The following is a 55,301-nucleotide window of genomic DNA, read 5'->3' on the forward strand; positions in this document are numbered from 1 at the left end:
CTTCCAGATCAGTTGGCAAAGCGCTGTGAGTATCGGGATCGGTATTGGCTTGAGTAGTTCGGCTGGTATGCAGTCGATGCCCGGGGCTTTCCTGCTTGGGAGTTCTTTCAGTGCCCAGGCTACCTCCTCCTTCAGAAATTTGGTTCTTGCTCGATCGAATCTTCCTGACTGGCTGATGGACTCGGTCCGTTTCCTGCATATAATTCCGCTGTGTACTCTTGCCACCTCCTCTTAATTTGGTCTTCATTCTGTAGTACCTTGCCATTCCGATCTTTGATGGTCGTTGCTTTTCGGGGTGCGAAAGTTGCCCGTGCCTGCTTCACATGGGCAAAAAGCTCACAGGTATGTCCTTGTTTGCTTGCAGCTTCCAGTTTTGCGCACCGTTCGTTCCAGTAACGCTCCTTATCCCTCCTTGCTTCTCTCTGAAATTCCGCATTTAGCAAACTGAATTCGAGCCTCTTGCCAGTGGCTTTGGCTGTTCGTCTTTTGTTGGCGATTTTGATCGTCGCATACGAGAGCCATTGTGGTCCTTTCACTGGCTTTTTGTGCGGGATCAGTTGTTCCGCTGTGTCCATTATGATCGATTTCATTTCTTCCCACAATTCATCCAGGGCTTTTTCAGTTGTGCTGAGTGCCTCAAATCTGTTGTGTACCTCAACCGCATATTTTGCTGGGATGTTGCAGGTGTCAAAACGTAGCTGTGCTGGTTGCCTTTTGATGCTGTTGAAGCGGAGTTTGACTTTCGCGACCAACAGCTGATGGTCGGATCCACAATCTGCACCGGGTAGCGTTTTGACTGCTTGCACTGAGCTCTTCCAGTGTTGTTGGCAGAGGAGGTAGTAGCAGCTACACGCCGGTCCCAAGCCCGGAAAAATGGGGAGGGGTGGGGAAAGCAATGGCAAACTACCCCACTATTTCTGCCGAAATACTTTATGGATCACAACAAAACGTCTTCAAACATGATGCTGGAAGGTGGGCCCCCTGGGCCGGAAGGCAACCAACAAGCGACCAGGGAAGGACAAGGACGAAGTTCGAATAGCTCAGGCAATTATGACGCGGACGGGACAAATCCACCAGGACACCGGTCGGCTGATGCAGACCCATGTGAAAGAACTCGTCTGCGTCTCACGAAGGTTCACAACATCGGAACTTGGAATGTCCGTGGCATGAATACGGGCAAATTGGACATCATAAAAACCGAAATGTAACGACTCAACATCGACATACTTGGTATCAGCGAGCTCCACTGGACAGGAAGCGGCTATTTCAACAGCGATGATTATACAGTATACTACTCCGGTAATGACAACATCAGACGCAATGGAGTAGCCATCATTGCAAACAAGAAAATTGCAAAGACCGTTCAATGTTTCAACGCTGTCAACGACAGAATCATGACCGCCCGCTTTCACGGGAAGCCTCGCTCGCTCACAATCCTGCAGGTCTACGCACCGACCACCGACGCGAAAGAAGAGGATATCGAAAAATTTTATTCGGATTTCCAACAAGCAATCGATCAAGTCCCGGCCAAAGACATCATCCTTATTGGCGGGGATTTCAATGCAAAAGTCAGCGCTGGAGGAGAACCACCAGTCGTAGGCAAATTCGGACTAGGTGAACGAAACGAGGCTGGCGACCGTTTGGTTCAGTGCTGCCAAGAAAATCGATTACTGATCGCAAACACGTGGTTTGAGCAGCCTAAACGCCACGCATACACGTGGATAGCACCGAATGGACAATATCGCAACCAGATATATATATATATAAAGTCTACACCCCCCTTGAACTTTTTTCACATTTTGTTGGGTCAGTGCCTCAGAGTTTCATGCATTTAAATAAGGATTTTTATCTACTTATCTACATACCATACTCCACACTGTTAAGGAGAAAAATGTTTTTATTGAGAAAAAAATTATATATTAAAAATACAAAACTGAAAGATCATATTTGGATAAGTCTCCACCCCCCTGAGTTAATACTTGGTGGAAGCACCTTTGGCAGCAATTAGAGCTGTGAGTTCATACTAGATAGACCTCTACCAACTTTGCACACCTAGATTTGACAATATTTGATCATTCTTCTTTACAAAACTGTTCAAGCTCTGTCAAGTTCCTTGGGGAGCGTTGATGGACAGCAATCTTCAAGTCATGCCACAAATTTTCAATTGGATTTAGGTCGGTCCTCTGACTGGGCCGCTCAAGGACATTTACCTTTTAGTCCTTATCCACTCCAGTGTAGCTTTGGTTGTGTGCTTTGGGTCGTTGTTATGCTGAAAGGTGAATTCCGTCCCAGTTTCAGCTTTCTTGCAGAGGGAAGCAGGTTTTCCTCAAGGGCTTCTCTGTACTTTGCTCCATTCATTTTCCCTTCTATCCTGACAAGTGCCCCAGTCCCTGCCAATGAGAAACATCCCCATAACATGATACTGCCACCACCATGCTTCACAGTAGGGATGGTGTTCTTTGGGTGATGCTCTGTGTTGGGTTTAGGCCAAACATAAAGCTTTGCTTTTAGGCCAAAATTTCCATTTTAGTTTCATCAGACTACAAAACTTTTTGCCACATGGCTAGAGAATCTCCTGAGTGTTTTTTTGCATCCTTCAAACAGGAATCAAGGTGGGCTTTCTTGAGTAATGGCTTCCTTTTTGCCACCCTACAATACAGGCCAGATTTGTGGATTGCTTGGGATATTGTTATCACATGCACACTTTGACCAGTCTTGGCCATAAAAGCCTGTAGCTCTTGCAAAGTTGCTATTGGCCTTTTGGTAGCCTCTCTGATCAGTCATCTCCTTGCTCGGTCATCCAGTTTGGAGGGATGGCCTGATCTAGGCAGGGTCTTGGTGGTGCCATACACCTTCCACTTCTTAATAATCATTTTGACCATGCTCCAAGAGATATTCAAGGCCTTTGATTTTTTTTATACCCATCCCCTGATCTGTGCCTTTCAAAAACTTTGTCCCGGAGTTCTTTTGAAAGCGCCTTGGTGCAATTGAAGGCAATTGGTTACACCTGAGTTAATTTAGGATTGCTATTACAAGGGGGTGGACACTTATCCAACCAAGATATTTCAGTTTTTATTTTTGATTAATTTTCTACAAATTTCTAGAATATTTTAAACACTTGGAAGTTGTGGGGTTGGATGTGTGTAGATAAATATATATATATATATATATATATATATATATCTATATATAGACATACACATACACATACAGTCGCCAATGCTTAGAATGGGCGCTTTTGTGTTAACGTGATTCACAGTAAGCGATGGACAGTATAAACTTACACAAAATAACATTCTAAATGTCCCCAAATCACCAGTACAGCAATCAAAACAAACAAGCGTGTATATGGTTGAAAATCTTTATTAAGACACTATATTGCACTTGTCAGTTGGGGATTGGTGTTCCACTGACTACAGAGGCGCGACATTACATACTAAAGGGAACATACTACTGTGTTCGGGTTTGGTCCGAAAGTAAAATAGGAGGAGTAACGGGTGGAAGGAGAGACTAGTTTGATGCAGCGGGATTTTTTAAAAAAACACTAACAATTCTTTTGTCTTTTTTTGTTCATGTATGGTTCGCCACGACGACAATTAAAGACAAGTTCTCAAGGTCTGTTTTGGATTTCACCCCTGCACTCCTTCCCTCACACCATTTTGTTTTCTTTTGTTATTTAATTATTTTGTTGTGTATAGATAATAAAAATAAATTATTTTATTTCTGTACACATAAATTACTGTCTGGACATTCCATTTAATACACTCTCGGCCTCACACACTAATAAAAAAGATGTAATAAAACCTATGAATTTAATAAAAAGTACAGTAACTTGTTGCATATCAGACTGCGATGGAACCATAATATGGGTGGATAACTAAAAAGGCGGATAATGAATCCTGTTTTAAATACCATTATATACAGCTGTAACAATTACTGTACTATATTATTTTTTTTTTGAGACTCAGTTTTATTAGGGAGCTCCCCTAAATCCACATACCCAAGCCCCTCCACCTTCCTCACTCATTGGTCCAACACTCCCTATTTCTGACTGTGAGTCAGACCTGCTCCCACCCTTTCAGTTACGCACTCACACACAGGCAGTCTTTCAGATCTAAGTCACACAAGCACCAAAACACACAGAGAACGCTAACAGGTCCATTCCCACATTGTCCCCAGCTTTTTGAAGCAACGTTGCATTGTTTGCTGACTGACAGAGTTCCATGCATGCTTTAACAAGCACACAGACTTGTAAGACTACAGTAAAGTGCTGCCTTTTGAATTGAAATCTATGTGAATGGCAAGGTAACTAGGTGGAAACAGCTAACAGGTGGATAAGTAAGGGCGATTACTACATATAAGCAGTACGGTTGTTATTTAAATCTATGTGAATGGCACATACTGTATATATATATTGCATATAATTTTGCACATATTCCATTGGTATGGTACATCCGCAGCAAAATTCTTGTTTACATAATGGAGAGTAAAATTGAAATAAATGCAATCCTTGAATTTCAGGGCATACCTGGACAGTACTACCATAATATAATTATTTCAAAAAAATATTTGTTTTCTATGTTCAGTATTTTACTGTAGCTGCCTTGATAAATCAGCACACTATATTATCCAGCACAGTTTTCTGGTCCCCTGTGATGCCAGATTTTACTGCACAATGTTGGGTGCGACAAATTCTGTAATAAGATTTATAAATGCCCCATTGTTGAGAAACTAAGATATTTTACACATTGTAGGCTTTGTATGAAAAATATTTCATACAAACATATTTAGCTGAGATATTAATTGTTTTAGTATTTAGTATTGGAACACTTCAACAGTAGGCTATATTTTCATCTTCAGATGGATTTTTTGAGTGAAGTGCAACAAAAAAAAAAAAATGTCATTAATTTCCTGATACTCTGTTTTCACAAAACTCAACAGAATGTGTTTTTTTCTTTTTTTTTACTTTCTTTGTTATTGTTTGTTTATTTGTTCCCCTAAAGGTATTCAATACCTAAGTCTGCAGTACAAACATGATTCAGCCTATCATATAATAGAATGTATTAAGAAAAGAAAATGAAAAAAAATTACAACTTGCACTATTATTACAATCATGAATCATATTTGCCCCCCCCCCTTGCACATTCTAAAAGGTACTAGAAATCTAGCCTGCCCATAACAAAAAGGGTTTATATACTTCTATATGCATCTAATATGCGTCTACATATGTAAATATCTGTTGTAAACATCTTCTATGTTCCTCACATGGGTAAAACAGCCCAGTTATATCATTATATTTCTCCTCCCCTTTGTGGCACCTTATATTTCAGGAATTAATTGATTTGATGCTGGGTAACAGAAACCGTGAACTGGAAACCATTTTTATAGCTTCTCAGAATACACAACCAGCTACTATTAGATTTAATCTACCTCCAGGCGAATCAATACATTTGTCTATTTGTCTCTCTTGATTCCATTATAAACTCTTCATCTGTCCTGAACTGTATTTAAACAATATACAAGGTCCTTATTCTTAACAAGTTACTTACTTCCACCAGCTGAGACGGATCCTATCTTACAGGGGATGCATGCTTTGCAGCATTTCAAATTGGTTTCTTTCCATTCATATCCAGGGTTGCATTTCTTACTGCAGTTAGCATCTGTTATCTATTTAAGAAATAAAAACATTAATATTAAAAATATTATATTTAAAGAAATTATAAGCACAATAGAAACTATGGTAACGTTTCATAAACTTAATTTATGGGGGAAATGGACATCAGCAATAGGCACTGACCACGGATGTCTCTACATTGTGCATTGAATAGTGGACAGTTGCTGAAGTATGACAGATGACAGCTCTCCCTAGTGCGTGACAGAGAAGGCAACCTCCAGTCAGATTACTGCTAAAAGTAACATGACCTGTGATTGTCAACAGGAAGAATGCATTGTGCAATAACAAAGCTTGTATTTGCAGGATCACATTTTTAACATTATTATTTAAGATTTAAACACTATAACTAAATACTTGGAATTTAGCTGCATGACACAACATAACACATTTTGAAAATAAAACATCCTTATTAACCAATATATTTTATCAGCTATGACTTGGAGACTAAATTGTCTTAAACTCAGTTCTGGCTTATTAAAAAAAATATGAATCATAAATAATAATAATAATAATAATAATAATAATAATAATAATAATAATAATAATAATAATAAAACTGAGTTGAAACCTAGCTGAAATTAAAATAGGTAACACATAAGAAAATGACATAAATGAGCTACCTTCATTTAATGTGACAATGGGAGTTGATGGCTCATAATGTATGGACAGGATACTTGCATTTTATGAGCAAGCATTCCTAAATTATGTGCCTTTCCCATTCAGTCATGCATGGCTAACGTTTGTTGAAAGCCTTGTAAAATCAAGCACGCTTCATTCCAATTTGCACATGTCTAATTCTTAGCCATGCCTAAAGATAAATGCCAGTAAACACACTTAATGAATATAGTTTTCTTAAGTTAAATATTGCTGAAATATTATCATATATAGAAATATAAAACAAGAGCAATATAAATGTGTTTTTATACTTGCAAATACATATTTTCTATATGCCCTGTGCATAGTTGTAAAGTGATGGTTGAGACCAAGCATGTCTTTCAACTAAGGCACACAAACAGTCAAAATCAAACATACACTATATACTTTGAAACAAACATGTCATAAAAAAATGTAAAGCATTACCAAGATGTTTTCAGATGTCCATGCCATTTTATTATATAGTATAATTTGTCCAGAAATGTGGTACTCTCCAATTGTAGTGAAGTTGACAGCACCATCTATCTGCCACCCTATTATATCATATCCCAGCTTGAAATCGCCATTTTCATCAAAACTGACTTCTGTATTATCTACTGAGAAGTTGACTTTTTTTAATTCCTTAAGTAGCTGTAACAATAAAACATACCACTGTTAACAATTCAAAATGTAAAACCTTAAGTCAAACCAAAACTGTAATTTAATATCATTAATGTTATTTAACTAACAAACATGTACTTTATTAGGTTGCACTAATATATCTTTTTGGTTTGTTTTTAGATACAATTTCAGTTTTTTGGTTGTTCCATTATTTATTTTTTTTGTTCTTTATTCGACTCTTTTTTTCATCAGCTCATTAAGCAAACATTTTGAAGTTAAATCATCCCATTCGCACTGGTCAATATTTACCCCCTACTCTCCTTGCAGGTCGTCTTCAACAATTTCAAATGGGCTGATTGCTATGTTTACTTTAAGTCCAGCTATATGAAAAGCTGTTTTATTTGCATGTAAAATAACACATCTCCTTAAATATCAGGTGAGTATGAAGGGAATTTAGAGAAGCTGTTTCTACATCTCTGTAAGACTTGTATGTACAGTTCCATAAAGCTTTAATTAAAAATCTGCCTGTTTTTACTGACAAACTTCACTCAAGGATCATTAAGTACATAAGACATGTAGGGTATGGTGGTGTGCGCACCTACAGTATTTGTTATATAAGCATTTCTATTTACATTTTAAATACGTAATGTAGGATGAAGGGGTCACTTGCTGGTGAATTCTGGGGTGTTAAATATCAACTGGGTTAGGTATCCATTTAACACATTGGTACACATATTTCTAATTTGAATAGTATTATTAACAAGAATAACAAAGGACTATTACTTACCTCCCACGAAGGAAAATTGAAATCTCTTTCACATTTTGTACTGTCACATATTAACAGTTTTCCCAAAGCTTGGGCTACTGCATTGACGGCTAAATACACACCAAAAAAAATATCTGTGTCAATCATTTGTATCAGAAAATTGTCATCTGTACATTCTGAAACATTCACAGTTTCGTTGTTGGTATTAGAAAGGGAGTTTTGGATATTAGGTTCAGGTTTTTTAGAACATGGTGGATAACAATCCTTATATTGGCGTAGAAAGCTGTTGTCAGGGGGGTCATTTGCAAATAAGTTGCGTATATAGTTTTTAAACCTTGGAACAGTTTTTCTTCTGTAAGTGAAGCCTATAATCTTTCCTACTGTCTCAATACCCTTTATCTGAGCAATTTTAGCTGAAGTGACCCAAGAATCACTTGCAATCCATGTCTTTGTTAAATTGTGTTTTATGGCTTCTTGAATTATTCCCTCTACATTTTCAGGCTTTGTGAAAAGCACAATGGCCTCAGCTGATGAATTCATTATGATTTCAACTATTTTCTTTTGGTGGTTAGAACTTTCATTACGGAACATGTATGCTGGAACTATATGCTTAAATGGAACACATAAGCCTAATTCCTGGGCATGATCAAGAAACCCTTCCACTCCATATTTTCCGTACTCATCATCGCTTCCAATTGCCCCGACACTGATCAAGTTCAAATGCAAAGCAAGCTTAGCTATGGCTTTAGACTGGTGAGTGTCACTGGGAACTGTACGTAGAAATGAAGGGAATCTCAACTTCTGGCTGAGAATTTCACTTGTTGATTCGTAACTAATCTGCAAAGTAAGGAATAAAAAAAATTAATATATTTAATGTTTTTATTATTGTTATAAAATCATTTGAAAGAGCCTGTTTTTATACTCTATTAAGATAATATGTGCTTAATTTGGAAACAGTATATTTATTGTTGTTATTTATATACATTATACAGAGTAATGTTGTGATGTTGTTATGATTAACAGATAAACCTGGGACCCTCATAAAACAAGGCATTGCAACTCATGAGGCTATCCTGGGGACAAAAAATGTAAATAAATGAATACAAATTGTTGAAAGCAGTCTAGAAAAACAGAGAAATCCCAGCAGTGATTCATTCTGTTCAGGTTTGATTGTGGTAATGCTGGTTCAAGATACTGAAATCTTTTTACTGAAAAATTGTAAAGGTGATTGTTCTAAACCATTTATGTATATACAGACCTGGTTGGTATCCAGTAAGATAATGTGTGTTCTAATTCCTAACCTGCAGATCACCACCTTGCCAGCAGCTGGATTTTTTGGAAGGAATCTATATGCAACATATAACATTACCTGTGGTATTAGAGGAATGCTTAGCAAACGGGCTATAACAACCGATATTTCGGAATGGCTCTCTCCTATTACTGCTTTTACAGTCGAGTTGTAATTTGTGTAACTGCATTTCAGTGGAATACAGCTCTCAGCAGAATCCGATTTATCATCCATTAGCCTCATCACTGTTTTGATTGCCATTGTAGAATCAGCACATGTATCATATATTTCATAACCCAGCGTAACATTCGGCAACAAAGGTGAGTTGTTTATCATTTCAATGGTGTGTATCATTACTTGTGATTGCAGAAACGCATATACATCAAATCTAGGAAAAGAAAAACATAATTTTGCGAATACATGATTAAAAAAAAAAGTTAAATCATAGATACAGGCACTTGAATTGCCATGACAATATCATATTAAGCAAAAAAAAAAGTGTGTGTGGGGGGGGGGGGGTTAAGAAAAGCAGAATATAGTAGTTATCATGTACTTCTAGAATCACTTACTTAGAGCACTTTAAATCTGGCATTGTGCTATTGGCTGTATTTTCCACCTGGGTATGGAGATGAAACAGTCCACCAATGATGATATCTCCTCCGGCACTGACACCATTCAAAGCGTCTGAAATGTTGCATACAGGTGAGAGAGTGGTGCTGTTGTGGTACAGCATGGGAAGAATCAGAAATCCCAGTAGAGCCTTCATCATAATGTCTTCAGTAACAATATCAAGAACAACAAATGTCTACAACTGTTGCTACTTGGAAAAGGAAGAACCTAAATATCTGTCCAATTATAGCAATAAAACAAACCTATTCAACCTTTATCTGCATTGATGGAGGAAGTAGCTTGTGCAGAACTGCAAGATCATTGAATGGCTATTACTGGATTTAAAAAAAAAGTAAATTTGCATATTCTAACCAGTTAAACAAATAGATTAGAAAGAGGTCAGATATAAATACAGCCCAAGTATATGTCAAGAGAATATTATGTTGCACGCCATTTTTTTGCATGTCAACGAATCAAAAAGTCATACCATATTTACACAAGCTACAGGCTACAGTTTTAAAGAGCCAGCATATTTCCATATACTGTAGATTATAACAATACCTGTTTTCAATGTTCAGTTTGTATTGCCTCAGCCTCCATGTAAGTGGTATGTAATCGTACAAAAATGGTTTTATGTGCATTTACAATGTTTTATGCTTACTTGTTAAGAAAGGTTGTTAAAATCTTTATTTTACCATTAAAAGTCAGCTCAACTGTCTAGTTGATCTCTGTAATTCCTAAATTAAAGGTCCAGTAATAAATAAATAAATAAATAAATAAATAAATAAATAAATAAATTATCAAATGTTGTTTGTTCCCTTTGTTGTCAGCAATCAGAATCTATAGTGCTTTTTTTTCTACTGTCTATTTCTATGAGCGACAGTTAAAGGGTTAAAAATAATTTGCATTTGACTCAAGAATATATGAGAATTTTTTGAAAACTTAAGCTTGCTCTCAAACAATTGATAGGTATGGATCCAAGCTTCATTGAACCAAAATTAACACAAACTGAATCTCACCTTCTTAAGATTAAGTCATCTCAGAAATTTGTTTCAGGTTTTTACAAATTGATATTGCTTCACACTAACATAAACAATGATTCTATTAAAAATAAATGGAAAAAAGATATGCAGCTTGAAATCTCTCAGGAAGCTCGAAGCTATATCAATTCTAATGTTAAAATTTGCTCCATTAGTGCTACGCTTCGCTCCATTTAATTCAAAATTCTAAACCACTGCCATTATACATCATACAAACTATATAGATCAAATCTAAAACAGAACTCAAATTGTTGGAGATGTGACAGAGTACATGGAACATTAATACATATGCTTTGGGAATGCATCAAAATACAAGGATTCTGGTCAAAGGTAATACATTGTTGTGACAGAAAGACAGTGATTCTTGGTGGTAAATCTCCCTCCCGACTTGTGAGGGAACTAAGTAACTGGAACAAAATACTCTGACTACTTGGCCTGACACTTCGTTCCGAGGGTTAAAAGAAAGTCGGTCATGTAGAAAAGAGGGATCTTCGGTACACTAACTCATTGACCCGGAAGGTAAATAATGTGGCAGCCAAGGATTACAGGAGCGGCTGCAATCGTTTTCCAAGGGGTCATGAGTGACGTTATAAATAGAGGTCGAAGCAGGGGCGTGGCTTCCCAACACGCAAACCACGCAATTGTGTGGTGCCCCGCGGGGCTAGGGGGGCTTCTGCTGCCTAGTAGCAGCATTACATTACAGCCTAAATTGCAACAAAATCCTTATTTTCTCAGATAAAGAGAAAATAATCAAAAACTCAACAGGAAAGTTTGCAGAAGCGCACTAGTTTCTTTAAGAGTAACACTGCAAATATATAGCTTATTTTACTGTAAACTAATGTGATCAATCTGTGTTTCCTTCCATCAGATGATGTAGATATCCTTCTGCCTGGTGTTGATGGCTCCAGGGATCAGCCTATTTTGCCTCCCTGGCTCATCAGCACACACAGCGGCTGCAATGCTGGCTCCAGGGATCAACCACAGTGCGGCCTCCCTAGCGCATCAGCATCACAACCGTCTGGATTGAGTAGAGTACTTCTCTGGGTTCTTCAAGTGGGCACCATCCATCTTTGGTGTTTCATCGACTAACCCATGACACCTTAAGAAGGCTCGACAGTGATTCCCACCAGATTCTTTTCATCTCAACCAGTCAGTTGCTGCTCTGCTGCTTCAGGTATGTTCTTCACTATGTAATGCAACTCTTGGCCACAGATCCTCGACAGCCCACCTCCACTGGTTAAACCTGGATGCTCCATCCTCGCTGTTCCGCTTCAGCTGCTAGTTGAGCATACCAAAGTGTCTCCCTTTCGTACGCCTCATCCACAGCATCCTCCCATGTCACTGTTAACTCTACCAGGTGAACAAGGCGTGCTGATCCAGACCACAAGGTAATACCCGGTCAAAGGTTAATGGTGGGAAAATAAGCCATTGTCCAACATCTGCCAGAATACAGAATAAGGAGCATGCGGGATAAAACTCAAAATTATGTTATAATTAGGTGCAACTTACTGGATACATATAACATTAATACAGAAAGGCCACAATTTTTAATGATCTCATCAGTGACAGTAACTTCTGATTCATAGGTTAACAATGAGCTATTACCAAACTGGGCTTTCCAGTTGTCAAAGTAAATAATACTTCAGTCTTTGTGCCCTATTTACCACTGTCTATAACAATAAGTCATCACTTTTTCATTTATCATTTAGTGAAGTCAGAAAATGATGCCATATCACTCTATCTGTAAATGCAACTATTCATATTTTCGTTTTAATACTAATACCATGTTTTAATTTACCTTTAAATTAAATTTTTAAGTACCTTTCATGAGATATTACTCCTACAAATCGTTTATAGCAAGTCGTCCCGCCCCCCACCCATTGTCAGTTTGCATTGTTCTTCACGTATATTTTCTGTATGAAAATCTGAAAAAGCTATTTCAACATTTGCAACCAAAAGGTCTGTGTGTGCTTCAGCTGTTATACCTTCCTGGACATCTGTCTAAATATTTGCATCCACATTTCACTGTTTTTTCTTCCTGGTAAAGCAAGATAAACAAAAACAAAAACTGAATTAGGAGGCCCGAAACAGACAGACAAACTAAAAGGGGAAGTAGAAGTCTCAGAATATAGGTAGTGAATAAAGGCACACATTGTTCTTGCTCAACAGCACAGAGCGGTCACGCACAAACTGGAATACCTTTGAGCACAAAAATCAAATGTAACAAAGGCAGGTTGATTTCTAATCCAGCCAAGTTAAAAACAAAAAAAAGGCAGCGAGAACTGCCAGTGACTATCTATACAGCACGGATACTTTGTGTTTTGGGGTATTGGGGAGGCTAAATTAAATCAGCCAAAAGCACCATTCCACTTTTAATATGTAGTTTCCAACATTTTTAGGTGAAATGTAAAAAAAAATACCTGTCATACAGTAAGATACAAGTTGCCAAAATAAGGTAAAAAATGTCCTTCTTTTATTTGTTCTTCTGTCATATTTTTACAGACCCCAGGCCCTTTTATCCACCCATATGTATATTACAGAACATCTGCCTTTAATGACAATTAAGTTGTTTTGTCAACATAGAACTAGGGAATGCATTTATTTTGACATCAGTATCATTTATATTAAACGATTTATTGATATTTTAAAATGGACTAGTCACATGCTTCGCAGGCAAAAAAAGTATTACAGAACATCCGAGCTAAGACACTTCATTTTAAGAGCTATATATTGGGCATTTATTATGTACTTATTTGTGACTACTTAGTACATAATACATCATGTATAGCCTCCTAATAAGAGTTTGTTTGGTACTTATTATGCTTATTTTCAAACATGCCTTACTAACATGTTAATGGACATTAATAAAGGATTTGCATGCCTTATACTGAAGTGAAGACTATTCTTGGCCATATTAGGTCCTACTAGATGCTTGTATATGATTAATATCTTGGTAATGAAGCAGCAAAACAAAGCGGACCATGACATGGATAACTCTCTATCCCAGAGTTGGGCTTTGTTTTCAATAAAGGGCTTATTAGGAGGATGTTGGTGACTAGTAAATAGTTTTGCAGCCCCTATTCTGAAGTGAAGGTTTCATTTTCATTAATTAAGAACTTATTAGAAGCATATAGGTCATTAATAAGACTTTTGCAGCTCATATTCTGAAGTATAGGCTGCTTTTACATTACATAAGAACTTATTAGCAGCATAAGTCATTAATACCATTTTGATCTATAAAAAAAAATAATCAAATGCCCAAAAAAGCAATTATCACCAGGGCATCTTTAAACAGTAACCTGTATACTGAAGTGAAGACTCCAGGCACCCCATGAAGCTCTTACTCACATTAATGAACCTGACCAAAAAAAAAATGCAAATACGTTGAAGTAAAAAAAGACAGATAGAATCCTTTAATTAGGCTTTAAAAAAAAAAAAAAAAAAAGAACAGTTAAATTATTTCCCCAGTAAAATATACAATCTTAAATTGGGATTTTTTTTTTTTTTCCAAAAAAAGGTCAAATATATTCTGCATTCTTAAACAGATACAACACAGATACAGTATTGCAGTGTATAATGTATCACTTTTTTTTTTTTTTTTCCTAAGGCCATCAGCAATCTCTTGTAAGTGGATAACATTTGCAAATACACTGGGAATTTAAACAAAGTACTATATATATATATATATATATTTTTTTTCCATATTTGGTATTATTGGCATTACAGAAATGGAGATTTTTAACGTGGTTTCTAACATGATTTTCAGCTTTAACATCACAAATGAACATTAACAATCAACCTATGAACAATGTTTAAGTATTTTCTTATTAGTTTTTACCGTTTAAAAAAATGTAATTAATACACCACAGGCGCAGCGAACACAAAACTTTAAATTTACAGGGTTTCTTTTTTTTCATTCAGTGTGTGTATTGGAGTAAGAGTCTTGTTTGTTGAATTGTATTGAAAAGTAGTATTGTTAAGTTTAAAAACTGGTTGTATACCATAAGTAAAACATTTTTTTTATTATTATTTTTCTGTATTGGTCATCAGTTATTACAGTACACCAATATGGAATAGGCAGTTAACAGATTCATGCCTCAAGCTACTATTATAAAGATGCAAGAAATAAAAATATAAAATAATAAACGTTGGTGATTGTTGTAAATACTGGATCATTGTATTAATCAGAGGAAAGTGAAGACATGTAGAAAAAAAAAATCTGAAAAGTGGCAGGAATCTGGGATCCACTGCCGTGTTGGATTTTTTGCTCAGGAACCCAAACTGATTTAAGATAAAATTCTGTCTCAAAATAATAGGTTTACCTCGAGAAGCTGGAGTCTCCATTGAGGTTGATATTTATGATAATAACATGCGAAAGTTAGTAAACTGAGTGTGGTTGTTGCCAGTTACCGCAAAAAATGCACGCATTTTAGCCTTAGAGGGAACGCTGGTGATATCTATGCCCTTGTACTGAGTGGGAATGGCAACAGCAGATACTTACTGCCTGTAAAGGGGTGTAGAGACATTGAGTGTAGTAAATACTTGTGTCTTATGCATTTTGTCAATTCATTTGCTGTGCTTTCTGCGATATGGGTCTTACAGCAACTATGTCAACCAGATGGTAGATACAGTTAAAATACTTCAACTAGTGAAGACTATGGCAAAAAGGGGTGTGCAGAAAATGTTGAGGGACATCTCTGGTGCTGTTGAAATAAAGACAGGTTTACAGCAGGTTAGATCGGAATGTCATATTTCAAAATCATTTATGACAGTGCCTAGTATGGTAGCAAAGAGTCAATGCTCATCCACACATTGCCCTCGGCATGATGGAATTTTACGTAATGTCACGTTAGTGTCCATAAATGTACACTGAAGGCAAGAGGGGTGACAGGGCTAGCAGAGACAGTAAAGCAAGGAATTATCCCTGTGGAAATGCAATTATTTGACCACTCTATTTCAGACTACTCTATTTCAGAGAGCATGCTGTGTAATAGGACAGTAACCCAGACCTTGACAACTGGATAGCATCTTTGTATTGATACTGACATGGGATTGCTCAAGTAATGAAAAGAAAAACAGTAACCCTACCGAAAATGTCTTTGAAAGTCGACTTTCAGAATTTTCACATAACATGGAATTAAATGGGGAGAAATTCACATTCAGAAGTGTAATAGCTTTTTGCCAACCTGCCAGCAAATACTTACTTGGTCACTGCATTGCATATTGCAAAAGGCATGATTTCACCTGGGAGAAGTATGATGACTTGTCAAAGGCAGTCATATCAAACTCAGAAGTCAAGATATGCCCTCATACTGTGCTCTACACAAAGGATTAATGTGTTTTGCCAGTACAGTATTCCCATTTCTATTCAGTTCAGATCTGGGGTCAATTACAACTGTAATTGTGTATTTATTCAGGTAATTGTTTAATTAGTCTAAAGGTTTCTTTCACCCGTTGTTAACAAAATTATTCAATAATTGTAATTGTGGAAACTACATGTTATAATTCATATGTTAAAGAAAATTGTTGAAGTTATTTTTTTCTACATACATTTTGACTGAAAAGTTTGTTTGTATTTTCATTCAAAATTGTCCAAACATTATTGAAGTCTACATTTGTGACATGGTAGCATTCACGAAGTTGTGTTGTCGAGTTACTTTCAAATACAGTCAAAAGTTGTGCTGTAGTACCGTTGATTTCTAACATTAAATATCAAAATAACAAACAAACAGTAACACACTCTAAATTCAAAACAATACTTCAGTCTATATTAAAAATGTGTAGTAAAATAAAAGATCGAATAATACAAACATTTCTAATAAACTAATAAACAGGAGACCTCAGCACTATACTTATCCCCAGTGGCTACCACAGCACTAGACATGGACACGCGAGCACAGTAGAACGTTATAGGTGTTTTTTTTTTGTTGTTTTTTTTTTTTTTTTGTTTGTTTGTTTTGTAATTAACAATTAACTGAATATACAATAGAGGGGAAACTTTGCCGAAACTCATATGATTAAAAAAAGAAATTAAGAAAACACTGTTACAACTGCGCAACCTACTTAGAAATAATTTGATGCTCAAAGTAATAGTTTTTCAACACAAGTCGGGGCTGTTCTGTGAGAAATGCGATTCCCCAGAATCAGCTTCTGCCCATCCACTTCAGTTTCACTGGAAAACTCGGTTGCCTCAATTTGTTCACCTATTCCATATTCCACTGCTGTTTTACCGCACTACCCTTTGCCAGTTTGTCAATGATTTGAAGTTTGTTTTCTGTCAGACGTCACTGAGACGCTGCCTTAATAAATAGAAATACCAAGCGCTTAAATAATCATCATCATCATCATCATCATCATCATCATCATCATCATCATCATAATAATAATAATAATAATAATAATAATAAAAACAGCACAAACGAATGAGACAAGTTTGGTTCAATTCTGTTACTGTAAAGGATCTGAGTGACGTCACTCCCCTAAAATAATATTGTTAATATCTCAGAAACAATAATAGCACAATATAAAGTAACAGCGGCATATGAGTGGTCACAGGGAGCACGCGCAGTACCAGACAAAAAAATTCTGTACACAAAAGCAAAAGCTGCACATCCTAATGTGTGGGTGAAAAAGCAGGGAGTTTCCTTTGCTGTCAATGGTACTGCATGAGTTGTCCGAAGTCCATTATTATTAGATATAAACACTTGCATTAATTATACCACTGTAAATTAAATATTGGTCCCAGTGGTCCTGCGGTCCCATGGAGTGGTCCCAGTGGTCCTGCGGTCCCATGAAGTGGTCCCAGTGGTCCTGCGGTCCCATGGAGTGGTCCCAGTGGTCCGGATCACATGCCACTGAATGCTACAACCCCTTCTCATATATAAGTTCAATCAAATCAACCTAATTACATTTTTTTAAAACAGTTAAAACTGAGATCATAAAATAATAAATTGTCATATGGCCCTAACTGATAATGTTAATTTGTGATGTTAAAGCTGAAAATCATGTTAGAAATCACGTTCAAAATCTTGATTTTTGTAATGCTAATAATACTAAATACAGAAAAAATAAATAGTACTTTGTATAGTACTTTGTTTAAATTTCCAATGTTATTGAAAATGGTATCCTTTTACAAGATATTGCTGATGGCCTTAGAAAAAAAATGATACATTATACATTGCACCAGTTGGTGCTGTATCTGTTTAGGAATGCAATTTGACCTTTTTTGGAAACATTATTTCCAATTTAAGATTGTATGTTTTACTGGGAAAATAATAATATAGCAGTTTGTTACAAGTTTTGACAGTTTGAAAAAAAAAAAAAACACAAATAAATTCCTAATTTGTCAGGTTAATGTGTGTAAGAGCTTCATAGGGTGCCTGGAGTCTTCATTTCAGTATACAGGTTGTATAACTGATTAAAGATACCCTGGTAATAATTGCTTTTTGTGCATTATTTGTTTGATCAAAACTGTATTGATGACCGATGTGCTGCTAATAAGCTCTTAACCCTCCTATTAGGGTTTGGGACTATTTGACCCAACTCTAGTTTCCAATTAGCTTAAATGCTATTTTTCTTTTCATTTTCTGTATAATATTTTATGACTTTTCCTAAGTAAGGTGATGAACTTATACACAGAAAACAGAACCTTTGAGATGTTTATTTCTTTTAGAACAGGTCATGTATACAAATAGGGTGTTTCGGGTCACTGTGACCCATAGCATTTGTAATGTGTGTAAAGGAATAAAACACATTTCTTCAATTTGTTATTTAATTATTATTAGATTTGTATTATTATCTCTGGAAATGGCTGCAAATGTCTGGAGATATTTATAAACAATAAAACAAACAAACAAGGCAGAGCTTAACACTATCAGTATTGCAACAGCATTTCACTGGTAAAGACACTCCAAAATGAGACGCTCCCAGGTTGGCAGTCAAATAAGTTTTACCACAGCTCCTGGAATAAAAGGGCATAAGAGTAAAACCTTTGCAAATAAAATCAGTTAATCAATTTAAGGCTAAGGTTTAAATTATTGTGAAGTTGCATCAGGTCAAAAAGACTAAAAACATAACAGATGTACCTAAATTCTGAACATAATAGGAGGGTTAATTAATGAAAATGAAACCTTCACTTCAGAATAGGGGCTGCAAAACTCTTTACTAGTCACCAACATCCTCCTAATAAGCCCTTTATTGAAAACAAAGCCCAACTCTAGGATAGAGAGTTATCCATGCATGGTCCACTTTGTTTTGCTGCTTTATTACCAAGGTATGAATCATATACAAGCATCTAGTAGGACCTAATATGGCCAAGAACAGTCTTTACTTCAGTATAAGGCATGCAAATCCTTTATTAATGTTCATTAACCTGTTAGTAAGGCATGTTTGAGAATAACCATAATAAGTATCTAACAAACTCTTATTAGGAGGCTATACATGATGTATTATGTGCTAATTAGTCACAAATGAGTACATAATAAATGTCCAATTTGTAGTGCTTAAACATAAAGTGTTACGCAGTTAACTTGTTTTGTCCACATGGAAATATACTAGAGAATGCACTTACTGTGACGTCTATATCATTTATATAAAATTATTTATTTAAGTTTTAAAATGGAACATTTGCCTGCAAAAAAAAAAAAAAAATATAAATGTTAAAAAAAAAACCTTCAGTTTGCAAACGTGCTGTGTTATTACATAAGAACATAAGAACATAAGAAAGTTTACAAACGAGAGGAGGCCATTTGGCCCATCTTGCTCGTTTGGTTGTTAGTAGCTTATTGATCCCAAAATCTCATCAAGCAGCTTCTTGAAGGATCCCAGGGTGTCAGCTTCAACAACATTACTGGGGAGTTGATTCCAGACCCTCACAATTCTCTGTGTAAAAAAGTGTCTCCTATTTTCTGTTCTGAATGCCCCTTTTTCTAAACTCCATTTGTGACCCCTGGTCCTTGTTTCTTTTTTCAGGCTGAAAAAGTCCCTTGGGTCGACACTGTCAATACCTTTTAGAATTTTGAATGCTTGAATTAGGTCACCACGTAGTCTTCTTTGTTCAAGACTGAACAGATTCAATTCTTTTAACCTGTCTGCATATGACATGCCTTTTAAGCCCGGAATAATTCTGGTCGCTGTTCTTTGCATTCTTTCTAGAGCAGCAATATCTTTTTTATAGCGAGGTGACCAGAACTGCACACAATATTCAAGATGAGGTCTTACTAGTGCATTGTACAGTTTTAACATTACTTCCCTTGATTTAAATTCAACACTTTTCACAATGTATCCGAGCATCTTGTTAGCCTTTTTTATAGCTTCCCCACATTGTCTAGATGAAAACATTTCTGAGTCAACAAAAACTCCTAGGTCTTTTTCATAGATTCCTTCTCCAATTTCAGTATCTCCCATATGATATTTATAATGTACATTTTTATTTCCTGCGTGCAGTATCTTACACTTTTCTCTATTAAATGCCATTTGCCATGTGTCTGCCCAGTTCTGAATCTTGTCTAGATCATTTTGAATGACCTTTGCTGCTGCAACAGTGTTTGCCACTCCTCCTACTTTTGTGTCGTCTGCAAATTTAACAAGTTTGCTTACTATACCAGAATCTAAATCATTAATGTAGATTAGGAATAGCAGAGGACCTAATACTGATCCCTGTGGTACACCGCTGGTTACCACACTCCATTCTGAGGTTTTTCCTCTAATCAGTACTTTCTGTTTTCTACATGTTAACCACTCCCTAATCCATGTACATGTGTTTCCTTGAATCCCAACTGCGTTCAGTTTGAGAATTAATCTTTTGTGCGGGACTTTGTCAAAAGCTTTCTGGAAATCTAAATAAACCATGTCATATGCTTTGCAATTATCCATTATCGATGTTGCATCCTCAAAAAAATCAAGAAAGTTAGTTAGACACAATCTCCCTTTCCTAAAACCATGTTGACTGGCTCCCAGGACCCTGTTACCATATAGGTAATTTTCCATTTTGGATCTTATTATAGTTTCGGTACCACCCCTGTGTGAAGAGACTGCTGCATGATCTTGGTTAGCAGTATGTAAATAACTTCTTTCATTTCTTTGAGTACTATTGGGAGGATCTCATCCGGCCCAGGGGATTTGTTTATTTTAAGAGCTCCTAGTCCCTTTAACACTTCTGCCTCGGTTATGCTAAAGTTATTTAAAACTGGATAGGAACTGGATGACATGTGGGTCATGTTGTCCGTATCTTCCTTTGTAAAAACTTGTGAAAAGTAATCATTTAATATATTTGCTTTTTTTTTCTTCATCTACGATTTTGCCATTTGTATCTCTTAAACATTTAACCTCCTTTTTGAATGTTCTCTTGCTGTTGTAATATTGGAAAAACATTTTGGAATTGGTTTTAGGCTTAACCTTTAACAATGTTCATTTCTTAACAATGTTCATTTCTAGTTCTCTCTTGGCCTTTCTAACTTCCTTTTTGACTTGCGTTTGCAGTTCCATGTATTCTTTCTGTGTACTTTCTTTTTGGTCCTTTTTTAATGCTCTGTAAAGTTCCTTTTTTTGCTGAATATTTTTTTTAATTGATCTATTAAACCATTTTGGTCATTTAGTTTTACATTTAGATTTGTCTTCTTTAGGGATGTAATTGTTTTGCGCCTCTAGTACTACATTTTTGAAGAACATCCATCCTTTTTCTGTGGGTGTTTTCTCTATTTTATTCCAATCTACTTCTGTTAGTCTCTGTTTCATATCTTCATAGTTTGCTTTTCTAAAATTGTAAACCTTAGCTTTAGTCTTTACTTTTGGGGTTTTGAAAAACACTTGAAAATGTGTTTTTGTTTCAGATATGTTATACATAAAGAAAACAGGCAGGTCAATTTCCCACACACACATATACATAAATATAAAAGTCTAAATACTTACCTTTTTATTCCTGTTGAAAGTCTGCACCATTGCCAAATCTGAAATACCGTTAAAACCTTTTGAATGCTCGTACTGTTCCAACCACAGCAATGTAGGAAACAAGCATCAAAAAGCCATCCTCTAATAAGAGACACTTTCTGAGATGTAAACATTAAACAAAAAAAAAAACATATCTGCATGGAATTAAGGATATAAATATTGATGACAAAACTAACAGGCTCCTTGATATTAGAAAAAAAAAAATTACAACCTGATGTATAAGGGAGAACAGCTTTAAGTTAATTTTGGCTCATTTGTTTTTTTAATTAACTGACTACTCTTCAGTTGTTGAAATTCACTAATAGATAATCATATTACAGCAGGCCTTTTGCAATTTCATCAGGTAATTACTGCATAATTTCCAACACATGTTATTTTCATATGAACAGGTTTCACTGGAGCCTCTCCTAAATTGCAGATCATGTTGATCTAATTTTGGTTGAGTTATAGGCTATGCCTTTAGAAGCTCCAATCAGGATCTAATGAACTTGGGCCTGTGCACTTGTAAAGAGACATTATTCTTCATATTGTGAATGTAATTTATGGTGACCCACTTCTTCACAATATTAGCACCTGATTGTCTGAGTCTTAACAAGTTTGCTGATTGACATTTTTTATGAGATGACCATCCAATTTTCTATCCTGTTGATACCTTGTAATTGTGGTACCTATTGTACCTTTTTTTTTATCCATCAGAGGAGAAACAAGACTTGTTTTTAAACAAATAAAACAGGGAGCCATAGACATTAAATACTGTACTTACGCAATATAAGAGTGGAATGGTGGCACTCATTTTATTTAACTGATATAATTACTGCAACCAAGTTTTTTTTTTTTATTATTACGTATGCTATTATTAGGCACAAATTGCTAAATAAAACGAAACATTTACTTAAATGAACCCTTAATTTAACTAATAATTTACTTAATTAGATCTTTTCACTTGTTTTCGCTCTTAAATAGTTTCAGATTTCAAGTTAGCATTTTAATTCTGCATCTTTTTATGGACTTGAAAACAATTAAAAAGATCTAATTAAACAAAGTATTAGTTTAATTAAGGGTTTAGTTAAGTGACTGAGAGCTCAGTTGGAATGAAAACCAGAAGTCACAGGGGGTAGGATTTTTAAAAAACAGTGTTACTGTATCGAACTCATGGTATAGTAACAAAAGCTTTAGTAGCAAGTGATTTTCAAACAAAATGTGTTAATTAAATCAATCCGAATGCTTTCAAATTGAGTCAATGGTGTCATTAATTAACACATTTCTCGTTAAAAAGCTTAATTGTCTCAGGTCACCTACATCACTTCCTGCCTCAGCGACTAGATAAGGGGAACTCGTTAATCAAAATGTATGTTAACGAGATCAAGAAAAATGAATGGAAGCATAATTTGCTGTTATGGAAACTACCAGCCTACAGGAAGGTGACTCTCCCACCAGCAAGCAGCAGCCAAATGGAAATAAAAAAAATAATGGGAATATCTATTTAGTGTATAATTCAAATTACGTCTACAGTAGATGTCAGCTGTCATATAACATATGTAGAATTCAAATAGTCTATAGTTGCATTGATAATTTATTAGTAACATTACACTGGGTGCAAATAATGGTATATCATTTTAGCAATCAACAAATGTTCCGTAAGGTTAGAAATAGTTTAAATAAGTGAATAAATCAAATTTCATAACCACAAATACAGAAAAAGCTAAAATATTTTCATAACTACAAATATTGAATTATCAAAGTAGTCTGTAAGAAATTAACCCTGGTCCTGTACACTCTCTCTCTCTCTGTATCGTCAGTGTCACAGATGTGATCTGTTAAATGTCTGTTTCAAGGTGCGTTATATAATTTTCCGTTAATTAAAACCCTCTTTATACAAGTACAAATAAAGTGCTGATAAATGAGAACAATTAACATAGATTTGCTTTCAGATTCCAACGCAAACAAAATAAATAGTCGCAAGAAGCATTGCTCGTTAAGATATTAACATTATTTCGTAAGTCAACATAATTTCGGAAATCACATTAGGACGATTATTTAATAACGAAATAGGCAAAACGACCACTTGAAAATGCCAAAGTCAATGCTACATACCAATTTCTTGATTAATACTGGAGTTATCATTTTAAAACCTATGAAAATCTTGACCAGGGGTCTAAAGGGTAAAAAAAACATTGGTAATCATCTCCAAATTTGTGACTCAAGCCAAGTTTGGCTATATAAAATAAACAGACATTTGAGGAGTCAGAAGGTCCTAGAGATCAAGTACTGTGGTCATTCATAATACAGTAGTAAATAATTTATATCTGTCCAAAAACATTTCACAGGTGCAAAAAAGAACAAGTTAGAAAAAAGGAACCAGACATGTAAAGATGTAATATCTACAAAAGGTATCACATTATTACTGGTTTCAACTGCAATAAAAAGGGGACCAAGTTGACCTCAACTGAGTCTTGTTTAACTTAACACATTACATCTTTATGTGGTTAGTTCCTTTTTTAACATTACAGTCATTAGGTGAGCTGCTTTTACGTTAATGACAGGAAATAAAGCATTGGAGGGGTGGAAGAATTTCGCTGACTATGACATGTAAGCAATAAGCCTTTAATAATGGTGACCTAAAATGTAAGCTTGCTCTACTGCAGACCTCTTTTGAGGTATGACACAGGCCCGGTCTGTCACTTCAATATGTCGTCACACGAGTGGAAAAGCGAGAGATCTGCTTTCCACAACCTATCAATTAAATTATAATGTGATATTTTTCTGTACTAATATAACAAACTATGGGTTATTACTTTATATGAATTATCACGTTTTTTTTTTGTAGTGGTATACTTTCTTTTTTCAAATAGCATATATCTATAATCGTTTGTTCTATGTGTTTTAATATCAAATATACACACTATTGCAGTTTTGTTACATGATACATTAGTTTATCTCTAATGTAATCACAGTTTTAAATATAGACTGCCCCTGTTTTTATTTACGTCCCAAATTCTGGGCCGCTTTGCTTTTGATAACGTCTCAAATTCTGGGCAGCTATAATTTTCAGATAACATCCCAAATTCCGGGCCGCTCTGATAACGTCTCAAATTCTGGGCTGCTCCGGTTTTTAGGTAATGTCCCAAATTCTGCATTTTTTAATTCAGCCCAGTTTTTAGGATATTCTGCTTACCTGACAGGCTAGTTTCCAAGTCAAGCATGCACAGTTTACCATAAACTGGATCGTGAATTCATTTGACAGTAACCCTTAGTACATGAATCAAAGTTAATGTATGTTTTACTATTCCAAGAAAATGTTTTTTTATGAAGAAACAGAAATAAAATGTAAATCTTAAAAAGCATTTCTTTTTACAATGAAGAAACTTGAAAAATATATGAAAATTAATTAAAGCAACGTTTTCGTTTGTTAAAGGCTAATATTAAAACACTTTTGAGAAGGAACATGGTATTGCAAAAAAAAAAAAAAAAAAGGACATTTCATTTGCTTATGTAATGTCCATCAACATATAATCATGCATATGGGTCTATGAGACCTTCTGGGTTTAAGAGACCAGTGCTCTTCAACAACTTGAAATAAATCTTATTGTATTGTATTAGTCAACATTTTCCCTATCTATTCCTGATAGTTTATACTGTAGGCCAGGGGTTTTCAGTCTTTTTATGAAACTGTACCCCTTCTACCTGGAAGTTTCAGCTCAAGTACTCCTTTACAATTTTTGCTCAACTGTGTCCTGTGTTTTTTGTTTGTTACAATCGTTTATTGTACCGTCTGTTCTGTTTACTCATTAAATGCTGAGCGAAGCCATTCGCTCAGCTCCACCAAACTCCACCTCTCTTTTTGTTTATTTCCTGTTTCTGGTCTGATGTCACCCACTCCGGCTGTCTTTGTGACACATGCTGTCAGAACCGGGACTACCAGCGCCTCCTAGATGCAGACCAGAGCAGGGACCGCAGTTTTTTGGAAAAAAAAAAAAAAAAAAAAAAAAAAAAAAAAAAAAAAAAGGACCGTTGGGGTTTTTTTGTGTGTGTGGAAAAAAAAACCCCAAAAAACCCAACAAAAAAGTGTTTTTGGATTACAAAAAAAAATAATAAATAATAATTATAATAAAGAAAGCAGGAGAGGAAAAGCAGCAGCAACGACTGCAGGAGGAACTAAAGCCCAGGAGGGAGGAAACAGAGCTTTTCCCGTCCTCTGAGGAGATGCTAGACTGGGTGTCAGACCCGGAGTGGAGTGGGGAGGACCTTCCATTGGTTGTTGACCTGCTGTGGGCCAGAGATGGGGAACGCTGGGAGCAACATTTCTACCCAGTGCCTTTCGTGAACCCGGCAGCTGTGGTGATTAACTACTTGGCTGCCAATATGGGACTGCCCCAGCAGGTTGCATTCCAAGTGGGAGCCACGCCTACCTGCATCCTCATTGGGCTGAAGGGAGGCTTGCAGTTCCCATCTCCACCAGCAGAGGAAGAATGCCTGCTGGTTTCACCTCCAGAGCCAGAGGGAGAGGAGCCATCTCCAGCGCCAGAGGAAGAGGAGCCGTTGCTGCCATCTCCAGCGCCAGAGGGAGAGGTCCCACCGCTGTCTCAGGAGCAGGAGGGAAACCGCACCAGTCCACTGCAAGTGAGGGAGAGCCACACCAGTCCCCTGCAAATGAGGGTGAGCCGCACCAGTCCCCTGTAACAAGGGTAGACTACAGGCCGCTCCCACCTCCGTCACCAGGAGACTACATGCCTCCGCCACCTCCATCGGCAGGAGCAGAGCAGCAGGAGCTGTCTCTGCCTCCGCCACCTCCACTGCCAGGAGCAGAGCAGCAGGAGCTGCCTGTGGCTCCACCACCTCCACCGCCAAGAGCAGAGCAGCAGGAGCTGCCTCTTCCTCCGTCACCTCCACTGCCATGAGCAGAGCAGCTGGAGCTGCCTCTGCCTCCGCCACCTCCACTGCCAGGAGCAGAGCAGCAGGAGCTGCCTCTGCCTCCGCCACCTCCACCAGCAGAGGGTGAATGCCTGCTGGGTCCCTGTCCACCAGCAGAGGGCGAATGCCTGCTGGGTCCCTGTCCACCAGCAGAGGATAAATGCCTGCTGGTATCACTTCCCCCACCATCACGGGTAGAGGAGCTGGAGCTGCCTCTGCCTCCATCACCATCAGGGGGAGAGGAGCAGGAGCTTCCTCTCCCTGCACAAAAAGGACCACGAATAGATGCTGGCAGTCCTCAGTAGCCCTTGCATAGGCTGCAGTGGCTGAGAAGAGGGCCAACACCCGCACCCCAGCTTGTCTTGACTCCCTGCCTCGCTTCGCCCAAGGATGCCTGTCTTGTTTCACCCAAGGATGCCTGCCTCGCTTCACCCAAGGATGCCTGCCTGGCCTCGCCTGGGGTTGCCTGGTGCTCCGCATCGCCTGGGGTTGCCAGCCGCTCCGCATCACCTGGGGTTGCAAGCTACTGAGCATCGCCTCGGGTCGCTGGAACTGCTTCGCCTGGGGTTGCCAGCTGCTCCGCATCGCCTGGCATTGCCAGCCACTCAGCATCGCCTGGGGTCGCTGGAACTGCTTCGCCTGGGGTTGCAGTCAGCTCTGCTTGGCCGCAGGGGTCAGTGTGGCCGGAGCCCCACCAGAGGGAGCTGCCGGCTATGAAAAAGGGGGGAAAGGTCAGGAGACCACCTTCCCCCGCAGCAATTTCACTGCAGGAGTTCTGGGGGCTGGAGTCCCCCAGAGGGAGCTGCCAGATATAAAGGGGGAGAGGTCAGGAGACCACTGCCGGAGATCTTGGGGGGGGTCTGGAGACCACCTTCCCCCGCAGCAGTTTCGCTGCTGGAGATCTTGGGGGAGGTCTGGAGACCACTAACCCCACAGCTTTTCCGCTGCTGGACTTGCCCCGGCTGAAGGAGTCAGTCTGGGAGCTGTCAGCACGTCTGCTGACAGCCGCACCATTGGCAGCATTTCCGCTGCCAGTGGTACAGCGGGAGGAGAGATTTGCCCCACTGTCAGCACGTCTGCTGACAACATGGCCAGTAGCAGCCTGGCTACTGGCAACATTTCCGCCCATCAACCCCTTAAAGTCCCTGTTCTTGGCCCAGGACTTTGAGCGACACTTTGGGGATTTTAAGGGGGGAGGTGGCCATTGAGGCCATGTGTGCTTTGCACAAGGGGGGTATATTTGGCAAAGTGCCCGCCCCTGTGTGTATTTTCTGTTATATGTTGTGTGTTAATGTTGGTGTATAGTCATTGGTACAGGGGATATAAACGGGTCTGTGTAACACAAGTGTTTAAAATGTATATTTGTATTTAGGCACGAGGATTGCACAGCACTTCACGTGCAAGTAAAACATAATAATATGTGAGCACGGGGAATTGCACTTTATTAATTCACGTGCAGTTGTACCTCGACTCCAATTGAATGATTGATTATCAATCGAGTCTCGGTACAGCTGCATAAAAGCTGCATGTTTTCACCCACTCGGGGTTGTGTGTTCAGTGAGTGGAGAACGAGATTGGAGACTGAGGTAATTGTAAAAGATAAGAAAAATAGAAGCTCACCGTGTTTTGTTTGTCTCTTTTGTTTTGGTGAAAGTGCCGTGTCCTGTGTTTTTTGTTTGTTACAACCGTTTATTTTCTGTCTGCTCTCATTAAATGCTGAGCGAAGCCATTCGCTCAGCTCCACCAAACTCCACCTCTCTTTTTGTTTATTTCCTGTTTCTGGTCTGACGTCACCCACTCCGGCCGTCTTTGTGACATGAACACACACCATCCCCCCCACCCCAAGTCTATTTAATAAATAATTTAATGTATTAAATAAAACCTCAAGATTGTGATCACAAAACACTTCAAATGGACTTAATCGGTGCTTCTGTTGCACAAATGCACTGCAAAATGTGTACGTTTCAGGTCTTATATATAATTGACATTTGTTGTAGTATTTTGCCATTGGAATTCACGTGGGGGGGGGGGGGGGGGGGGTTTCTCCTGTCATACCCCATAAGTCCACAACAGTCTTAGCTAAAGAAATCAGGTTCCTTCGAGTTCGTTTGGCCCGCAACCTCCATTTGCTGAGCCTTACCCCGATGGCATTTTTATAATGGTATTTGCCATAGTGAGGGGGTGGTCTCTTATTGTACCTTATGTCTCCACAACCCCTGGGGCAAGGAACTAGGGAACGCTCTTCATGTGCACATGACTCTCAGCTAAAGAAAATCACCCGCTACGGGTTCGCACGCCACCCCGCCCCTAGATGGCGGGCGTTGCCCCAAAGGTGTTTTATAATGGGATTTCCTATAGACATTTTTCAGGGTGCTATATCTCAGGTTTCAGGGGTCCCCGAGACTTGAAAATCGGTACGGGGGTCCACCTCGGGACATGTCCCCAGCTGGCAAGGACCCCAATTTATACTTTTTTTGCCAACCTGGAGCTCAAAAGCTATTGAAAATCCAATCTTGACTTGCCATCATGCTGCAATTACAAAAAATTGTTGAAAATGTAGCATTTGAAAACAGATGGCTCCTTGTGAAAGAAAGTCCCCAGACATGACTCTAGGAAGTTCAACCCAGGTTCTAGGCCCCGAGGTCATTGAGTTATGACCCGAGAAGGGTCATTTTTGGACATTTTTGACAGGGCGTATCTCGGGTTCTGTGGAGATTAGGAACTTGATTTTATTTTTATTTTTTTTGCGGCTGAGATCCACGGAGCTCCCGCACAAGGAGTCACCAATTACACAGTTCTAGGTACCAGGATGTCTCGGCAAAGTACATTTTTTTGCCACGACTCGAGTTTTTGGGTGAACCACTGCACCGTTTTAGGAGGAGGTTTGGGGCACTTCCCTGAGTCTATATCACTTTCAATGGTCAAATTCAAATTCTACGTCCTCGGGTTCGAGAGATATGAATGAAAATGTGTTTTTCAACCATGCCATTGACATGAATGTGGCTGAACACCCTGAATTTTTTGCAAAGAACTCCTACAAATTCAGGCTGGTCCCCCACTCATGTGACAACATATTCATGTTGCAGACATGGACCAATCAAAACATGAGACTGTTATGCAGTTCCATCCCAAAAACCGGGCCTGCGTCATACCTCCCTCTTTTTGTCAAATTAAGAAGGGACCTATTAAATCAGTACTGATGGTAAACACCACCAGTATTATTATAGAGCAGAGGCATATAGATGGTAGAATATTCTGATTCAGCTACTGTTTAGATCATTAAACCCCATAGTCTACCATAACTATTCAGAAAACATTTTCGGTTCTTATTTTGACAACTTCACACCCCCATCACTTAATGATCAATGATGTTAGGCATGTATTTCAACCCTGGGTAGAATAGACACGTACACAGATAAAGCAGCTGATAGGGACTGACTAAAAGAGGGAAGTAGAGTCATCTCACTGAACTACAAAGGGATTGTGTGTGAGGGAAAACAATAGGATCAGAAGTATTCAGGTCCAGTAATTGCAGCCATTAGTGTGTATTAAAATGCAGTAAGCAGTTTTATTTGTGTTAACTGTGAGTAGCTCCCTGCCTGACTGCCTACCATATACCCCTCTGAGTTCAGCTGAATGCACTGAGCCCGAGAGTCTGCAGCAATTATGGTAAAAAGATACAAAAGCTTGGCACATAAAACTTAAAGTTGCAGAGTGTAATTATTGTAGGAGAACAATAATTTGAAATGTAAGTTATATACCAACGTGACTAAAACATACAAGTAGTCAGTTTTGTTGTTACATTTTTGTAGTTTTTCTTTAAAAAAAAACAAAAACAAAAAAAAAAAATATATTCCAGCTGCAGTGATTTAAATAAATAAATAAATAATACAACCCACACCTTCTTGTGTGTTATTTCATACATATTTTACAACTGGTCGTGCAGGTTATGTATATCTTAAGTGATTTCTTTTGATACAGTAAATGTGTTAATCCAGATATTGGGAATATATTTCCTTGGTTTTTATTGTATTACAGAGAAGTCATTTCCTTTCACTGGGATTTCAGTCCTCCTGAATGGTATTTAAATTGCATTTAAATTGAGTGGAAGAAAATAAATAAAAGACAGACAGCAAGATGACAACTGGCCAGATCCAGAGAGAATGGCTGCAGCAGAATACCACTGTTTTTCTCGTCTGTAATTTGGAATAGGTATTCTGTCATTGCCTGTGACTGTTTTGCAACTCTTGACACTACAATAAATGTAAGCTCTCTTGGTTCTTCTGTGAGAAAGGGTTGATTCGTCAAAAGCCAAATGCTCCAAGAAATTCCATCCTTCCTGGAGCATTTACACACATGCAGTAATCCTAAAATTTTTACCCCCAAACTTCATTCATACCTAAATTCACTTGAGATTGCAAAATTGCTTTGCAGTCCTAGGATGATTTAAATAGTATTAGTAGTTCCTCTAAATGCCAGCAACACCATGACGTGTGGTTGTTCCTGGTGGATCAATTTTTCTTCCTCACTCTCTTGCCTCTGCTTATGGCTTATATTGTCCAGCACCCATGGCAGATTCAGAGGCATTGCATTAATACATCATGGAAAATAAGTGATTTCCAGTATTATCTATTAACTTAAAACCTATTAGGGAATAGATGGGGTTCTCACAGGAACTGTGAGCTCATGTTTAAGTGAATTTTGTGAATTGACAAGTAGAGGCGAGGTTTTCCCAAAGAATAGGTACAAAATCATGACTGGCTCATATATCACAGATACTTTCAATTATAGACAACTTTCTAAGTACAAAATGGTTTCTTAAATGATTTCTGATCAGAGTTTTGTATGTTCCTGTAAAAATAACTTATTACTCACTACTCGCTTCTTCAGAAAAGCAAAAATACTTTACTTATTACTTAATATTTCAACTCATTACTCATTTTCAACTAAAGAATGCATCTGGTAATGTATTTATTAAATGCGTCAAACAGGTTTTTCCAGTTGTTGTAGTATAAATGCATTTCATTTTTGGTGTATGAACAATGTACTGTATATTTCCTGACTTTCACTAATTTTGCATTATGATGATTACATTTTACAAACGTCAGAATTCAATAAAACCACGGACTGAAAATCATCAATAACAACAACAAAAAAGTCTTTAGAAAAACTAACTATATGGTGATAAAGCAGTAAATGTAAAAATGGAGTGATGCAATAAATGTGTCCCCACCGTGTAAGTGAGCAAACAAATAAATAAAGTGGAGCATATAGTCAAGGAAGCCTTCTCTCGATCTTGTCCTAGAAACTTCAAAATACCCAGTGGTGACACGTTTCCTGTGTTTTTGAAGTGTATCATCAAAGTTGGCATGTTGCGATACACATTTATTTATTTTTTTGTTGTTGTTGCATGTTCCAAGCCTTATTCAATGACAAAAAAGAGTGATTTGATTGCCCCATGGCTTATTACTGCCGTGAGACATCCCGGAAGAGATTGTGTCACCGGTGAGGCACCGACATTAGAGCATTGTGGCCCATCAGGGTTAAAAAAGAAAAGACCACTAGTGTAAGTGTACAACAGAGAAAAGGTAACAAGACTAACTTGTTTCTTTTTTGCGGAAAGTAACTAATATTAGTACCCAGATTAAAAATCTAACGCATTATATTACCTTGTTGTTGACCAAATATTATTACAGTAATGCATTACTTAAGTAGCAAGTTACCCAAACTCTGGTTCTGATGATAGCTTTGCCACTTTGCTGACAGCAACTTGAGGTGCTCAGAGACTTTCTCACTGAAGCCATGCACTCCACAGAGCAACAATCGGCTGTTCACAGAATTGATTTCTTTTGACAAAGTGTCAGACAGCAATAATTCAGCAAGCTGACGCCTGTATGACCTGTTAGAAATTCTGTTACTGAGTGAAGTGATGGAGTTAAATGACAACATGTTATGTAAAAGCCATTAAAAATGAATGGTACAGCACTTCTGTACCAAAGTAAAAAGATAGTAGAGAATGTAGTGCTCATGAAAGACGAGAGTCAAACTAACTGGCTTTATATATTTCAGTAATTCTGCTGTCATCACTCCTCCATCTTGACATGACCACCCTCCGTATATGAGAACCTAGATAAAGCAGACACAAGCAATTGTGATCATTTGTGACTGGAAATAAGATAAAAACACAAATGTCCACATGTAAAGGCATGAGTCTAGCAGATCTGCAACACGTTTAGAAAACCTCATGCTTCCAATAACTACATTTTTGCTTGTGTAACAGGTCTGGTTCTACTTGTAGCAGACAAGGTTTTTTTCAAGGCCAAGATTTTGAGCCATATTCATAAAATACTAGGTTTATGATTAATAAAGACTGAAGCCATGCACCCCCCACGGCTGCATACACAATTAATTTTTGACTTCATACCAAAGTAAGCCTATTGCTGGCTTCCACAAATATTTTAACACTAGAGTAAAAACACACAGGCTGCTGGTTGTGGTAAAGTTAGTGATACTAAAAGCTGGTTTTGCCAGTGCTTGCTAGTCTATTAACTACTTTTAAATTTAAAGCATTTTTGTTTCGGCTTTATTGCTTAAAGTTTTCACATGAGGCAATATTGTCCTACAATTACTAAATGATACTATGATCATTCTACTGTTATGTTAGTGAACCAGAGCTACGTTTTAAAACTGAGAATTAGCAAATGCCTATTGTTAAAGTGTACTGCAGTGTGACAAAGATGGCTGTAGTGGGTGACGTCAGACCAGAAACTAGGAACCAGGAAATAAACAACCGAGAGGTGGAGTTTGGTGAAGTTGAGCGATTGCTTTCACTCAGCATTTAATAATGAAACTAACAGAAAATAAAAGGTTGTAAAGACAAACAAAACACAGGACACGGCACTTTCACCAAAATAAAGAGACAAACAAAACTGACTACACAGACAAACATGGTGAGCTGATACTTTAACTATTCTTATTATTCTAACCTCCGTCTCCAATCCCGTTCTCCACTCACCGAACACACAACCAAGTTACTTTTATACAGCTGTACTGAGACTACATTGCTAATCAATCATTCAATTGGAGATGTGGTACAACTGAACACGAATTAATAAAGTGCAATTCCCTGAGTTTGCATATTATTACATTTTACCTGCACGTGAAATGCTGTGCAATCCTCGTGCCTAAATACAAATATACATTTTAAACAACTTGTGTTCCACAGAACCATTTATATTCCATGTACCAATGACTATACACCAACATTAACACACAACACACAATATACAACATTGAAATACACACAGGGGCGGGGCAACATTACCACATGCAGCTACTAATCCTTTCCAATTACTGGTATCTTAAAATTAAGGACTACAGTATATAATGATAATGCTGTGATTCTTTGAAGACCTTTTTTGTTCTTATCCAAGTTGCAGCAGTGACACATTGTAGATGCTTTAATGAGTTACTGTAAATGAGATACTGTTTTAGAAGACAGATTTCATTAAGTAAACATGTATTTGAATGTTTTTTAAATTAAAAGTAGAAATACAAAACTGTGGCATTTTTCTTTGTGAAAGTGCTAAGTGAAAAACGCCAATTCAAAAATCTACCAAGGTAGCAAATCTGCCAAATTTAATACCAGGCAAAATTTCTCGTTATATGGTAATATCCATAGAAAATATAACATCCTTGCTTGCATCCTTGCTGTGAAAGGTATTAACCATTCTCTTTTGTTCCATTTATTAGTGGATTGTTCATGGAAAAAATGCTTAGCAAAAGTTAATGAGCAGCAAAATTTCTCCTTCAACATCTAATGTTCTAGAACAGTGCCGTCCACAAGTGCAGTGAGTATTCTATTTGGATAAACAGCACCCATACAAAAAATCACCTTTGTTTGACTTAATTTTGCTGTTAATAACCAGTGATTACTTCTTTGCTGGCGGTTTCTTAGCTCCCCCTTTAGCATTGGCTCCTACTTTCCCTCCAGCCTTGACGTTACCTCCACCTCTTTCTCCTCCCTTGTTGCCAGCTGCTTTTCCTCCCTTTGCAGGTCCTTCTTTCTTTGGCAGTCCCTTTTCACCTCCCTTCTCTCCTGCCTTCTTGCCGGTTCCTTCCTTGCCCTTTCCCTCGGCCTTTGCCCCTTCCTTGGTGCTTTTGCTCCCTTCCTTCTTCTTCTTGTTGCCATCTTTCTTGTTGCCTCCTGCCTTATCCCCACCCACTTTCCCAGAAACTGTGGGCACTTCTGCTTTATTTTCTTCGGGTTTTGCAGCTGCAAAGGAAAATCATAAAAATAATACATTTCAAGGAATATTAGAAACACACAATGTTATACATGTGAATTAAAAAAAAAGAAAAAAGTAACACTGTTGTTTGGCTTTTCCAGGCTAAGGACAGACAGATTAAATGCAGTGCAAGCAGACGAACAAGAGTGCATGATTTGTGGTGCTCACTAGTGAATAATGTGTCAGTTTTTAAAATAACTTTTAATATTCAATTAAAATGCTTGTAAACACACACAAACACATACACACACACACCCTCCCCACCATTTCAGTGATATGAACAATTTGGAGTACATAATCCTGGAGATTTGATATTTGCTCAATAGTTTTATCTAAACATTTTTTTATTCCTTTATAAATGTCTAAATATTAATTAATCATTATCAATATATGTACAACATTTGTTATTGTGTTAGTAAGCAAGTCGTTAACTGCTACTAGACTAAAAAAAGTGTCCCTAAAAAAAGCATGACTGAAAGACACCTTGTCTATACATCCCATATATGTTCAAAACAAAATTTCTGTATACTAAATTGTACGTTTTACTGCTTGCTATAGCAACGTATTTCCTTTGCTGAATAAATTTGAATAGACTATTAACATTCTCTGCAATTACAGCATGGACGAGTAGTTAATGATGCAAATTGTTGAGTTACCGGTAGCAACTTGGGATGAAAGTTATGACTATGTTCTTATTAATATACAATTTATCATAATTAGCAATAGTAGATATAATTATCTGCACTCCCATAAGCGCTTACATAATCTATGGCACACAATGCAAATAACGACTGAGATCTCAAAAGAAAATGAACCATTAAACATCGAAGCAACAGGAAAAAATGAAAAGGTGCACAATAAATGAAACGGCAGGAAAATAGATGCGGGCTGTCTATCAGACGGTTGATTTGTTTCTTTTTTAAGAGACATGCAACTGTTAACCCCTTTTGGCACCATGACTGAACTGAAAGCTAATGCTAATGACAAATGAAGAGCAACTTTAAGGACCTTGCCCTTATGTTTGTATTTGCCGATAGCAGCCAGTGACACATGTGAATTTAATTTGATTTAGCTTTGCCTCTTATTACTGTGGTCAGTTATCAAACCTGAGCAAGGAGAAATGTCCCTGTAACAAAGTCAACACAGTATATTAATAAATAAATAAATAAATAAAAACCACTTGGGGTGTGGAGAGCTACTTTCTTCCGCCTCAGAAACCATGAACATGTTACATATTTCACATTGCAAATCTTTAAAAAAAAAAAAAAAAACACACACACTGTCTCAGGGGGGGAAAGGACTTCAAAACGATAAAAAATATATATATATTTTTAACGACAAGGGGTAAATGCACCCCAGCTTGTTTCAAATTAACATATATCATGATGCTTTGAAGATTGCAGGATAGCCTTACATGTGATTAAACATTAATTTATCCATAAATTATAAAACTGTACATCTATCATACAACTATGCATCTATCTGTGTATAATGCATTCGTTTCCAGCACTGTATTTGATAACTGCATTCTCTTCAGTGTTCTGCTTATTACCTGATACAATACACTATTGTCTTTTTTGATATACTGATAGGCTATCACATGCCGTTCCTGTTTACTTGCATAATAGACTTCTGAGAGTTGCAGGAGAGCTGGGATAGATGTAGAAATGATGTACTGCATTATTTACAGTAGCCTGCTTATTACCACCTACAGAAATATTTTATTCTGACAGTTTAAAAAAAAAAAATGTCTTTCACATACTAGGCTACCAGTATTGCGCAGTCTCTTTTTACTTGTAGAATTGATGCCCGAGAGAGACGACAGGCAATTTGGAGTGAATGTGACAAAGTTTGAGACTTTGATAACTGCACTATTTGGATTGTCATTGTCTTCTATTTCAAAGCATGGAGCCTATCTTTTTTCTTGTTTGTTTGTTTTTAGATTTTGTACATGTTATGTTTGCAAGTACAATATAATATTATTGTTGTAGTTTATATTTCTGTTTGTGGTATTTTAAAGGCATTTACTGTTGATAGCATGGTTTTGTTTTTTAAATAAATAAGTACAATATTTTTTACGCTTAGCACAACATATATTCAATATAGAACTGTTTAAATATTAACTTGTTTTTTGTCATTCTTTTGCCTTAAATGATAAATTAACAATGTATGTATGTACCCCTTTACGCCTGTGAGCTCAATTATTGCCATTGACAGGTGAAATAAACATTAAAACACTGTATGGTCACTTTCTGAGTGAAAATCAAAGCCAGAGATGCATGTAACAGTGCTTTCTGTTTTGGCACCGCTCATTTCCTTTAACGCCATCCCAGTACAAGTATTTGTACAAGTATTGGTTTCTGAGGCACATGGTGCATCTTAAATTTAACAATCACATAACAAGTGGTGCTGCAAATTCTTATTGGAATTCAATATATACTGTAGATTGGAAGATTAAGGTTAAAGAAGCATCTTATATAAAATTGTTCATAGGATCTACCGAGCAAAAAGCGTCTTGGCTAGATTTAAAATTGACATAGATTACAATTGTGTGTTTTGCAATCATATTTATTTAATTGTGTTTTTACATTATTTTTCGGAATGATATGCAGCATTATATACTGAGAATGTCAGGCAAACAAGTACGATTTGGTGGTGTTGATATCCTTCTTTACTAAAAAACAAAAACTGACATCATGAAACAGGATGTTATATACGGAATTAATCTATGAATTATTTTTGGTACCGTAAATACCATGTTCATAATGTGACAGGTTTAGAACATAAGCCAAAGTTTATTTTGTTTGAAAAAGAAATGGAGAGATACAGCGACACCATCAAGTTGCTTAAAAAAAAATAAATAATCAAAGACATGTGACATCTTTAGTTTGTTTGCAAAACAGTGCAGTGTTCATGTAGTTCATTTGATGTACATAGCGTGTCATGTTTTTGTGTTCTGTTAAGCAATACAAAATGTAAAGTAAATAAAGAAATGAAATATATAAATAAGAATAAAATGTATTTTGAGTATGAATGGGAGTAATGTGTTCTCTGCACACCCCTAATTAAGTGTTGTATAAATTATTGAATGCATCAATAATTGATACTGACATCATATTAACTTAAATACATGATTTCATTGTGCATGTGTTATTTCATTCTGGAATGTGTTTACACTGCTAGTAACAAATCTGTACCAGAGGCTATTATTTGCAGTTTATACACTATAAAGCATTTTATAGTACCTAAATCAAAATGTCACACACATATTTTTTATTTTTTTTTCATATCAGTATTCAGTAATAGAAATATAAATAAAAAGAGATTAACTGCACACACATACAGAGGCAAAACTTTCAGCATTTAAAGGGCCCATTTTTTGACTGAGGACCCTAGAAAACTGTTGTAATTATGTGTGTAATAAAAAAAACATAAATAGATAAGGCATAGAAAGCATTTGGCTTTTGAACAAATATGCAAAATATGGTATTTCAATGATTTTATTAAAATTTAAGTGGTACAGAATTAGATTTACTTTTCTAAATGCCACACCTAGTTACCTGGCATTTAGTTTCCCCAGCTGTATTAAGCAAGAATTGTCATTCAGCTGAGAAGCATAGCGGAATGTAATTTGGTTTTCCAACTATATTCTCTGCATTTTTCTGCTTAGATGTTCTTGTCACATGAGAGGGAGAGAGCAGTAAATGAACACAATGGACACTAAATCAGAATTGACCTGTAAGAGTAACTTGATTTACATTCAGACTCTTCATGTTTTATATCGATGTTCTGCTGCTCCCAGCTTCTAGAAATGTATTTAATGAGCACACCCTGTGTCTAAACTGCTGGTGTCCCTATTGTCATAGCAATGAAACAAATGTAATATAGTAGTTGGCATTTTTACAGGAATATAGAAGAACAGAGATTACATTACTTGATTTGAAATCCTTAATGCACTGTCCACTTATTACTGATTGCATCAAAGAATAAGAGAGAAATCATAGAAAACATTCAGCTTTTCAAACAAACCTGAAGAAATGCAGTAATTGGAATTACTTTATGAAACTTTACATGGTGCATTCAAGAGTAGTACATCTACTACTGATGATACCATTTGCTAGAAAGTTGTTTTTGAGAACAAACATGATGCTGACCTCTTCTAGTTAGGTCAAAATTATTGGTGTGACAGCAATGATATAAAGCTTGCAAGGTTTCAAGTAGGAAATCTATAGTATCACTAATGCAGTTCCTAGTACAGCACATTTATTCATTGGTCATTCTACAAGCCAATTACCAGCAAGTTTCCATCAGCCTATTAGAGATACAAACCTACTGCTCAAACACATCCCTGTCGTGCTTTCGAATTACCACCTCACTCCCAGCCTTGTCCGAAAGGGCAGGGAGTGGGGTGGAGTGGAGTGGAGTGGAGTGGAGTGGGGTGGGGTGGGGAGAATACGATGCTTCTCTGCCTAATAGTTTTTGTTCACCAGGTTGAACACGTCACATAGATTTATTATTTTATTCTTTGTTTTTTAGCAGGCGTCACTGGGATGCTCCAAAGGATGAAGCAGTGCTCCAACTATTCTTATTCTATTTTTTAGTTTTCTTCAACCATTGTTTGTATTCATTGCTTTTGCATTATATGTATATATGTATTATAATAAAGGTGGTTATTTAACACAAGATTGTCTGACTGAAAACAGAGTTATCACAAAATTTTCAGAACAGTTACATTCCTCTTGAAATCATTTGACAATTAGCTAGTGGTTTTCTTCCACAGTCCACAGTCATTTAAAATGCTCTTCTGGCCACTACTGCACTTAGAGAGGATTTTCAGATTGTTTGCCAGCTGTCAACACTTTTTAAACCATTCCTAGTACTGAATTTCATCTAATATTGATTTAAATATATGTTCTAGTTAAAATTATTTTTGAGAACAATACCCTTGGCTGTCCTAACCACAGTCTGCTATTAAGAGAGTAGTGTATGAACTGTGTGTTCAATAGATACCCTTGGCAATGCAGTCAATACCTGTAACATCACCCCAAATCAAATGCAACCTTTGCTATTTCTATAATTTTTTACTGTAAAGTTAACATCTAATGCAATGTAAATTTCCATACAGACAGTAGTGTGACCCCAAACACTAACATTGTACAGATTTACAAATATACTCATTTAAAGAGCCTTTTAAAGAAAGGGGTACTGTATTCAAAACCAGATCTGTCAAATGTGTAGGGTTGCTAGTGAGATGCAGACAAATATAAGTTAAGACTTTACATTGAAGGCCCTTCTACTTAATTTTTTTGTCTTTAATGTTACCCACCATTTCAATGCTGATAATTTATAAAGTTGAATACTTTAAGCCTGTTTCTTTGCTTTAATTTCAGATTATTAACATGTAATTAGAAGTGCTGTAAGTGCCCCTAATTACAACTAATTTCAACTGCAATTCATATTCACTTCACAAACTTAACCAACTAAAAAAAGTATTGACTATAGTCTTATTATCCAAAGGGATCTAGTGGAGGTGTACATATATAATAATAACTTGATTTTTATATAGCATCTTTCATAGTAGACCACCATCACAAAGTGCTTACAGAGGTAGACTGTGAATTGCATTATATGCAGAGTCACTTGCAATAGGACACTGATTTAACATCTCATGGGATAGAGCACAAGGAGGTTAAGTGACTTGCTCAGGGTCACACAATGAGTCAGTAAGGGGCAGATATGGGATTTGAATTGGTGACCTTGGGGTTACAAGCCCTCGACTTTAATCATTGGACCACACTGCCTCCTGGTGTCACAATTTATATTTGTCCATTTAATATTGTAATCAGTAGGGAAATAGTAGTAGTAGTGTGATGATGATTTTTGTATTGTGTGTTTCATACAAATAATTATAATAACAGCAATATTATGAATATTAAATCAATCACTATTTGGATACTAGAGCACATTTGCAGAATTTTACTGTGCTGATTTGTGTACAATGAAACTGCCCAACACAGTTTTCATAAAACCAAGTGCAAGGATAAAGGCAGGGTATTTCCTCTTTCTGCTGTTACACCAGTCTCGCTAAATATTAATCTTAATAGAATGGCCATCTGGTATTCCAGCTCGTCTCTGACAATCCCTGTGTTTCCTTAGTCATTTCTCAGCCAAAGATGTTTAATCCATGTGGGTCACAAGCCATGTTTTTAATACAATTAAGATTTCTGTTTGGCTACTGCTGAGGCCAGCTGGAATTCTTTGGCTGGTTCTTTTAAGGTTTTGTTGAAAAATTACCTGAAATGGAACTTTGAATGTTTATTATTATTATTATTATTATTATTATTATTATTATTTATATTATTATTATTATTATTATTATTATTATTATTATTATTATATCTATATCTTTATTTTTATATAGCACCTTTCATAGTGGATCACCATCACAAAGCACTTTACAAGATATGAGACAAGGTTGTGTGAACTATGCATCAGCTGCAGAGTCACTGACAACAACGTCTCACCCGAAAGACGGAGCACAAGGAGTGTTAAGTGACTGGCTCAGGGTCACACAATGAGTTCGTGGCTGAGCTGGGATTTGAACCTGCTGATTACAACCCTGTTTCTTTAACCACAGGAACACACAGCCTCCTTATTAATTGTGAAGACTCTGTGTTTACTGTAACTAGTAGCCCTCTATGATGTCATTGTAAGCAACATTTGATATCTCATAGACTATTCTAACAATCAGCCATTGCATTGCAGGCAAATCTTCTGAGATATTGAGTGCTACATTTCTAAATTACCATTATGCAGACTCAGATTATCAGTGAATCTGGCTGTACATGCTTACTGTCTTGTCATGTAAACAGCTTGTGTTGCCTGCATGTAAATAGTGTAGTCAAACAAAAGACAAACCTTCCGCTGATAGATGGCAACATTCTGTCAAATAATACAAAACAGTAACTATATTGTTTATTTATAAAATCTAAGAAAATTGAATTATAATTCAATTTCTTTAAATAATGATTTAAAACTATGTATTAAAAAGAAACAATTATGAATAATCACAACATTTTAAAATAGGTAACATAGGGGCACATAAGTTTTCTAGTGTATTAACATGCAAACTAATCAACTCAGGAAATACAATATTCTTCCCGAGGCTACATTACCAGTATCCTAACTAAAAATAAATAAATAAATAAATAAAAATAAATAAATATGTGTTGACAAAACTTTCCTATGTTTAGACAAAGTCACAATGTTTTGATTAGTAACGTGAATACTCCGAGTAACACAAGTGTCTTTCGACTTTATAAATTCAATCCATTTCCTTTCATCCTAACCACTAAAACGTCTATATTGTGTATATTGCAGATATATATATATATATATATATATATATATATATATATATATATATATATATATATATATATATATATAATATATGTCAAGAAAAATGTTATGAATTTCAAACTTAGTTGCTGGAAACACTATGTGAATAACACACAAGTTTAAGCTTGTAAATTAGGTCCAATAGTTTGATTGGCATTGTATTAATAAAACCATTAAACACTAATGTTAGAAAATTGTTGTTGATAAAATGTATTTTTTTCATCCTTTTTTTTTATAATGAAGATTATGTAAAATGACATTCCATCTGCAGTTTCTGAAACATGAACAGAAAACTAACAATTTTCTGCTTTGTGCTTCCAAAAGTTTTTATAGCCAGTGCCTGGAAGAAGAGTCATCAGGAAGCTAAACAGGGAAGAACGGAAGAAAAGCAGCCCGGCCCATAGCTTCAGTGAAGAGTCATCTCATCCTCCTCTTTCACAACAGGAAGAGGGATGATGCTCCTCGACTGAACCTGACCAGAGATGGTCGGAAGGGAGGCAGAATAAGAGGAGCCTGCCATTCAGGAAAAGAAAATAAGAGAAAAAGAAGAGAAAGAAAGAAAGAGAGAAAGAAAGAAAGAAAGAGGGGGAATGAGTCAGTGCAGAATTGCACATTTGAACAGATACTGTGAAAGAGTAGTTAAAGGTACTTGTCTGGTGCTTGATGCTATGACTAAAAAAATATGCATATTTGAAGATTCTAGCATTTATAACATCATATATGAATCAATAAATTGACAGAAAATGCCCTTTTATTTGTGGCTGGTCTTTATAGATTATATTCTATTATACTGTATTTATCCTGCTTGGTTTTCTTGTATGCTGAATCATAATAAGTCTAAATTTATATTTCGGTATTTAAAGATGTGTCCTTGATGACCTTACGGCTTTGCTAGTTCTAGTTTATGAAGATGCAATGTCCTGTCATTTTTATTATCTTTTTTCAAATACTTAAGAAAAATTCCTCAAGGTTTGTTGCGGAACGACTCTCGGTTATCATTAAAGTAACCAGCCTGTCTTACCTCCGGGTATGTCTGTCAGTTCGTTTAGCGGCGGTACGGTTTCCAGTGTGTCGGCGTACTTTTTAGCTGCTTGTCTTTGTGCAAAGCGTGCCTCAATCTCCTTTTTCGTCCTTGGGATTCGACATTTGAAGATGCAACACAATGTGATTACTAAGGAAAAGAGAAAATTGTAATTGTACATTTTTAAAACTCTTATTTTCCTTACAACCTACACAACCTATACACTTGATTAAGAGATCATGTTAATGTAAAGCAAAAAAAGCAAATCTGTGTTCTTATTCAGACTTAAAAAATAATATATTTCTCTTTTTTTTGGGATGAAAACATTCTTTAAGACCTTTCTTATCAGTGTACAGAAAAACAGTATGTGTAGATACCAGATGTAATTGTATACAAACAATTAATTAAATAGACACAATGTACTCTGTCATCTTTTCTTTGCATTCTAGTTAGAACTCCACCCATGATGTGTCAAGCAGTTTTCTTGCTGGGACGGAACAATGAATGGAGGAACAAATGTAGGACAAGACTGCCCTGTAGTGTTGTAGAAGGGACATTCAAGTCATTGAATCGTCTGATGCTAAAGAAAAATCCACTCTTTGAATTAGATAAATAATATTGTAATCGTCTCATTGGAGACTGAATTCATTGAACTTTAGCAGTCTCATAGGGACTTTAAACTAAGAATAAAGTCTGGGGCAAAATTGTGATTTAAGGATTTATTCTTCTGGAGCTGTTGATGTTCATAGAACATTTGGCGCAGGCAAAGGAGATGCATAGTACAATGGGGAGTACTGTAGGACCCTGCAAAATATGTTTTTAAAAACAATTGTAACAGACAAGAAACAGCTGAGGAAGGAGCATTTTTTTTTTTTTTGTTACAAGTAGTTTCTTGCTAGTGCTATGCTGGTAAAATAATTGTATTCCTCTCTGATTTTACCTTACCCTGTGCAAATGTTTTGTGTGCATCAAAGTGAGTGTGAGTGTGAAGTAAGATCCTAATACCTGCTGCACATAAAGTGAATTTATATTATGGTTACAGGAACCAAAGTGAAAATGAAGTCTGGAAGACTTTAACTAACAGCAAGGAGTTACAAAGTGAATCATCGTAAAATATAGAATAGAACAAGAACTAGACAATAAAAAGTTTAATGAAAAAGGATAAATTGTATGTAAGACCTCTATATCATTAAGTAAGCAAATAAGATGTTAATATAATGGTAAAGTATAATAAAAACTGATTTACATTATAGGGAATAACATATTGTGTTCTCGAGATGTAAAATAGGTCATATAGGAGGACAAATGTCAGAGTTATTTTACAGCACAGACTATATATGATTCTGTTTTAAAAGCCATTGCATTGCATAGACTCATTATGCACTAATCAAAAGATTGCATCCGTTCACAATGCTGGACAGACCAGCAGGTCTAAGTGTGCTTCCTGATTTAACCTAATGGAGAGAATGCCATTGGACTGAAACACGTTTTTCCCTCTCTAATAGAGAGATTAATTTGTCAGCACAGTTGTGTAAAAGCACACCCATGCTGTGTTTTACATGTGTTCTTTTGAATATAGTCAACAGATATGGAAGTCTGGAATTCTGGAAGTCTGAAAGTCTGAATTGATGGAAAATATGTATTGTTGATTAAGTTGTGTGTAGAATGTAAATCATTTTCATGCTGATACCTGAACACAAACTAAAGAGAGTTTAAAGAGTCTGTTTCTAACTCATTGCGTTGGAAGTTGGCTCCTACGGGTACAAGAAGGTTAAAAATAAAAAAAAGAAGAATAGAAGTTTTTCAGTCTAGATGATGTTTGGTGTGGTTTCCCAATTTTAGTTTTCTTTGTTCTCTCAGTTCAACTAATTCAACCAATTCTGGAATAACTGTTATAGAATAATGCAATATAAACTGACCGACTCCAGGTAGTTCCCAGCACATTGTTCCAGAGAAAACAAATGCATGTCTTGTGCAGTGCTGAAGCGATTTAGAACACTGTTGCATGTCTGTTGCTTGTCACACTACTGTGCACACGTCTCTTTAGGCACAATCTGTCCTGTTGCTTGTCACAATACGATGCACACTTCTCTCTTCAGACCCAATCTGTCATGACACCATGCGGTTTGAGTACTTTCTGCAAATGTTGCCATTCCAGGAACATACAGGAGGCAGGTTTAATGGGCAAGTTGACAAATGCAGCCCCAGCACTGAGTAACAAGTCTGTTGCATAGACATCCAGGATCAGGCCCCTTGAGAACTCTGCTTCCCATTATTGTTGCTCTGTGATTTTACGTCATTCTCACATAACTTATATTTACATATATTGCAGACTTAAGGGCTTGTCACACCAAACGCGGCACTGCAATGCTGTGCGGCAAAAGCAATTATTTTCAACGATGGCGGTCACGGGAAGCAGCACTCAAGCGGCACCGCAGAGCGGCGTGCAGGAGATAAAATATTTTCAACTTTTGCCACGCCGTGCCGTGACGTAAACTACCAGCAACCAATCAGGGGAAAGTAGGAGGCTCCTTAGCAAGAAAAAAAAAAGTACAATGGAGGAAAAGCTTGTGGTTCTGATTTCTGATTCTCCAGAGTTGTATAATACAGCATTAAGTAGGTTTGAAATCTGCCTTCATCAAACCGGAGCTCCTGTATCAGCCGATGATATTCGCCGTACCTTTTTCTTTTCTTGAGGGTGTCATGGACCTACAGCGATCTTTCTTTTTTTTTTCTTTGGTAGAGCAGGGCGATTACAATTATCTTTTTTGTTTAGTGTTGATTGTTCCAATTCTTGTGTTGTTAGATGCACAGTACTACTGATTGTTGCCACGTTTACAGTCCGCCCCCCACCAAAAGTCCATTGATATGATTTTAACTCCCACTGTCTTTGCCTATACCCAGCAAACCAGGCGAAACTCACAAAGAAATTATCAAATTTTTTAAAAGTAGCACATTTTTATTTTATTTTAAATAACACAATTGCCTGATATTTTGTGTAATTGTGGGGGGATTGTGATGGTGTGTGTGTGGGGTTAAAATTAGGTTTTATAAAAAAAAAAAAAACATATAATGTTTAGCTCATTACTTTAAATTATATACACTGAGTGTACAAAACATTAGGAACACCTTCCTAATACTAAGTTGCACCCCCCTTTGCCCTCAGAACAGCCTCAATTCATCAGGGCATGGACTCTACAAGGTGTCGAAAGCTTTCCACAGGGATGCTGGTCCATGTTGAGTCCAATGCTTCCCACAGTTGTGTCAAGTTGGCTGGTAGTGGATTTCTACTCCGAATAGCTCATTCCATCTCATCCCACAGATGCTCAATTGGATTGAGATCTGGTGACTGGGCAGGCCACTGCAGTAAGCTGAATTCATTGTCATGTTCATGGAACCATTCCTGGACAATCCTAGCCTTGTGGCATGGGGCATTATCCTGCTGAAAAAATCAATTAACAGATGGATACACTGCTGCCATGAAGGGATTAATCTGATTGGCAATGATGTTCAAATATCCTGTGGCATTCAAACGTTGCTCCACTTTTATCAAGGGGCCCAATGTGTGTCATGAAAACACACCCCACACCATCACACCACCACCACCAGCCTGCAACGTTGACACGCGGCATTATGGATGCATGTACTCATGTGGTTTTCTCCAAACCCTCGTCCTCTCATCAGTATGAAACAGCACAAACCGAGATTCATCAGACCAGGCAATGTTTTTCCAAGTGTCCAGTGTCCAGTGTTTTCGTTCCTTAGCCCACTGCAACCGCAGTTTCTTGTGTTTTGCTGAAAGAAGTAGAACTCTGTTAGGTTGTCGGCTGCCATACCCCATTCGTGTCAAGGTACGACGAGTTATGCATTCTTTTTTTTATGGGTCTTTCGGCACCAATGTTGTACTGGACTGTCAGTTGACTAACTGTTTGTTGCTCTACACAGTTTGTGTCAGCCTCCTTTGGCCTCTTTCATCAATGAGCCATTTTCGACCACTGGCCTTCCGTTGGCTGGATGTCCTTTGGGTGGTGGACCATCCTTGATACACATGGGAAACTGCTGTGCGTGAAAAAAACCAGCAGCGTTGCAGTTCTTGACACACTCAAACTGGCGTTCCTGGCACCTACTACCATACCCCATTCAAAGGCACTTAAATCTTTTGTTCTTGCCCATTTCCCCTCTGAATGGCTGTGACGGAAATACAATGAGTTCTGGTGATAAATCTCCCTCCCGACCTGTGAGGGCGCTAAAGAACGAGAGGAGAAGTATCTGGAAGGGCTGGCCTGACAGTTCGTTTCCGGGACCGGGAGGTCGGTCAGCCGGGAAGGAAGCGAGACTAGGTTGTAGGACCGTATTGACCTGAAAGGTAAACGAGGGGCTGCTGCAAGTAATGAGGCAGCTGCAACCGTTTACCTAGATGTCATGCGGGAGTACATATAGGGGCCAGGGTAATGCTGATCTTTTCCTTCGTTTGGGTAAAACACTTGGAGAAAGAAAGAGCGAGAGTGGAACTCGCAGTGTTTTTGATACGTGTTGTGTTTATTTATTATCTGTCTGTGTTTTGTTTCACTGTAGAGAGTTAAAGCACTACTCCGGAGCTGTCGCAAAGGGTCAGTCAGCACTGTCCGTATCCGTGTTTTCACCACCTACCCTCACGACGCACTCACTCAGGACTGGTAACCGTCTGTTTATCTTTGTTCGGGACTGTGCCCTGTTTCTGTTATCCCCGAGCTTTACACATCGTTGTGTGTTGCCGGGGATTGTTTTCTTTGTCGGTCACCAGACCTGGAAAAGCAATAAAGCACTTTTCACTGGATTATACCGTGTAACACTTTTTTTTTTTTTTTTTGGTTCCTGGGTAGTAAGTCTTATTTCCTAATTGCTTATGCCTCAAAAGTATAGAAAATGGCTATTATTCCCCGCAAACTTTGCTTTTGTGACCAGGACAGTGATATTTCAAAATATCACTATTTCCAATGGGACGGGCAAATGTGTGTCTTTTCGTTCACAAAGTCAGAAAAAAACAACATATGAATCCAAATTAACGTGTATTTATACTAAAGTAATACAAAAATGACTACAAAAGATTTAGAAGTGAGTAGTTTTTCGAGATTTACGATTATACTGTATTTACATATGAATCCAAATTAACATGTATTTATACTAAAGTAATACAAAAATGACTACAAAAGATTTAGAAGCGAGTAGTTTTTCGAGATTTACGATTATACTGTATTTACATATGAATTTATGAATCCAACTTAACGTGTATTTATACTAAAGTAATACAAAAATGACTACAAAAGATTTAGAAGCGAGTAGTTTTTCGAGATTTACGATTATACTGTAAATACAGTATAATCGTATCTTTTGTAGTCATTTTTGTATTACTTTAGTATAAATACATGTTAATTTGGATTCATATGTTGTTTTTTTATGACTTTATGTGAACGAAAAGACACAAATTTGCCCGTTTTCCCATTGGAAATAGTGGTATTTTGAAATATCACTGTCCTGGTCACAAAAGTAAAGTTTTTGGGGAATAATAGCCATTTTCTATACTTTTGAGGCATAAGCAATTAGGAAATAACACTTACTACCCAGGAACAAAAATTGTGTTGCATAGTGTTATCGTTGTCTGCCTGTCACTCCTGCACCGCATCACCGCTACACCCATTCCACCTACCAACCACTTTGCCACAATGGCATGCATACACAATCCATGTCCTAATTGTGTCTACCCTTCATCTATACTGATTGAAGTGGATTTAACAGGTTGCATCAATAAGAGATCACCTGGATTCACCTTGTCAGTCTATTTCATGGAAAGAGCAGGTGTGCCTAATGTTTTGTACAGTCAGTGTGTGTGTGTATGTATATATATATATATATATATATATATATATATATATCTACACACACTGTGACTTCTGTATAAAAACAGTTTTCTTTCCCATTGGCATTTACTGTTTGTTGCTTGTACATGCAGCCATGACGTAACAACAGACCGCCCACTGACTTTCCCCTGCCGCGATCGGTGTGAACAGTGGTCTGCAGCGACACGCAAGGAGACGGCATGTGCGCCGTGTTCGGTGTGAACAGCCCCTAAGGTTTTTTTTTAATTCTATGCAAATTTGAGGCAACATATTTGATGTATTTGGTTTAAGCAGTTAAGCAGTCATGCAGGAATATGTAGATCATTAAGGTCAGGGCCTCTCGTTCTAGGCACTTGAGACTGCTTTAGTGGCACAAAAAAAGACTTTGACCAAAAATAAACTTTCTGTGACTTATGTTTTACAATTAGTGAATTGAGCAAATGATCCCCTGACACAGAAAAACTTTCAGCTGTACAGGTCATATTTGTGGAAGCTTAAAATAACTGGGTCATACCTATAAAACGCAAATACTCATTGTCATACAAGTAATAGACTTCTCCCCCTCCTCCCTCCCCTCAGCTAAACACCATATGACCATCATGATAATAAAAATTTCTAGTGATCAGCTGCACGAAAAGCAGAACATGTGGTTTTCACTAACTCTACTGCACAGAATAAATGACATGTTTTACTCCAGTCACTGTTAAACAAGCACTTTCTTTTGTTGTTGTTGCTTTGATAGATGCTATTTTCATTTGCTGGACCTGACAGGTTTCTTCCTAGGCATCAGGATGCAGGACATTTGCTAGGAAATCGGGACTGTCCCGACCATGTAGGGACTGTTGGCATGTCTGATCATCAGCTGAAAACGGAAGCACTTACAAGGTTGACCTTTGTCCAATCTTGTGGAGCAGGATCTTATTTGGAGCATTGCATAGTTCAGGTACAACAAAAAACTGCCTACAGTAAATAATTTTATGTACAGTACAAATCCAATATATAGAAACAGGAACATGTATTTCTCCAAGATTTTCAGTGAACAACATCCAGACCAACAGAACACTGTTGCATTGTAAACTTTGGAATTAGTAAAAATAGCAATTTACCAATAATTTGCTTATTCCCATCAACCCTCACTTTGTATTTAACTTTATCCCCATTAATACCTTCCCCATCCCACACAGTTGTAAAACTGAATCATACACGTTTGAAACAATGGGGTCAGGAACATAGCTACACACCAACAAAATCAGAAAACTGGAGCAAGGTGCCAAGTCCCACAACGTGGTTTGGTCAGCTAAGTATATTGCAGACAGACCACGCCCATGTTTAACTTCACATTACAGCAACATCACTCAGTGGATTAATACTACAGTCATCCATTTTAGTACTATATTACTAAAACAAGTAGAAACATGCTGTATGAGTCAGCTGTGACTGAAACATATTGGGATTGTTTTTCAAAGACAAGCAGCATTACAGGAAATTTTGTGTGTGCATCTCAGTTAGTCAAGCCTATCAACAACGAAAACATAAGTTGTGAACAAAGATTCACAATTAACCCTTTAAAGCTGCCAAGCAGCAAATGATAATACAATGTTTTGACACTCTGGTCTGAACCTAAGATGGGCATCAATGCTTTACAATGAGCCGTTTTACAATACCTTATTGTACCCTATTGACTGGAAATTCATACATATTTTTGGATGAACAACCAAGTGGCTCTTCCTCATAGCATTCATCAGTGACTCTGTAAGGGGTTGTACAAATAATGTTAATAAACAGCACATATCATATCTATTAAAATTCTGTCACTATTTATGAATCGGTCAATTTAAGTATTAGGCTATATAATACAGTGTATATAGTGTAAATTTGGAATAAACATATATATATAAGCCTGGAACTTGCCACCTCTTTCTGTCGCATAACTCTTTCCAACTTTAGTTGTAATATTTTGATTTTCAGTGTTTTACAGGTTTACATGCACAATGGTTGACTTATGGGCAGTGCACAGGGCAACGCAAATATATGTATGATCCTTGAATTTTTTATGTAACAGCACTATTATTATTCATGTTTTTGCTGGGATCTTTTGCTTCATGGAGCTGAATCAGTTGAGTAGGATTTCGTCATGAAGCTAAATCATCAAAGGGAAGCCATTCAGGTATTCACAGTGTTCTAATAAATTTTGTAAGTCTGTAATTCACATTGATTGCTTTAAGTTCAGGATTAGTAATTAATTAATGCTACGAAAAATTACAGTACAACAAAAAGTAGTTCTAAATATTTTACAATAGAAATTGTTAAAAGTGACTTACTAACTGCCAAAACGAACATTGAAAAAACTCCAATGACTTGCCATAACCGAAGCCCCCAGAAAACAACAGTCTCGGATGTAACTGGGTCTGGTTTCTTCTTGGGAGGGCTTGTTATTCCAAACTGAAAAGAAAGAAGTCATAGTTATTAAGTCTCAGATTAAGCCAAGGCTACTAATTGTGCAACAAATTAAACTTAAAAGTGATTATAGCGAACAAAAGTAGTTCATAAATCCTTCCTGTTTTCCCACTTCCTTCACTAAATAGATCTCAAATGTGCAGTTTTGAAAGAAACACATATTATAGTACACTGTATTTTCATTTTAAAACATATCTGCTAGTATTATATTAAAGGAAGCTCTCAGTTTCTATGCCTTATTCTCGTAGTTATTTGCACTTTGGGGACAAAGGATGTTACTAGCTGAATTATGTCAGTCAATAGGGAATCAGCTGGTTAGTTAATGACAGGAAAGAAGTGCAACAAAAACTAAAAGCATGGCTTGCAGTGTAGTACCATATATAATGTTTTAAACTAAAAATAATATGTGTTTCTCTCAAAACTGGACATTTAAGCCATATGTAATGAATGGCAGTTTATAACCTGTAAGAGCTATGAAATATTTTGATAGCTACAATCAATTTACCATACTCTTATAAAACCTTAAATGCAAAAGGCATTGTACAGTGTATTGATGCGGGGGGTATTTGGATAATTGTGAAAGTGGAGTGGCACATATTTTATGTTTCCAAAATAGTAATTTAAAAAAGTTCTGTCTTCTGTCTTCTGTCTTCAATATTAGATATTTTTTACTATACTTGTACAGTACATATTGTAGCGTGCATGGGGAACGCAGCAGCAGGGCTGGTAGGTGACTTAATCACATACAAAGACATAAGCCCGATATATGCTCCTTGCAATGGAGCCGGCTCTTTTGTACAGGGGTATCGGCGATATGCCCGAGAGGTCCCAGGTTCATGCCCTCCCTCCGCCTGTGTGGATTGCCTCGTCCTGTGTGATGCGCTACAATATGTTAAGACAAGAGTTTCTTAGTCAAAGTCTCAATTCACTGGGATGTTCAAGTTCACAAAAATAAAATTATGCTGAAAGACACAAGCACATTTTTAAAAGAGTAATTATCATCCCTAATCAAAGGGACAAGTGTTAAAAGTGGGCCCTGATTAGTAAAGTCTCTGCTGATTATGGCTTGTATGTGATTATAAATCAAGACAAGGAAAAAATGTACTTCAAGAAAAAAAAAAAAGTTGATTAAGCAATGATTGTATAACACTCCTTCTATTCTCTTAATGCCCTTGACCTTAAAAAATAAAGTCCATCTAAAAAATTAAAAATTAAAAACTCGCTGACAATGAGTCTTTCAATCAGAAAGGTTTGTGTAGCAAAACAAGAGAGAAAAGGGTACGTAATATACCACATTTCAAAGAAGGAAGTTTAGAGGTGAAATACAGTAGATGGATCCCCACACTCACAGGGCATTCTTGAAATATGTTCTATAATTCAGAAATAATGTAAAGATTTTATAATACCCCTCTGTATGTTAATTACTGTGCCATTAATGGATGTTGACCGTTTCATCTCATCACATCAGCACAGTGGATTGATATTGTGTCACTCAAAATAGCTCAAGTTTGCTCCTTCTTGTTAGAGTTTATCACACAATGTTTAATTACAGTTAACGGTACTTGAAATTCTGATAACTCTGTACAGTAGTCTTTCGTGTATAGAGATCTTCAGTTCCAAGTGATGACTTGAATACTATGCAGAGTGTTTTGAGTCAGGGTCAGATTTTCTATTGTCCATTCAGTTGTAATTGATCATGTAGAAGCGACTCGGGGCCAAACTGACAAAGTTTCTGATCTTAATTATTCGTTATTTGTCTAATGCATACATTACTTTGTTTCAAAAGGCATGGAATTAGTTCATATAAACCCTATTGGATATTTAAGAAAAGACTGGTTTCAATTCAAGAAGGCTATCATGGTAAAACTATGGATTTCCATAATTATCACTGGAGTTCACAAACTTTTTCTCAGCACTGTATATAGACAATGTTGCTCATTAAAAACCACAGTATATACTACAGTAGATATAATGTTGCAAATTAAAACCGCTGTCTGGGCTCCAGCTTACCTTACAGTACTGGCTGAATAATAGTTCTAGTAGTAGTAGTAGTAGTAACGGTTGGCTGCGAAGCCATTCTGGTCATTCTGGCTGGGAAGCCTAATAATAATAATACAGACTGCTGTCAGAATACAAAACTAGTAAATTTAGTGTCAATAAAATGTTGTTAGGTTATCCCTACTTTCTTTAAACTTCTGCACTTAACTGTTTAAAACTTAACAATTAATTTATATTCAATAACATATAAATCATCATTCGCATGTAAACTAAATGTGATTATTTAGTAATACTAAATGTATTGTAATGTGTTAAGCATGTTTTTGTCTATGTAGGTGGACAGGTCTCAGAAGAATCTGTCAAGGGTGTCCTTGAAGGGAGCAACTTAACAAATTTGGCTCTGAGCAAGATGGTTTTATCAAGAAGTCAGCAGGTCTATCACTCTGTTGAGGATCCAGAACCAGAGCACTGCACGTAGCCAAAAGAGGCAGGCTCTTTACTAAACTCAATTACACACCTGTATTTATGTTATACATTTTATTCAGAAATTCTACAAGCTCTTAGGTGTATATCTTAGAGAGAGGGGTAGACAGACAGATACATTAACAGGCAACAGACAGATAAAATAGATAGATATACATTTCTTTATGTACCTCATGCAGCTGTCATGATGATTATAGAGAGAGAACTCAAGGAAAAATGTGAGTCCAGTAATTAAACGCATAGAAGCATGGGTGATGGTGGCAAAAATCCTCAACAGCAGCAATTACTGTGTTGCAGTCTTCAGCATAGGTATATAGTATGCTTGTGTTGAAAGACATAGTGACTCATTTATTTTTGTTCTAGCTTTCAAACACTTTATGAAGTGTTTTGTTAAATGCATTTTTTTTTTTTCTTAAGTCCTTTAGCTATTTAAATACTGCAATACATACCTTTACCCTGCTGTGGTACAACTTAATTACATCTACAATGCAAATAGTGGAGCACTACATTTTGTTTGCAAAGTGTGTGTGTTGTTTTTTTTTTGTTTTTTTTTGTTAACTTGAAATATGCAACAGAAATATCTGAATTTTCTGCTTTCAGATACAAAACCATCAGTGATGGCACGAAAGGACAGGGCGGGGACAACGCACTATACTAGATGACATTTTTGCTGGAGATTCTGCTATGAAGCCACCACTAGTGTCCACTATTGTTCTATCTACCTCTACAAATAACACCCCAAGAGTGGGGTGTATAATATAATATTAATATTTTGATTTTTTTTCTAATTCTTTAACATATTTTTCTTGTATGTTTTTTCTTGCATTTCATGTTATTTAACAATAAAGCATTTTCAAAATATAAAAATGTGTAAACACTCCGCCTGTGATTGAACCCACATTGCCTGTGAATATGTTAGTACATTTTAGATCACTATCACACACTGCCTGTAGGTGGAAACTTGCATGGCCTTTTCTATTAATGAATGAATCCTTGTGTTCCGAGGGGCCTCGGATTGGAATGTGTGTTCCATCAATGCAGCCGATGACACCAGGGAAACCAGTTTTCCTTTGGAAACCTGCCAGTGCTGGGAACTGATCTGACGATGGCCAGCAGATGTATTTATGCATTAGGTTGATAAGGCCATTGACAAACTGCAGAAAGGCATGATGTAGAAATCTGTCGGAATGATTTGCCAGCAGCCACAGTGATGCCAGCACCCTGTTTTCAAGAGGAAGCTCTGCTCTATAGGAGAAGTAAATGTATATTTTCTTGCATAGTTTCTAAA

General features: G+C 37.0%; 3 protein-coding genes across 3 annotated transcripts; 1 reads left to right on the top strand and 2 right to left on the bottom strand.

Annotated features, from left to right (window-relative positions):
- Positions 1-959: 959 nt before the first annotated feature.
- Positions 960-2,626, top strand: LOC121313899 (craniofacial development protein 2-like). The gene is given in 2 exon segments (XM_041246684.1): positions 960-1,768; positions 2,605-2,626. Coding segments are annotated over 2 exon segments (831 nt in total).
- Positions 2,627-5,541: 2,915 nt separating this feature from the next.
- LOC121313900 (G-protein coupled receptor family C group 6 member A-like) lies at positions 5,542-9,243 on the bottom strand. Its single transcript, XM_041246685.1, has 4 exons — positions 9,064-9,243; positions 7,659-8,531; positions 6,755-6,958; positions 5,542-5,667 (listed from the first exon to the last, which is right to left on the bottom strand). The coding sequence occupies exons 1-4, from the start codon at positions 9,241-9,243 to the stop codon at positions 5,542-5,544; spliced, it is 1,383 nt and encodes a 460-aa protein (XP_041102619.1).
- A 25,177-nt stretch (positions 9,244-34,420) lies between these two features.
- Positions 34,421-52,370, bottom strand: LOC121313901 (transmembrane inner ear expressed protein-like). Its single transcript, XM_041246686.1, has 5 exons — positions 52,332-52,370; positions 51,397-51,517; positions 43,200-43,349; positions 34,501-34,764; positions 34,421-34,464 (listed from the first exon to the last, which is right to left on the bottom strand). Exons 1-5 carry the CDS (start codon positions 52,368-52,370, stop codon positions 34,421-34,423), a joined length of 618 nt encoding a protein of 205 aa, XP_041102620.1.
- Positions 52,371-55,301: the final 2,931 nt, after the last annotated feature.

The sequence above is a fragment of the Polyodon spathula genome, chromosome 4, assembly GCF_017654505.1.
Source record: "Polyodon spathula isolate WHYD16114869_AA chromosome 4, ASM1765450v1, whole genome shotgun sequence".
Lineage (NCBI taxonomy): Eukaryota > Metazoa > Chordata > Actinopteri > Acipenseriformes > Polyodontidae > Polyodon > Polyodon spathula.

Excerpts from the sequence above, each read along its gene's own strand:
- LOC121313900 (XM_041246685.1), bottom strand. The coding sequence starts at position 9,243 with ATGGCAATCAAAACAGTGATGAGGCTAATGGATGATAAATCGGATTCT. Across the intron at positions 8,532-9,063 it reads GCATTCCTCTAATACCACAG|ATTAGTTACGAATCAACAAG; the intron begins GTAATGTTATAT and ends CTTACTTTGCAG. Across the intron at positions 6,959-7,658 it reads TATTCAAATTAGAAATATGT|CTACTTAAGGAATTAAAAAA; the intron begins GTACCAATGTGT and ends TTATTGTTACAG.
- LOC121313901 (XM_041246686.1), bottom strand. The coding sequence starts at position 52,370 with ATGAACCTGGGACCTCTCGGGCATATCGCCGATACCCCT. Across the intron at positions 43,350-51,396 it reads AATGTTCGTTTTGGCAGTTA|TAATCACATTGTGTTGCATC; the intron begins GTAAGTCACTTT and ends TCTTTTCCTTAG. Across the intron at positions 34,465-34,500 it reads CAACAAGGGAGGAGAAAGAG|CCAATGCTAAAGGGGGAGCT; the intron begins GTGGAGGTAACG and ends GGAAAGTAGGAG.